Source organism: Leptodactylus fuscus, chromosome 1 (genome assembly GCF_031893055.1).
Source record: "Leptodactylus fuscus isolate aLepFus1 chromosome 1, aLepFus1.hap2, whole genome shotgun sequence".
Taxonomy (NCBI): Eukaryota; Metazoa; Chordata; class Amphibia; order Anura; family Leptodactylidae; genus Leptodactylus; species Leptodactylus fuscus.
In genome coordinates this window covers 326,109,580-326,181,668 of record NC_134265.1, presented here as the reverse complement: position 1 = coordinate 326,181,668, position 72,089 = coordinate 326,109,580, and the positions used below count along the sequence as shown (strand labels likewise).

The following is a 72,089-nucleotide window of genomic DNA, read 5'->3' as shown; positions in this document are numbered from 1 at the left end:
TGGACCCTTCACTAGTCCTCCCCATACAGTGGCCCCTTCACTAGTACTCCCCATACAGTGACCCCTTCATTGGTACCCCATACAGTGGCCCCTTCACTAGTCCCTTCATATAGTAGCCTCTACTCTATGGGGATCAGTGATCGGATCACTTTATGAGGGCTAGTGATTATATATCTATATTGTATGGGGCCCAAAAATTGTGAGGGGGCATTAGGAAGAAATATTAAAGGGGTTGTCTATGAATTAGAGGTGGTAAGATGTTAAAATAATTTAAAAAAAAAAAAAAAAAAAAGCATACTCACCTGTCACCGGCACCCCATTGTCTGTTCAGTCTCATGCTGGTGCCTTATTGTTGTCCTGCACCATATGTGACTGTTGAGAGCAATCAGTGGCCTCAAAGTTCGCTGGAGAGGGACTGGTAACATCACTCACATACATCCCTGATTCCTCACCAGTGACTGCTGAGGCCACTAATTGGTGTCTACGGACACCTTAAGGCAGAGGACGTGAAGAAGAAGGCACGGACACAAGGATGGATAGAAACTGCCAGCAGACAGTGGAGCTCTGGGGACAGGTATGTTGTTTTTGTTTATTTTTCTATTTTACATTTTCCCCACCAGCCACATGGGTTGCTCCAATTTCTGGACAACACTTTTAATGCCTTCCCACCAGTGACATTTTTCAATTTTCATTTTTGACTTTCTGCATTCGAAACACCATAACTTTCTTATTTTTCCACTCACAGAGCCATAGGCTCCTGGCTGTCATGGCAATGGAACGGCAGCCCAGGATCACATTAAAGGTGCTGGCGATCCCTGGCAGGGCGGGCACTGACAGCGTGCATCAGGGCTGGGTCTCTGCTGTATAATACAGTAGAGACCCGGAGGCAATGGCAGCCACTCAGCTCATAACATGATTGATATCGGGAAGGGGTTAAAAGATTTACCCCCCCAATCCTGAAATTGTTTGGAAAATTCATAATGAACTTGGCTGGCTATGAACAGATTTGCTCACTGCTAGTTATGTTCTGTCTAGTATTGGGCGATCCTTGATCCAGTTTCGAACATTTTTGGTATGATCAGTAACCAGTGGCGTAACTACCGCCATAGCAGCAGAGACAGCTGCCACAGGGCCCGGGACATTAGGGGCCCGGTGACAGCCACTACCGCTGATATCATTATACTCGGGGGTCTTTTCGGACCCCCGAGTATAATGATTGGCGAACCAGGAGAGGTAAGAAACAGAAAAAACACTGTTACTTACCTCTCCACGATCCTGCCAGGCCTCTTTCCTGACGTCCTTTCTGACGTCACATGAACCCGGCCGGGTCATGTGACGTCCGACGTCATAGAAGAAGGAATGGCAGCAGAGAAGACAGCGTAGGAGCCGGGGGACAGGTAAGTAACAGTATTTTTTTCATGTTTTTATTCCCCCGGATTTCTGACTATTATACTCTGGGGTCTGAAAAGACCCCAGAGTATAATAATTGTTTATGGGTGTCCACAGTGGGACATAGTACTGTGTGCAGGGGCCACTATTGGGGATAATACTGTGTGCAGGGGCCACTATTGGGTATAATACTGTGTCCAGGGGCCACTATGGGGGATAATACTGTGTGCAGGGGCCACTATTGGGGATAATACTGTGTGCAGGGGCCACTATTGGGGATAATACTGTGTGCAGGGGCCACTATGGGGTACAATACTGTGTGCAGGGGCCACTGTGAGGCATAATACTGTGTGCAGGGGCCACTATTGTGGATAATACTGTGTGCAAGGGGCACTATTGTGGATAATACTGTATGCAGGGACCACAATGGGGTACGATACTGTGTGCAGGGGCCACTATGGGGCATAATACTGTGTGCAGGGGCCACTATTGGGGATAATACTGTGTGCAGGGGCCACTATGGGGCATAATACTGTGTGCAGGGGCCACTATTGGGGATAATACTGTGTGCAGGAGCCACTATGGGGGATAATACTATGTACAGGGGTCACTGTGGGGGATAATACTGTGTGCAGGGGTCACTATGGGGCATAATAGAACGTGTAGGAATGCATAGGAGGGGGTCGGTCGGGGGGGGGGGGGCATGTCAAAAGTTCGCCACGGGTCCCCGCTATTCCTAGTTACGCCACTGTCAGTAACTGCTGTTAATATACGAAGGCCCAGGGGAGGTGCGTAAATATAAAAAAAAAACAGTCATACTCACCTCTTGAAAACACGAAAACAATGATGGGCCGCACGTGACTACTGAGGCCAAATCACAGGTTTCACTCAGGAGGCTGGAAGTGTCCCAAAGAGGTTTGGAACCGTCACTGAGTCATGGGGAGGTGAGTATGACTGTTACATTTACTCACCTCTCCTGGACCACCACTTATTATACTCTAAGGTTTGAAGAGACCCCTCCCCCCAGTATAATAGTGGACCCAAAAAATTCAGGTTCAGATTTTTGGAGGAACGATTTTACCAAGCAGTTCATTCACCTCTAGTTCTGACATTAGAATGTGATTCTTCTACCAATATTATTTACAGACCCGTCAATGGAAAGTTTGATTATAAAGTAACAACTTCCTTCCAAGCAGACAAGCCTTGAAGAGTAATGTCCGATTAAATGACTGACGCAGTGGACCATGGCGGTACTGTAGTGTTATATATCCCGGAGATAAGGACAGGCCACGGTATTACTTACTGGAGATTTTAATCATCAGCTGAGAATGGTCAGCGCTAAACAACCCTTTAATTCTCTCTTTCACTAGTCACTTTAAAGCTCAGGGAAGTTTTGGCTTGGACGTGACACAGATCGGTCGTGACAAGGATTGCTCTGTTTCATTCCAGTGTGAGAACCAAGAAGCAAGAATCTCTCCGTAATTTCAGTTTTGTTCCAGAAATCACTTAAAAAACTTAATGAAAAGTATTAAAGGTGTCAGCACTAAGACCATGACATGCCAGCTCGAATAAAAGCCTTCTTTTCACAGGAAGGACCTGTTGTCTAGTCACCGTTTTCCTCTGTGCCAACTATTCAGCTAGTCAATGGGCTTCCTTTAAGAGTGGCTGCATCTCATTGACTTGTATAAAATTACTTCCCTTCTGTTGGAAATAAAAACACTGAATAATGTCGCTTCTTCTACCGCTTTTTAATTGCTGGGTTAATAAAACTATATAGACGCCTACATTTCCATTGAGATGTCCGTATTAACTCTCTATGGGAAGTCAATGCCTAGCAGAAAGGAACTGAATCCTTATGTGAAAGCTGAATGAACCTAATTCGAGTCCTGGGAGAAGTAGTAACATGAGACCGGCTTTATTCAAGGCTATAGAATAACTTGTGTGAGATACGTAGTAAATAGATGCCAAAGTATAAGAAACTGTAGGGAAGGAGAGGAATATGAGGTCACCAAGGTAGTGCAAGTCTTACATTTTGGTACAATTTTAAAAGGATCCTATCATTAGAAACTCTTTTTTTCTAACTAACACGTAGGAATAGCCTTAAGAAAGGCTATTCTTCTCCTACCTTTAGATGTCTTCTCCGCGCCGCCATGCGGTAGATATTCCGTTTTCTGTCTTTGTGCAAATGAGTTCTCTCGCAGTGTTTGGGGCAGGCCCTAGCGCTCAAACAGCACCAAGGCTTATCTTTCAGCGTTCAGCCTCACATCTTGTCCTGGCGTTGTTGAAGGCTGAAGGGGAATCAGAGGAGGCCATGGGCAGAAACAGGGATCGGTAAGTGAATAGTATTGGAGTGATCCAACACGGTGTGGACCTAAAGTCACTTATTGTATGGTGGCCACTAAAGGGGACACTTGTTGAATCGGGGCCATATAAGGGCAGTATACTTGAGTTAACAATTACTGTGTGTAGGAGAAGAAAAGGGGCAGCAAACTATTAGAGAGCCAATAAATAGGCAATATACTGTATGGGAGCCAATAAAGGGGGCAATATACCGTGTGGTGGTCTGTAAAGGGGGCATTATACAGTATGAGGAACAGGAAAGAGAGTGTTATACCAAGTACGGTCCAGTAAAGGGGCCTTTATGCCCTGTGAGAGCCAGTAAAGAGGGTGTTGGGCCAAGAGAGTGAGCATTATATTATGGGGGCTTCCAGGAAAGAGGGCATTATACCATGTGGGGGGCCCAGAAAAGGGGATTGTTGGAGATTTATACTGTGTGAGGTCATATGATAGACATTTTACTATGCAAGGGCCAATGGAGAGATTTTTTTACAGTGTGGGACCTTAAGGGGGCATGATACTGTATGGGGCCAAAGATTTTGTCCCTCTTTCGGTCCTCTGAAAGTTGAGAGGTTGTCATTTTGACTCATCGACTCATTTGAGTTATCGGGAGTGGAGTGACGAGTACTCAGAGCTGTCTGGCCTTTAGGCAGCTCCCTCTAATCCTTTGGCAATGGCTTCTGCTCTAAGGTTCTGACGCCATGTGCACAGCTGTAGTCACAGTAATACCTATGTCAACTGTCCTATATATCATTAACAAAAAAATAACAACCCCAGAAATCTGCCACAAACTCAGAATGCAGTTATGTCAGACAGATATATACAGGATTATAGTTATGGGGTGCAAAAGTGCTTCTTTCACTGACCTATAAAAAGGTTCTCAGAGACTACTTTTGGGTAGTGTAGCTCTCGATTAGAGATCATTGATTGCTAGACATGCCTCAAAGACATTTTGCCTAGCTGACAAATTCTGAGAGGGGGAAAATCATTGGACTGAGAAAAGTAGAATGGTCATTTTGACAAATTGTCCACAATCTATGCCATTCTGATGTAGCTATTATGAAATATCGAGAACAGTGGTTATGTGAGGGCATGAAGACATGGAAAACAGACTCCAGAGTGTCCAGGCCACCAGTAAAGAGGATTGTTTAATTCACCAACAAGCATGAGCAGCTCCCATAATTTCCTTGTCCACCAATTTCCTTGTCCACCATCCACCATTATACACCCCTGTCTTTGCCTAGACCATTTCCATTTGTTTAGCAGAATCCGGACACCATCACCTTGGTTTGCAATGATGTCGTGAATGAAAAACATGAACTGCAACAACCGGGATTGTGTTATCTTTAGCAATGAATACAGATTCTATTTGGGATCCAAAGATGGTCAGGTTTGAGTCTGGAGACCTCTGGTGAGCGCTTCATTCCTACTTTTGCTGTAGTGCACCACACTGACCTAACTACTGGTGTGATTATCTGGAGAGCCATCACATACAAAAGTTGTTCACCCCTAGTAGTGATAAGAGGGACACTAACAGCTCAGCAATATGTGTGCAGCAACCCAATGGGATAAGGACCAAGAGGTTAGGAGAGGTAGTAGCTTTGGTCACAGTGGCAAAGATCTCCACCATATACTCCGGTGCCTCTCAGAAGCTTGAATAGTGCTGACGAAGCCTGCAGGGTATATGATGGTATAGTAGTGTTCCCCTGGGGCAGGTACTAGTGGTTACTGCAGAAATAAAGCTCAGGAAATTGTGTTGCAAACAGTAGAACTCATGGTTTACTGGTAGAAGAACATGCGACAACTTCCTCCATGTGATGGAAGCACGGTGCTTAGGGACATTTACTGAAGTTAGAGCTGAGATATCAAGATGTTACTTCCTGGTCAGTCTGTGTCCCCCTTGATGGGACAGTCTTCCTCTGCACTGTGTGCTTTCAGTCTCTTAAGTGGACAGTAAGCTATCAGACAACTTTGTTTCACTTTATTTAAAGATGTTACTGTTTTCTGCCTGAAAAAACTCAAGTTGCTGCTATTAGTTGTCTCCCTTCTAGCCAATTTGCTGCTCATTACCTGTTACTAAGTAAGTTCTGTCCTGAGTTATCTTCAAAATCAACACCGGTTCACTGCGAATAAAGTGGGGAAGAACTGGATCTTCCTACAGATTTGCACAAAGCCTTCCTTGTCTATACACTGCAGGCACTCACAGGATTCTGCAGCTTCTACAATGTAAAGGAGAGTTTACTATGTTCTATATACTTCTGACTAGCTGCTTGTGTTATTGCTGATGATGTCATGTTGGTCATAGACAGTGAACAGATATCCTGATTGTGCTCAGATTTCTATTTTTCTGTGTCAAAGATCTGTATAACTGCATCATAACCTATGCAGAGCAGTGTGTGTTCCTCGATCTCCTATGTGATTTTCACTTAGGTTTTCTTAAATATTTGTTTACTATTACACAGTTAGTTCTGGCGGAATTATATATAAAGATGTAAACGAACCTGCTTTATCAAACAGGGTCGTAATGTGAAGGTTGTAATTTCATAATGTATGAAAAACATTGTTATCCTTAAAAAGTTGAATGCTAGATATAGTTGTTTATGTTTGAAACTGAAATACAAGATGGTGGCTGCACCCAGGATAAGACCCCAATGTGTAAAGAAGAGCACACGCTTGGCTGGCTTCCAGGAGATCCTCACCAGAAGACACCACCAGGGGTGGAAATAGCTGACTATATATGGAACTGTTTAAACTTTCTTTTTGTGTGATTAAGATGTATTACACCAATCAGGAGCAAACACAAAACTTTACTCTGTTCTTATCTCTTTTTGTTTATCTGCTGCTATTTAACTTTATGTTGTGTTATATAAACTATGTCCATCAGTTCACCATGGCTGAGAGAGGAATGAATACCAGCAATAAGCCTCTGGTGTCATTATCCTTACTGCCTGGCCCTCAGCCTTATCAATTAGAACAAGGACAGTTACCCAGGTTTACTGGTCATTTGGTAATAAACTTGGCCTCTGACCTTATCAGTAATTATGAGACACATATAGTGTTATCCTCACAGGAATGTCTCTGCCAGATTGCAAAATTTCCTTGGCCTGCCCGATCACACATGTGCCTTGGCTCCTTCCTGTTTCGGTCACACGTGCTGCAACCCAGTGGAGGAGACCGGAGGATGGGAGTAGTAGTGACACTGGCTGTGTCACCTGCTAGGCCGGGGACACTCCCTACACACTCCAATCCCACTCCAGGGTCGGACACAGTAAAGGGAGGGTCCTGCAGCACTAACTGATGGTGATGGTAGTGGTATTATCTTCCCCAGGGCACTCCTAGTTGGAGGGGATCTCTCTACTCTGAGCCAGTGTGGGGTGTTCAGGAGGGCCCTTTTGGCGATATAGGAAATGACTCAGGAGTCCAGAGTTGCAGTGAAACCAAGTAACCATTTATTAACTGGAACCATCTGGTGCAACCAACAGCTTTGCAGATGGGATATCAGTTGCAGTTCAGTCCCACTGCCTTGTTCAAAGGAGGATGCCCAGGAATGTTATGGGCTCTTACATGAAAGTCTTCCACTACTCCTCCTCTCGTGCCACTCCCAACTTTATAGGATGGGGATTGTAGTAGGGCAAGGAGTCGCTGACAGGGTACTGGTTACCTGGAAACTAGGCCCGTAAGCATACCTCCTGGCACGGCTGGCAAACGTCTCTCAGAGATACGTAAGGATATTCCCTGTCTCAGGGCTGTCTCTGGATGAGCCTGGGGCGATGGATATTCCTCCTAGAGGCTGTGCTGCTGACAGTTAGGACTCAGTCTTGGTTCTCCCTCCACACAGGTCAGTCTGCTACCACCTGAGCTGTGCAGGATGGCTGCTAACACTAGACTGACAATCCCAACTGCCACCAGGAGACTACAGTCTCCTCACAACCCCGCCCAGTGGCCTGTGATTGGCCAGGGCTGAACCAAGACAGTGGTTTGAACTCCAAAGGGGGGAATAACAGAGAAAACAATATTCACATTACATGTAACATAGAACACATAGGATGGGACATACCAACATAACCTGGAGGCACAATAGACAAACACAAGAAATAGAAGCTACTCCAGGATGCTGCACATGACATCACAGCAGTCGCTCGGAGCAGAGAGATAATTAGGATAGGCCATCAATATTACATCTACATGGGTTCAACACCCAGGCAGGGTCGGACTGGGGTGTCTAGGGCCCACCAGTGGAATTGTTTCTAGGGGCCCACCACCAGGACCCTGCAGACCAGCGATACCAAGACAGGGCAGCTAAAGGTAATACCATCTTGTGAGCCATGCTGCTCACCTGCCATACAATGTGTAACAACATACTACCTAAACCTACTGCTACACACTGTATGGAAAGTGAACAGCGCAGCTCCTAGAAATGTTACCATTACCTGTAGCCACACTGTCCTGGAAGAGCTAATCTGCAGAGGTCCTGGCTGTTGTATCTTCACAGATGTAATATTGACGGCTTATCCTAAGGACAGGCCATCAATATTAGAAACATGGATAAATCCTTTAAAGAGGACCTTTCACCATTTTGCCCACAGGCAGTTCTATATACTGCCGGAAAGCTGACAGTGCGCTGAGTTCAGCGCACTGTCGGCTTTCCCGATCTGGGCCCGGTGTGAAGAGCTTACGGTCCGGTACCGTAGCACTTCTATGGTCAGAAGGGCGTTTCTGACACTCAGTCAGAGACGTCCTTCTTCACAGCACAGCCAATCGCGCTGTGCTGTGAGAGCCGGGAGGAACGCCCCCTCCCTCTGCTCGCAGTACTCGTCCATAGACGAGCATTATCAGGGAGGGAGGGGGGAAGTTCCTCCCAGCTCTCACAGCACAGCGCGATTGGCTCTTCCCGGCAATGGCGCTGAGCTATGAGACCCACTCTTCTGACAGTGGAGAGATCTTGCTGAACGAAATTAATGGCACCAATACCTCCAGCACAGGGGCACGTACCGTGAAAGCTGGCAGCGCAGTGAATTCAGTGCACGGTCGTCTTTCTAGTAGTATATAATACCACCCATCTCTGAGGACATGAAAGGTCTAGGTATAGGACAGATATAGGACCTGCTCCATAATTTACAGCTCTTCAATTTGGCCAGGACACACGGCCGCAAAAACAATGGCCGTATGTACGGGACCATTGAAATATAATAGTCCATACTTTTTTTTTTATAAATTCTTTATAAGAAAATAAGAGCTCGTTCACACGTGCGCCCGTACTCCGTTCTGAAAGGTTTCCGTTTCCTGCACAAAACAGGGGCAGGAGACGGAAACCTGCCGACACCTTTTCAAGCTCATTCATTTGAATGAGCTTGAAAAGTCTCCGGCCGTGAGCGGTGGTGAGCGATTTAAGCTCTCCGCCGCGAAACTGGCTTTTTTACTCTGTGTACAGTTTTAAAAAACTGGTTTCGCGGCGGAGAGCATAAATTGCTCACCGTCGCTCACGGCCGGAGTCGGCATTACAGGTTTCCGTCTTCTGCATGCAGAAGACGGAAACCTGAGTACGGAGACCCGAACGCTGGTGTGAACCCAGCGTAAACATAATAACAAAACAAGCCACAATTGAGGATAAAAGGTCTGGTCATGTACATTACAGTTTAGTAACTCCATGTGCCCTATAGTAATAGCAGTTAACCCCATCATGTCCCTCACATTAACCCCCTGTGTGCTTCACATAAGTTTTACTGATATGTGAGACATGGAGGTAACCCTTATGTGAAGCACACAGGGGTTAATGTGATGGACATGATGGGGTTAACTGTTATTAATATGAGGCAAATGGAGTTACTAAAATAATAACCCCAAATGCCTGACATTAATAGGCAGACTAACCTCATGTACCTGGTGGTTTCTTTCTTACTTTCACTTTGCTGGAGCTCTCCTCGGCTCCTTCTCTTCTGTGCAGGAGGTAATGGCAGCAGTTCGGCAGGGTCCATCTTCTGTGTAGGGATAAGCTCCGCCTCCTGGGCTCTCCTCACCCTCTCATTGGTGGGCAGAGAGCAGCCAGAGAAGGAGGGGGGAGGGGGAAAGCTTCCTGAGCACGGAGCGTCCTCTATCACAGCTGCAGCCCTGCGCTGGCTGCTATTAGTCCATGCTGCAAACACACACACAAAATCATAGGCAGGGGCCCGATTGGAATGTCAGGGCCCCGATCGGGCCCCTAACCATCCCTTGATCATGCAGATCGGGCCCCTGCCTATGATTTTAGACTGTTAAAATGAGCTGCAGTATAGTCGGGGGAGGGGCCCACCGGGGGATTCACCGGTGTCGCGGTGGGCCAGTCCGACCCTGCACCCAGGACCCCTGCAGATCAGCTTTTCCGGCCCCTCCACTCGTAAAGTCCCACATAGGAGGCAGCAACCCTGGCACACGCCACAGACATTATTTCTTCAGCGGTGCTCTAGGTCTGCAGAACGTCTCTGGAGAAAATCACGTTCACCTGCAGATTTCCTCCACTTCAAATTTATGCTTAAAACATATAGTTCCGCCCTTTACCTCGCCAAACAAGACAATTTCACTGCTCTGATCTCTTCTCTCTCCAGCAACCCTAAAAGGCTTTTTGAAACTTTTCACTCCTTACTCACACCAAAGGTGCAGACGCCATTCACAGACCTCAGTGCCGATGACCTTGCCACTTATTTCCATGATAAAATTGATAAGATCCGTCAGGAAATTACTGCCCAAGCCCCAGGTGACATTGATCCCCTCACCAACCGCACTTCAGTCTGTCCATTCTCATCTTTTGAACCTGTTACAGAAGAGGAAGTCTCCCAACTACTTTCTTCATCTCGCCCTACAACCTGCAGTAGTGATCCCTTCCCCTCACATCTTCTCCAATCTCTGTCACCTGCTGTCACGACTTACTAAAATATTTAACCTCCCTCTCTCTTCTGGAATCTTCCCATCCTCCTTCAAGCATGCTGTTATAACTCCGCTATTGAAAAAACCCTCCCTGGACCCATCCTGTGCTGCTAACTATCGACCTGTCTCTAACCTCCCCTTCATCTCTAAACTCTTGGAACGTCTGGTCTATTCTCGTTTAATCCGCTATCTCTCTGCTAACTCTCTGCTTGACCCCTTACAATCTGGTTTCCGCGCCCTGCACTCTACTGAAACCGCTCTCACAAAAGTCTCCAATGATCTCCTAATGGCTAAATCCAATGGCGACTTCTCTCTTCTTATTCTTCTGGACCTCTCTGCAGCTTTTGACACTGTTGACCATCATCTCCTCCTCACTATGCTCCGCTCAGTTGGCCTCAATGACACTGCGCTCTCCTGGTTCTCCTCTTATCTCTCAGACCGCACTTTCAGTGTATCATTTGCGGGCTCTGTTTCCTCCCCTCTTTCCCTTGCTGTTGGGGTTCCTCAGGGCTCAGTCCTAGGCCCCCTGCTCTTTTCTCTCTACACAGCCCCCATTGGACAAACCATTGCCAGATTTGGCTTCAGGTACCATCTTTATGCTGATGACACCCAATTATACGCATCTTCCCGTGACATCACCCCTGCACTCATACAGAACACCAGCGACTGTCTCTCTGCTGTCTCAAATATCATGTCCTCACTCTATCTGAAACTAAATCTCTCCAAGACTGAACTACTACTGTTTCCACCATCTAATAGATCTGTCCCTGATATATGCATTGCAGTCTCAGGCCTTACTATAACTCCTAGGCAACAGGCCCGCTGCCTCGGGGTCATGTTTGACGCAGACCTTTCCTTCACCCCTCATATTGAATCACTCACACGTTCATGTCACCTCCACCTCAAAAACATCTCCAGAATACGCCCTTTCCTTACCAGAGATACACTAAAGACACTTATTGTCTCTCTGATTCATTCTCGCCTTGACTACTGTAACTCCTTACTAATCGGTCTTCCCCTCACTAATCTCTCCCCTATACAATCTATTCTGAATGCAGCGGCCAGGCTCATCTATCAGTCTAGACGCTACAGCGATGCCTCTGGTCTGTGCCAGTCCTTACATTGGCTGCCTATTCATTATAGAATAAAATATAAAGTTATCACCCTCATCCACAAGGCTCTCCATAATGCCGCACCTCCATACATTTCCTCCCTCATCTCTGACTACCGCCCAACCCGTGCTCTCCGTTCACTCAATGACCTAACACTTACATCCTCTATTATCAGAACCTCCCACGCTGGTATACAAGACTTCTCCCGAGCTGCACCACTTCTCTGGAATGCTCTACCCCGGACAATCAGATTAACTCCTAATTTCTACAGTTTCAAACACAAACTAAAGACACATCTCTTCAGACAGGGCTATCACAATCTCTAACGTAAACCCTTAACCCTCCTCTGTCCCCGCTCCCACATTACCCCACATGATATGATGTCATCTCATGCTAACTTCATAGGTCCATGCTCCATCCACATGTTAAAGGACACGACTGGTGATGGCTCATAAAGTTTTATGTTTGTGTAATGACAGTAACCTCTATTACAAAAGGGTCTGACCTCTGCATAAGCAATGCCGCCCCTGCTACCTCTTGTGTCACCCCCTCTACCTCATAGATTGTAAGCTCTTGCGAGCAGGGCCCTCAGTCCCATTGTGTGAAATGACTTTCTTTGTAATGTATCTTTCTGTCTGTATTTGAACCCTACAAATTGTACAGCGCTGCGGAATATGTTGGCGCTATAGAAATAAAATTTATTATTATTATTATTTTCCGGAATAGCACGGCTACCAATAATGTTAACAATTCCGGGAACTGCGCTGCTAACTTGCCATAGAATGTGTAGCACATTATGATGCACATAGTATGGCGGGTTGACAGTAGCTGTGGATATAGTATAGATGGAAAATCCAATATATGGGTGGCAGTATTTACATTAGGGGGACAGAGATCACTGTGGGTAAAAGGATGCAGAGGGCGCAGCTTGAATATTTTCAAGGCATGCTGCGCTCACCACCCCATCTACCTTCAAAAAAAAAAAAGTTCCTAAGTTTCATTCCATTCCAAATCCATCTTGGCCAGTTGCATAAAAGTAGGGTGTGCAGCAGTAGCAGTTACTACCGAGCCCTGGACCCTGTCATATAATACAGTGTTGGCCAAAAGTATTGGCACCCCTGCAATTCTGTCAGATAATACTCATGTTCTTCCAGAAAATGATTGCAATCACAAATTCTTTGGTATTATTATCTTCATTTAATTTGTCTTCAATGGAAAACCACAAAAATAATTGTCAAAAAGCCAAATTGGATATAATTCCACACCAAACATAAAAAATGGAGTGGACAAAAGTATTGGCACTGTTTGAAAAATCATGTGCTGCTTCTCTAATTTGTGTAATTAACAGCACCTGTTACTTACCTGAGGCACCTAACAGGTGGTAGCAATAACTAAATCACACTTGCAGCCAGTTGAAATGGATTAAAGTTGACTCAACCTCTGTCCTGTGTCCTTGTGTGTACCACATTGAGCATGGAGAAATGAAAGAAGACCAAAGAACTGTCTGAGGACTTGAGAAGCAAAATTGTGAGGAAGCATGAGCGATCTCAAGGCTACAAGTCCATCTCCAAAGACCTGAATGTTCCTGTGTCTACCGTGCGCAGTGTCATCAAGAAGTTTAAAGCCCATGGCACTGTGACTAACCTCTCTAAATGTGGACGGAAAAGAAAAATTGACGAGAGATTTCAACGCAAGATTGTGCGGATGGTGGATAAAGAACCTCGACTAACATCCAAACAAGTTGAAGCTGCCCTGCAGTCCGAGGGTACAACAGTGTCACCCCGTACTATCCGTCGGCGTCTGAATGAAAAGGGACTGTATGGTAGGAGACCCAGGAAGACCCCACTTCTTACCCAGAGACATAAAAAAGCCAGGCTGGAGTTTGCCAAAACTTACCTGAGAAAGCCAAAAACGTTTTGGAAGAATGTTCTCTGGTCAGATGAGACAAAAGTAGGAAAAGGCATCAACATAGAGTTTAGGCTGAGGGTGCCAATACTTTTGTCCGGCCCATTTTTGGAGTTTTTTTCATTCTCTTTTGTGTTTTTTCATTGCAAGCAAAATAAATGAAGATAATAATACCAAAGAATTTGTGATTGCAGTCATTTTCTGGAAGAAACTGAGTATTATCTGACAGAATTGCAGGGGTGCCAATACTTTTGGCCAACACTGTATATAATACTATTCCAAATGGCACAAGATGAGCGAACAGTGAAATGTTCGAAGTTTGATTGGAGTAGCTGCTCAATACTCGACTGTTCGATCGAATATCGAACCCCATTATAGTCTATGGGGAATAAATACTCGTTTAGGGGAAACCACTATTCGACTCAGGAGGATCACCAAGTCCACTATGACACCCCAGGAAATGATGCCAACAGCCTGGAATGCAACTGGGACAGCAGGGGAAGCATGTCTGGGGGTATCTAACATGCCCAAGTCACTGTATTACATCGGGATCCCTGTCAGCTTGCGATATGCGGGAGCTGACTTTTTCCCATAGGAATGCATTGACCAGCGTTGATTGGCCAAATGCCATACAGAGCTGAGTGTGCAGCAGGGTTCAGTGCACACTCAGCTCTGCTACATCTCTGATGCAGCAAAGCTGAGTGTGCAGCAGGGTTCACATCTCCAGTGTAGTCAAGCTGAGCGCACGGCCAACACTTCTACATCTTGGCATAGGAATGCATTGACCAGCGTTGATTGGCCGAATGCCATACAGTACAGTATTTGGCCAATCAACGCTGGTTCTGCGGGAGGAGGTGGAGTCTAAGATCGGTCCACAGCAGTCTCCATTTTGGTCCGAGCTTAGACTCCACCTCCTCACAGACGAGCCTCCAGCAGAACCAGCGTTGATTGGCCGAATGCTGTACTCTGTATGGCATTCGGCCAATCAACGCTGGTCAATACATTCCTATGGGAAAAAGTCAGCTCCCACATATTGCAAGCTGACAGGGATCCCAACAAGATAGAGCCCCAAAGACCTAGGTGAGTGACATTCCCACCTAAATAAAGGTTATCCCTAGCTAACACTGCCTGTACAGCTATCCCTGTCTCACAGTCACATAGTTCACATTCTCATATGACCCGGATATTAAATCCACTATTCGTATAAATTGGAGGTCACCTGATTTACTCAGCCAATTACTTTTTCCGATTTTTGTTGATGCCTCCATTGTCGTAGTTCCTGTCCCATCTCCCCTGCGCAGTTATTGGTGCAAAAAAAAAGCGCCAGGGAAGGTGGGAGGGGAATCGAATTTTTAGTGAGTTTGCCACCTGATGTTCGACTGGAATCGAACATCTCGAACAGCCTGATATCCGATCGAACATGTACTCAATCGAACGCTGTTCGCTCATCTCTACACAAGATATTTCGCTTTTTTCTGCCTTGAAATTCCTGCAGACATCTCTCCTTACATATTTGTTAGGTATGCTATACCTCAGAGATACCCTTAGAGGTCGCTGCAGTCCTATAATCGCTCTCAGGTTACTGCGCAAGCGTACACTATAACCTTATTCTACCACTAGAGGTCGCATGTTTCTCATATTCCCGGCTCCACCACTAGCCGTCGCTCGTCTCCTGTACTCCCAGTTAGTCCGCTGATTGGTCTCTCTTTCTTTCAGGGACAATTCCCCCTCATTCCCTGGTGCTTCCGGGTCAGGGGTCAGGAGCAGCGGTTGCGTTTGTTTTGGGTGATGTGTGGAGAGGTGATCGCTGCAGCCGGGGCACAACACTGGACATCATGGCCAACCTGCCGCCCGGGGATCCCAAGCTGGTGTCGCTGATCGTCAACCACCTGAAGAGCCAAGGACTGTTCGATCAGTTCCGTAGAGACTGTCTGGCTGATGTGGACACGAAGGTGAGGAGGATGGAGGGGGGCGGCTGCTCACCTGTGCGACCGGGGGGATGGGGGGTTATTGGGAAAGGCGGATATTAGGGTGGGGGGCTGGGCTGCAGGTAAGATTAACTGTTTCCTTCCCAGAGGCCACAGTCTAGAGCCTGAGGGGGCTGCCTGCTTAGTCTGCACCACTACCTGAGCTGCTTAGTGCACATTGTCAGAAGGGGGCGCTACAGCAGTCCAGTGTTGTGTATAGCTATGCAGGGTCAGGTGTAGTTGCATTGCTAGGTGGTTTCTTGAGGACCTCCAGGTCCGTCTTTTGTCCAGACCCAGCACAGTTATACACTTCTAGTATATATATGCTGTAAATGCTTATACCTCACCATGACACCACTACCCTGTATATCTACACTCCGCACCAGACTGCTGTAGCGCCCCCTTCTGAGCACTATTTAGCACAGATTACTATGAAGGTTTGCTCCACATTCACACCTGTGTCCATTTTTTGTTCTTCTGTCCCATTGGAGAACCAAATGAAAGGTCCATCTAAAGAGGGGCAGCAGCAGCAGATCCTGAGGGACCACATTGACTAGAAGGGGGTCTGTTGGGTCTTCGTTCTCTTTTTGTTTTTTCATGCACCATGCCAGTCAGTCAGGTTTGCAGGTATAACACACAGGGATCTGTTCCGTTCTTCACATTAGACGGTGGCTAGCTGCCAGTCAGTGATAGGACCGCCCACTGGACTCCTAAGCATAGCAGTGCTATAATATATGCTACTAGTTATGCAGAATTTTTTTTTCCATACACAAGCTCTTCCTGCTCTATAACATGTTGCTGGTGGATTCTTCAAAATTGGGTTTAAGGCCAGAGCAGAAACTCAGCCGTTTTGCTATGGCTGCTTTAATAAGTCACATGATTGCATTGTGATCCCTCTTTTTTTCCCTAGCGTTGCTGTGTCGTTCCTTCATTACCAGTGTAATGGATATTAGTTGGTGCAGTTTCTGGGACCTGGTTTTATATCCCCCTCACAGTGTAAGGTCCTGGCTGGTATATAGTATTATGAGTGCTGTAGACATGTGTGACGGCGTCAGATTCTCAATCTATTTTCTAGCTAACAATATAATGCTGCAGTGTTGCTTTTTCTGATCGACCTGCCGGAGAAGCTGAACACGTTGATGTACTGAATCTTTCCCATAAAACTGTATAACTTGTATTTTATTCATGTATCCCCCGCTCATTCTTCACTTAGTGATTGTCCCTGTATGTGTATATAGAGAGTCAGTCACTGAGTAGGTCCGCCCACTGGACTCTTGATCTCAAGATGAGTAGAAATTTAAATCAATAAATCACATGTTAAAGGGAGTCTGTCACCAGAACCAGCATATCACCCCAGCCCTGCAGATAGATAGGTTAGGGTCACCAGAACCAGCATATCACTCCAGCCCTGCAGATAGATAGGTTAGTGTCACCAGAACCAGCATATCACCCCAGCCCTGCAGATAGATAGGTTAGTGTCACCAGAACCAGCATATCACCCCAGCCCTGCAGATAGATAGGTTAGGGTCACCAGAACCAGCAAACTAACCCAGCCCTGCAGATAGATAAGTTAGTGTCACCAGAACCAGCATATCACCCCAGTCCTGCAGATAGATGGGTTAGGGTCACCAGAACCAGCATATCAACCCAGCCCGGCAGATAGATAGGTTAGTGTCACCAGACCCCAGTATATCACCCCAGCCCTGCAGATAGATAGGTTAGGGTCATGTGAATCCAATGGTTTTTTCCGCGGCCTCTGTTTTAGTCAAAATTCAAATGAGCTTATTGGAGCACCACAACCCCCTCGTTGATCCAAAGAGCTAATTTGCATTTTGAAAAAACCCCCAAAAAAACCCAATATCTCAGCAACGGAGGCCGCGATTCACAAGGGGAAACATCATTGGATTCACATGACCCTAACCTATCTATCTGCGTGGCTGGTTCATGTGACACATACTTTACAGGAGGTTTCCAGGCACCCAGTGCAGGAATGTGCTAGTAGACAGGGAGCGCATGCAGTGCCGCTTGTTTTAAGCTTCTGGGCAAGTGCAGTGCCGCTCCTATTACTTCTATAGGAGTGACACGTTATGCGCTCCCCATCCACTAACAGCTTCCAGCACTCTGAGGCCGCTGCATCAAGTGGTCTATGTGGGGTCTGGGTGTTGGACCCCATAAATCACATACTAATAACCTTTTCACGGGATAGGTCATAAGTGTAATCATTCAATTTGGGGCCGGAAAACACCTTTGTGGTGGTTATTGTTTGTTGTGGGTTTTTTTTTTTTTTTAATGCTACCTGTACACAAACATTTTCCATTATAGTTTTAGTGCAGAATACAACATGCATCACTATTTATATCCCAAGATTGTATCATAACCACAATAATGAAGGATCTGTATAGTTTTGGACAGACGCCATTGTTTGTGTAATGAAAAGTTGTACAGTTTTCCCATATACTTTCTGTATCAATTCCTCACAGTTTTCCAGATCTCTGCTTGCTGTCAATTGTTCTGCTTACTTCCAGTGGCTAAAAATCGTGCTCCTGCGATGCGCGCTCCCTGCTCTCGCGATGCGCGCTCCCTGGCCCCGCAGTGCGATCTAGAAAACTGTGAGGAACAAATCCAGAATGCATATTGGGATATTGTACAACTTTTCAATATACAAACAATAATATTGGTCTGAAACTGGACAACCCCTTTAAATGTGCCCTGAAGTGTATTGTATTCTATGTGTCAGATATTTAGACATTTGGGGCAAATTTATCAAACCACATGGCAGAATTCTGCTTGTAAGATAGTTGCAGAATAGTATTCCTCTGGCTTTATGTCCTAATGTTTTAATATACAGGGCTGTGAAGTTGAAGTCGGGCAAAAAAAAAATCATCATTTTTAATATTCTACAATTATTAATATTTTATAATCAATTAGATGTTTTGTTGTGGATTTATTTTCATAGGAAGTCACTTACTAGTAGGGGTAGAGTCATGACATAAACCAGATTTATGAAATCAGTTTTTAAAAAGTTTGAAAGATCTGCACATTTTTTTTAAAATTTTTTTTCTCCCTCAACGACGATCATTTAAAAAAAATAAATTAAAATTCGCAAGTGACCTGGGGCAGACTAAGGTCCAGTATGGGCTTGTGCAGTTCTGCGCCCGCTGTATTGTACATCCATACCTGCCTGCGTACATGAAGCCTTACAAGTCTTATTTCTCTTCTCTTTCAGCCCGCATACCAAAATCTGAGGCAAAGGGTTGATAATTTTGTGTCCAACCACCTTGCAAACCACACATGGAGTCCTCATCTGAACAAGAACCAACTGAGGAACAACATCAGGCAGCAGGTGCTCAAGTGAGTAATGGCCGCTTGTTGACTCTTGTGACATCTTTATTTTGAGTGTACTCTACATGGGTGGTTAACATGGCCGACACCTGCCTATCTCAGCCCCATCATATTTAGGGAGTGGTGGATCACCATAGTCCACTTCCTACGAGTTTACTACCATCTTGCTCGGGTTGGTTCACCACTATTTTGATGATACAGATTCGAGCTAAGTTGTTCCTCTTCTACTTTCTTTTAGGTCGGGAATGCTCGAGTCTGGCATTGACCGCATTATATCGCAGGTCGTGGACCCAAAGATAAATCACACTTTCAGACCTCAAGTGGAAAAAGTTGTACAGGAATTTTTGGCCACGCTAAACAACAAAGAAGAAGCAAATGCAAACCATGAACAAGCTGAAGAAAAATTGGAGTCGTCTCTGTCCGTTATTGGTACTTGCCTATTACTTATGGCTGAATGTGATGTGGTCAGGGCCAGTCTCCAGATAGGCCTTCTTATTTCTGACCGCTGCTCCGTTACTGAGAAAATTGTTCTGTTATAAATCTGCAAATTGGTTGAAAAGTTTTTAAGGGATGTAACCTGCGGCTTGGGCTTCTTGTCAGTGCTGCAGATTACCTCTCCTGACTGCCGCTGAGGGCCACCCCCCTAAAGGTGAAAGTCAGCTTCTTCATTTGGCCATGTCTATCTTCAAGTTCCACAAGTGCACTGTGCATGCTCTCTATGTCAATGCACCCGGAAGTGCTATAGTCCTGAAGCTGGAGTGTGGCAGTATGACGTAGCGGGCCTGTGCAGTGCGCTTGCTGAACCTGAAAATGGATGTGAACAAGCAAGGACGGGCATTGTGCTGCTTTAGGGGCTCTATCACTGGGAAAAGTCATTTTTAACTAATCACATCCTTGCATAGCCTTTAGAAATGCTATCCCACATCTACCTTTAGTATGTAGATTGCCTCAGTGGTTTCTGAGTAAGTCCATTTTTATTCATATGCTAATGAGCTTCCAGCCAGCACAGGAAGTTCCCAGCAGCACTCAGCCCTGCTATTATCTCCTATGTGTCTGTGCAAGCATGAAGCTGAGTCATCAGCAGCAGTAGCCTGTGCTGTATGCTCCCATAGGAAACAGTAGCAAAGTGGGTGCATGATGTATCGTGCACCAGTCTAATTAGCATTGCATTAGTGATCAGACCCCTCTTGAACCACAGGGGGTCTGATCACTAATGCAATGCATTACAATGCTAATAATACATTGCAAAAAATTGTCATTTCTTTTGCAGGCTGCATAGAGTAGCCTGCAAAAGAAAATCACTGCAATCAGGCCGGGGAGCCTTTACAAGGCTCCCGGCTGTCATGCCAACGTGACGTCAATCCCGGAGCTTGCTCCAGGTGCCAGCAAAATGGCAGCGCCCACGCACCGTCGGGAAAATGGGTAAATAGGGTTAATGTCCGCAATTTTGGTGCAGGTACCAACCGCTGACATTATAAAACAGCAGACACCAGACGGTTATAATGGCGGCCATAGTTAGACACCTGGTATCCGGCGTACTAGTACGGCGGATGTCGAGGAGGGGTTAAATTACTTAAAACTGTCCAGTTATGCATTTAATATTCTGCTTCATTTATCACTTATGTTTTTGGTTGTTTTTTTTTCATCTCTAAGCAGACTTTTTCATTTCTCATACCTCATTTTGAGTTGGATTTGTAGGAACTGGCATGTTTTTTTTTTATAAAGTTTTTTTGCTGAATATGTTTGCAGTAGTTTGTGATTGGCGTAGTAGTCCTTTAATTCAGCATTGACAGAACCTGACGGGCTGAATTATTAGATGTTTAGGATATCATTGGAGGATTGATGTAAGACTGGCATTTACTTATACCAGTCTTAATAAAGTCCCCACCTGACGCAATAGGCTCCAGCACCAGAAAGGAGCTGGTGTAGATTTCCTACATAAGTTGTGCTCGAAAATTGGTGCAAGTTGCAATAAATATGTCTGGCTGAGACTTCTATGCCTACTAAAAGTGGTGAGAATGTGGCACTTGTTTGGTGGAAGAAAGGCCTTTGTGCCACATTGTCACCCAACTACCCCAGAAAATTGATAAATTCCCCCATTGTATCCAGAGTTGACTTGAAAGGGTGAAGAACCTTGCGGACTTGCGTGACTGCTCTTCTGTGCTCATTTGCTTCGTACTGATCTTTTAAGATGACCAGAGCTAAGTGCCAGATTATCGCAATTTCTGGATTAAAGACCTCTTCTGTACTGTTATGTATTCACTATTTCTTGCCTTTTTTCCCTAAGGCTCAACATCTATGGTGGGACCCAGCACCAGTGTAGCTAATGATGCCATGTCCATTTTGGAAACCATAAGTTCCTTGAATCAAGAAGCGACAGCCGCCTGGGCCTTGTCTGAGAACTCCAATCATAAAACTACGGACAAGGTGTCCAGAAAACCTCCTGCACAGCTGAGCACAGATTTCCCCATAGAAGAGGCCCTGGAGAATGACCGACCCACTCCAGAAGTCTCCTATGAAAGTATGGAGTCACTTGTGAGGGCCGAGGATATAAATGACTTCTCACTTCCAGCTGAGGACATTAAAAATTCAGTCAATGAAGCAATTAGCTCCATGCTAAGCAAAGACGCCCTAAATGACATTGACGAACAGAGAGCGAAATCTGTCGAGAGAGTTGAGAAGAAAATCGAGGTCAATGAGAAATCGGAACGGAAGGAGGAGAAGAAAGAAATTAGGACAGAAAAAAGGAATGAACATGTGAAGAGGAGCGATGACACCGCGAGGCAGAAGGAAGAGAAGTCTGGGAAGGAGAAGGAAGCGGACGCCGAACCTGCGAAACACAGTAATGCTGAGAAGAGTAGCAGCAAGCAGAAAGCTGCTGACTCTATGAAGGAAGGTAGGGGCGTCCAAGATGCTCGCACTATGTTACTTTACAGTCAGAGTTATCAGACACTTCTTCATCTGTCATGTTTTGGTTAACTATAAGGTTACCTCCATATAACCTTATTGTGTGCCTTGCTTCCTTCAGCTTTCGGAGCATTCTCATTATGGGGTGCACAGTTCAGGGAGAGTCAAACACCTAGTCTTATCTCTGCTTAAAGGAGTACACCCGTCTTGTAAAGTGATGGCATATTCCTAGGACATGTTAATCCTGAGAATGAGGGGGGCCTCGTGGTTGGTGTAGCATCTCCTTCCCTACACAATCGTCATTTAAGTGACTAGGGACATTTGAGGTTCCCTGCACAGTGGTACCATAACCTGTGTATTAAAGGGATAATACAGTCAAACCAGAACTACATTAATGTTGCAGCCCCTTCATTCTCAGGATCGGAGGAGGTCCCAGAGGTTGGACCTCCATGATTGTAAATTGATGGCATATCCTATATAAAAAAGTGAGAGTCTTCAGTAGTTGATACCTTTTTTAATAGCTAACTAAAAATAATGACATATTGCAAGCTTTCGGGATATCAGGTATAGTTTGCCTGAGAAAGGGATCTGAGATATCCCGAAAGCTTGCAATATCTCATCATTTTTAGTGATCCATTAAAAAAAGGTATCAACTACTGAAGACTCTCAATTTTTTTTATATTTCATATCCACTGGCTAACACAGTACAAAGATTTTTTTTTTCCTTTGGCATATCCTAGTGATATGCCGTAGCTTAAAAGGATTGTATCATCCTTTTAATCCATTAATAGACTGTTTATTTGACTATGAAGATTATACATGGATAAAAAATAGTTAAAGCAGCCTTAGTCACAGGGAAATGACAGTCTTACCTGCCCCATCTTAAAGGAAGTCTTACTTGCAAAGCAATATTGAAGCATTTTATTTCCTTTGTCTAAAAACTGCGGGACAGAACGGGACAACCTACCAATCAATTTGTCTAAAAACCCCACAAAAAAAAACTCAGAGCTCAAACCTTTACTTAGTGTACCTCTAAAACATCTTTTCAGAGATGAATAGTACATGTGAATAGGAGAAACTTTGTTATATATCTTCTTAAAGAAATCTGTTTCCTTCACCGTTTGTTAGGCTGGGTTGCTTTTTACATAGAAGTCTATGGAAAGGGAAGAAGGAGGCTGCTGGAAAAGACATAGAAATAACAGCAGCTGCAGGGTGGGTCATCAGTATGTGATCTGTGGGGGTCCCACATCTGGATCCTGTACATACCCAGTCATCTCTGAATGCTGGAAGCTGCTAGTGGACGGTTGGCGCATTCAGCAGAACCACAGCTATGCAGCGGATGGGACTGTCGCTCCGCTCCTATTACTTGACTAGGAGTGGTGCTGCATGCACTGCCACTTGGAGGCTTCTGCAACTTCTGATCTGTGCAGGGTCCAGGTGTCTGACTCAACAGATCCCATCCTATAGCAATATGAAAACGCAGAGCGTAAAAACCCCCTTAAGAAGCAAAGAAATGTCAAATTGTTTCTCTCCGTATAATGCTCTAATGTCTTAAGTTTCTGGCTTATTAGTCAAGCTGTCCATATCTTTGTGCAAATCTTTATGTAATGTAATTATAATGTCACCATGTTACAGAATGTGCCTTACCCGACTCTGATGTGGATGCTTTTTCGGATGTGACGGTCAGCTCTGTGCACACCAGTGATTTGTCCTCATTTGAAGAAGACAGCGATGATGAAGATGCCGTGTCAGAAAGTACAGAGGAGGGGGAAATTACTTCTGACGGTAAGTTGTTTGCCAGGTGTAACTGTCTTGAGTTTTATATTGAGGATGAGCGCCCAAACCTATCGGCAGGCATGCATAGAAGACTTTCCGTTTTGGCTACCAATCATTCATACGTAAACCTGGGAACGACTGCTCCACATAGCAGACAGCTAGAGCTTGTCAAACATAAAATTGGTCATGTTGGATTTTTTCAGCTGTGGATAAGACATTGCACAAAGAGCAATTTTTGTTTTTTCTCTAAACGGATCCCTGATCAACTAGTTGGAAAAACTCTTTGCTGCTGTTTGTAGGATTGCGCATTATTTCACTTTCACGACTTGACAAAACAACAAATCCAATCCGGCATTATTTACTAAATTCAGGTTTTCCTATATTCTGCCTGTATCATCTGTTGATTTCAGTATTCGCTCCAATGCAGAAAGGGTCCCAGATTTGAGTGTTGTTCATTTTTAATCCCCTATCCATGTCAGGTGCTCTCCAATCCGTAATGTGTGTATCATACTGATGACTTATCTACTGGATAGGTCATGAGTATCTGTTCTTTGCGGTTCCGACACCCAAACCCCGCACAGATCATCTGTTCTGGCAGACTCCATGTTCTAGTAGTTGTAGTGAATGGGGAGTGGATATAAGTCTGCAGTGAGAAGTCTGCACTCCTATTACTTCAATAGAAACAGAGCTACTTCCGCTCCTCATCCTCTGCAGCAGGTTCCAACACTAAGAGCCTGCCAGGACAGCTGATCTGTGCGGGGTCCAGGTGCCGCACTCCCACAGATCAGATACTAATAACCTTACCTATAGATAGATCCTCAGTACGACCTGTCTACAGGTTAGGTCATCCGTAGGAAACATGCTTTAGGGGCCCCAAAATCCATTTTAAGCAAAGCAATTCTGTAACTCACCAACCTATAACTTGTTTCAGAACGAACAGAAAATATTAAAGGGGTTGTCCAGGCTGCACTTTTAAAGTTTAAATCTGCATGGAGCCAAGCCTCTTGCAGCACTGTGCACAAGCCACTGATTGGCCTCAGCGGTCATGTGACTGATCACTCCAATCAGTGGCCTCAGGAAGAGGACCCATGATGTCATAGGTAGTGACATTCATGCTCTTTGCTGATTGGCCTCAGCAGTCACGTGACCGCTGAGGCCAATCAGTGTTTTCAGCACAACACCAGAAGGCACCTCGGGAGCAGATGATGCGGGATACCTGAGGAATGGGGTCAAATGAGTATTTTGTTTGTTTTGTTTTGTTTTTACTGCCCCTCCCCCAACTTATTTAAACTTTGAAGCAGTTGACCATGTATGCCTGCACAAAAGGGTGAACTTATTTCTGCTTGGTGATAGATTCACTTCTGGCTTTGATCAAAAACCTGTGTTATTTTTCACAAAAACGCTGTATGTGAATCCACCCTTAGCAATAATAATACATCTGTATTTTGCATGCTGAAGGCACTGAGTATTATGTTTGATTGCTTCTTTATATAGAAGAAGAGGACAAAGTAGACCCAGAGGGTAAAGCCAAATTGTCCGGTGAACACAATGAAACAAAGACTAAAGGCACACGCCACGCCTATGTCCATAAGCCATTCCTGTACTCTAAATACTACAGCGATTCAGATGATGAACTAACCGTAGAACAGCGCCGCCAGTCTGTGGTGAGTGTGTGCACGATTCTGTAGGACATGTAATAAGTACTGTGTTATATGTTGCATCATCACTGTGTTTTCCGTGAATTCGCCCTCATTTTACACATAGTAGATCTGTAAATAACGTGAGCAGGTAGGCCGACCTCTTAACCTTGAGGATTTGTACAGTGGTCTTGTAACCATGATCCAAGTGACTCCTCACATGATTAGCCGTGTGCAGGCTGGCACCTGGCTAAAATGTGTACACGTGCATATAGGCCTGCAGCAGCATAGGCACATCAGATAAACTGCAAAATTAGAAGACCTTTCATGTCCTCAGGGGTTTGTGGCATATCGGCAGAAAGCAAACGGTATATGCTCCGGTGCTGGTGATATCGGTGTTGTCAGTTTCAGCACAGATATCTCTCCACATTTAGAAAGGCGGGCCTTACAGCTCAGCGTCATTTGGTTCCTCTTTAAGGGTATACCTACACTGCGACTTTGCCAGCAACCAAACATCACTGTGTCACCCTGCAACTCCAAGTGAATGGATTTGCATTCTCACTGAAGTATGTCTCTATGGAGTGGAGGAAAAAAAATCTGCTTGTTCATATTCACTTTGTATGACCCTAAATAAGAGTAAAAGAAAGGGTGTAAGATGAGGCACCGAAAAATATAAAGTGCCAACTGACAAGTAATATGTTTGCTTTATAATAGGTCTCTTGCCTATTCTTGTGCACTGATATTCTGCAGTATGGTGACTGGTTTTATCTATCACGAGTGTAGTTTATCGGTCTGTGCTGTCTATATGTGCTGATATTGGAATGAATCTTCTTATAGGCCAAGGAGAAGGAAGAACGCTTACTAAGGAGACGAATGAAGAGGGAGAGACTGGAAGAAAAACGTAAACAGAAGGCTTTAGAGAGGAGCAAGATTTCCAAAATGAAGGCTCAGGGTAAGCCACAACATCTATGGAGTTTGTATGTTGTTCTCTTCTCTTCCAGCCACGCGCTATAAACCTACTGGATTAAGGCTGAGGCCCCACATTGCAGAAATGCAGCTTTTTTTTTTTTGTTGTTGTTGCAAATTTTGCTGCAGTTTTTGAGCCAAAATCAGGAATGGCTTGAGCAGAAGGTAGCAGTATAAGAGCTTCTTATATATTATCTTTTCCTATTGTAGCCTTTCTTGGCTTTGGCTCAAAAACCACAGCAAAATCTGCAACAAAAAAAGCTGCATTTCCGCATCGTGTGTCCTCAGCTTAAGGGGTTTTTTGACCACCAAAACACCACAGAATAGGTCATCTGACTGGAGACCTGAAGCTGCTGCAGTGACCAGGGAGCGGATGCAGTCTGCTGCTATTGAAGTAACAGGAACAGAACTACAGCGCCATTCACTGTATAGTGGTGGCGAAGGGGAACTGCAGCTTCGCTCTGTGTCCACTTCAGGGTCCAGGAGTCCGACTCCTACAGATCAGATATAGCTGCAGTGATATCTCTCCCAGAACTGGAGCCGCTCTTCAGCTCATACATCAAACTCCATTCTTGCTCTTCAGGTGACCCCCTCTTTGGCATCCTTGTGGCCCACTTTTCAAATGATCTAAGTTTGAAATATGTTTTTGTTTTTTTGCAGCAGGAACAAGTACTGATAAACCTTCCAAAAGTCTTAAACCAAAATCCAGCAGCATAAAGGAAGTGCTGAAAGAACAGATGTTTTTAGAAAAGAAGGTTGCACTGAGTAGAAAAAAGAAGAGTGAACTTAGGTATGAATTGTCATGGTTTACCCTGTGGGTATTCATTCTCATTGAACAGTTAGTGGAGCTCTGTATTGATTTAGAGACTCACATCATTAGCATTTTAGTAAGGAGATATTCACATGCAGCAGGTTATGTCAAGGACTCTGCTCCATACAACTGAATGGGGTTGTTTTGGTTGTAAGTTCCCGCTTGTTTGAAAGGCCCAAACAGATGAGTAGAGCAGTCACAGTTACAGCTCTGCAGCATTTATATGAGGTGTGTGTGCAAAATTAATATATATAACTCCAGAAAAGCAGGCGGCACACCAAAAATTGCAAAAAAAGTGAAGGAGGTTTATTGCCTCATACTGCGACGTTTCAGCTCCAAGAGCCTGTTTCAAGCATTACAACAGTGATAGTATGCACATATATATATAGGGTGAACAAAATTTATCAACAATCAATTAATTAGCATAGCCATGTGTCATGTCAGTAATATCAAAGTGAAAAAACACAATATATGAAAATAATGTGACATCAGATATATAAATATAAGTGACATATCTCCAAAGTGTACAAAGATACATTACAATATAATACAATACAGCTTAATGAGCCAATATCAGACAGATGTAAGAGTGTCATTAGTTTAGATACCTGATAGAATCCAGACATGGGTATAGCGTGTAGTGATCACCACCGCACATGTGTGGGAATGGAGTGAAAATAAAGTGTATTCAGTGTCAGTTGTCTTGCCCATGTGCAGTAGTCACTATGAGGCTGGAGGCGCCATCTTTAAAGGGGTATTCCCACGTTGCATACTCACCAGTCTTCGTTGCTGTAAAATCTTCTGTCTTCCTGCTTTGTTGCGTCATTGGTGGGCGGGGTTACATATGCAAAGCCAGCGTCGAGATGCCGCTGGCCCTGCGTGCACGCTCATAGATGGTGAGACCAGTCTAGCCTTCACAATGCCAATACAGACCCGGCATCCGCTGTAATAGAGGGGCGGATGCCAGGGAGTGTAGACGCTGGCACAGATGCCTGCAACATCACTATGCTCCTGCCCTGCATGAAGCCAGAATAGCAGCATCGCTCCTGCCGCTGCTGGCTTCATGCAGGGTAGGAGCATAGCAATGTTGCAGGCATCTTTGCTGGCGTCTACACTCCCCGGCATCCGCCCCTCTATTACAGCAGATGCCGGGTCTGTATTGGTGGTCCCTTCCCCCCAAAGGGTAAACTACCCCCGCCCCCTCCAGGCTCGCTCCCTGCACTTAGCCCCTCCTCCCTCCCCCCTCAGAGCGGCAGATACATCACTTGACTTATGACCAGATAAGTCAAGGGATGTGTAAAAAAAAAAAATGAAGTAATATAGTGGACAAACAAAGCAGTTTTGCTGAAGCAGTGTATTTAGGAAAAGCCTTACATTCACATTAACAAGCAGTATAGATAGGATCCTTGTGATGGGACAACCCCTTTAAATGTCCTCAGAGATCATAAGCAATATAGAGCAGTGTCAGATCTCATGGAAAGTTTTTAAAACACAAGATAAATGAACAGAAATAAATGAGAAAATCAAAAATAAAATATAAAAAGGTTACTGATGTACAGGGGACTAAGTGACAAATCAATAGTATAATTTATAATGAAGTATAGCTGCCTGAAAAAATGCAAGCTGGCCACTCATAGGTGTGAACACGCACCTAGAGCTTTCTGCCATAGTGAATCCAAATAGTAGGAATGTGAGGACAAAATCTCATCATATGACCCTAGGGCTCAATAGAGGGAAATGTAATCAAAGAACCAAATAAAATTAGTAGTGGATCCTCAACCCTGATTTAGGGCCAAAGCCACCACCAGAAGGGGGGGGGGGGGTATTAGCACACCGGATGTATAATGTAAACCCCAGGTCTCTATCTATGCTTACCCTCCTTTTTAGGCTGAGACAATTACCCCAGAGAGACCAGATTTGGGTCAAAGATCAAAGTTATAAGCGATATCCAGAGAAACATACAAAAGCATATTAAATGTAAATATATAGGGGAAGGGAAAAAAATGCATATATAAGCGAGACAACATGACAACATGCACTGTAACATCACATACACGTAAAAAAAGAACTTATATAAATACATTTTCAATGCAATATCATTGATCTGGATGCATTCAGGTAAAGAAGATGTTCCTCCATATGTGTAATAATCACACAAAAGTGTAAACAGTTGATCTGTCGTAAATGTGTAGGACGTCTCTACAAAGACAAAAAATATATATGAAAGAATAATAGCGTACTATCAAAACATTAGAATACGGAGGACAAGGAGAAGAAGACACCAAGCAGCAGCGCGGGCAAGCGAACCACTCCTGGTACAGTTACGTAAGACTCGAAGTAGAGAAATCCATATTAGGACCCTTAGGTCGCAAAGTATCTAACCGGTGGATCCATTCGAGTTCTCTCAATTTTAGTTTCCTAGTACCTGTTTTTTATTGGCTTATTAAGCTGTATTGTATTCTATTGTAATGTATCTTTGTACACTCTGGAGATATGTCACTGATCTTTATATATTTATATATCTTATGTCACATTATTTTCATATATTGTGTTTTTTCACTTTGATATTACTGACATGACACATGGCTATGCTAATTAATTGACTGTTGATAAATTTTATTCACCCTATATATATGTGCATACTATCACCATTGTAATGCTTGAAACAGGCTCTTGGAGCCGAAACGTCGCAGTATGAGGCAATGAAACCTCCTTCACTTTTTTCACAATTTTTGGTGTGCCGCCTGCTTTTCTGGAGTTATATTGAACGGGATAAATCCTTTTCCCATTGGTGAGCACCCTATGCCTAGAATGGTGCGGTCATATATATGTTTTGTGTGTGTGTGTGTATTTATAATATTAATATATATATATATATATAAACATTACGGTCTGTCAGCAACTTGTATGGATGAAAAATGTCCTTTTATTGGAAAAAGCAGTACACCACGTATCGGTCCACACTGGGACCTTTCTCAAGTGCAAATGAACACCTCTACCCCAGTGTAATTTATATAAGAAACTACCAATCCCCGCCCTTGTAACAGAGGGCCAATCATTAGTTTCTTATAATCACCAAATCCTATATACAACATACATTTTCATTAAAATCACATGAAACAGGGTATAAATATGAACATACATAACATATTCAATATAGTGCATCAGACCATGGTTATAACCACCATATGATCTAGCAAAGGATGTAACATGTCCTGCTCAGCTCCTGCTTGTTGCTCCAGCATATAAATAAACTTTGTGTCTGCCGGAATCACCTGGACTGGTGCACACGTAACTAATGCCCCACCAATGTCTATACCATAGATCCATAGATATATTTGTGTGTGTGTAGAGAGAGAAATATAGATGGATATTCCTCAACATTGAAATTGCAGCACCAAGAAGGGACACGCCATAAGCTTATACAAGTCGAGTAAGTAGCTGGTTTCTATTGCATGTGGGAGGGACATAAAAACCAGAAAGCAAAGTGAAACCTGAAAAAATGGGATGCAGTGGTGTCTCCTGGTCATCGATGTGCCTGTTATCACCAATTTCTGCAAACTGAGAGAGACAGAACACTTGACTTTGGAGACCTTGGTTTATTACTCCAGCACATCACTGTGCACCTAAACCAAGATGTCAGCGCAAACAGCGATGAAGTGGAATGACAGAAAGAGGTGTATGGAGACACTTCTTCTCCGCATGGACGGATCTCCTGATTGAATGTAGTGATCTATTCTCTACTGCAAGTGAAATTGGATGGCATGTGACAAGCCTAGTGTGGCAAATAGTAGGTTATAACACTGGGTAATGAGACCAGTTACATTGACCTCGTGCTACAGTTCTCAAAGGCTATCATGGTGCACAAGACTACAATGGAGGCCATAGTGGAGCTTTTTGTCTTGGTCACAGTGATAATTGGAGATTGGTCTGAAGTCCGTGTGGATACCGCTATAAGGACAACTTTACAAGGTAATCTCAAGAAGGTCCTAATCCTGGGATAATGGTGAAGGGTAGCATAACGTATGGTAGCCCGACCCCTCTAGTCTTCATTTAAGATACGCTAACAACTCGGTGTTATGTTGATTTGGTTGTAGAAGCCATTTCTCCATAGTGTCCTATGAGCCATTTTTCAGCAGGACAAAGCCAGGCTGCATGTTGTTCATCATTCTGTGAGTAGCCTGCCATGGCCTGCAGCATCTCCAGACTTGTCTCCCATCGAGGACATTTGGGACATTATATACATATATAATTTTTTATTTTTTTTTTATCTTTTGCATATCCTTATCACTCATGCGATTTCCAGAATTAGGACTTTTCCTCCTTGGTGTTGCAGTTTCATGTTGAGAAGTGCATGTTCCTGGATAGATGAATAAATAGACATATTCAGAGACAGATAGATATAGAGAGATATAAATGTATGTATATGTTTGTTGTGCTTAGTTTCCTTTACTCACTAGTATGATATATAACCATTTCAATTTCTTTTTATAGAGCTGACTCTCTTAGCAGTCTGAAGTTAAAAAGTGACCTTCATGATGAAGATTCAAGGGATACCCAAAAGTCTAGTGAGGTATATAGTGTGAAGGATATCTCTATGTTTCCACTTGTCCATTGCAGCTACCAATACAAATATTATTCGTGCCTGGTGATTTTTTTGGAGCAAGCTATTACCCCTGTGTCATCTGTGTGATTTTATATTTTTCAGTTTTCTTCAGACTCCGTTTCTAATGATCAGTTTTATGAGTTTCGGTTCAAAATGAATGAGCACTGTGTAGTTTTATCAGGAGCCATATATAGTACAAGTATATACTGTACATGAAACATTCCAATATATTTTGGACAGGTAAACAAAAATGACTTTCATCAGGCTGCTTTCCATTAATATTTTTTTTATTGTTATTTGTGTAGCACCATTAATTCCCTGGTGTTTTACATTTGGGGGTTTACATACAATACACAAAATATACAGGCAGCTATAATACTAACAGTGACCGACTGGCACAGTGGGGTAGAGGGCCCTACCCACAAGGGCTTACAATCTATGAGGGAAGGGGGGTAGAGACAGAAGTAGAGGGGGAGACTGTACAGATGGCGGTGCGGTGATAGTGTTATTGGAGGTTGTAGGCCTTCCTGAATAGGGGAGTCTTCAGGGCCTTCTTGAAGCCTGTGATTGTGGGGGTCAGTCTTATGTGTCTTGGTAAGGAGTTCCAGAGTATGGAGGTGCACGGGAGAAATCTTGGAGGCGGTTGTGTGAGGAGCGGATGAGAGCAGAGCGGAGTAGGAGGTCATTGGAGGATCTGACGTTACGTGTGGGCAGGTAGCGGGAGATTAGATCGGAGATATATGGAGGGGACAGGTTGTGGATGGCTTTGTATGTTTATGTTAGTAGCTTGAACTCAATATGCTGGGCTATGGGTAACCAGTGGAGGGACTGGCAGAGGGGAGCAGCCGATGAAGATCGGGGGGGGGGGGGGGGGGGGGGTGAGGTGAATTAAGCGAGCAGCGCAGTTTAAGGTGGACTGAAAGGGGGCGAGGGTGTTAGCTGGGAGTCCATGGAGAAGGGTGTTGCAGAAAACTAGGCGGGATATTATGAGGGCCTGGACGAGCGTCTTAGTAGTTTCAAGGGTGAGGAAGGAGCGGATTTGATGGATGTTCTTGAGTTGGAGGCGGCAGGAAGTGTTGAGGGTTTGAATGTGAAACTTGATAAAAAAGGTCAGGGTCCAGGGTTACCCCAAGGCATCGGGCCTCTGGGACAGGGGTAAGTGTGGTTCCGTTAACTTTGATAGATGGGTCAGGTGGAGGGGCCATACGTGAAGATCATGAACTCTGTTTTATCCATATTGAGTTTGAGAAATTGGGAGGAGAGGAAGGCAGTTACAGACACTAAACAGTATGGAACTCTGGCCAGCAGAGAGGTAATGTCTGGTCCAGAGATGTATATTTGGGTGTCATCAGCATAGGAATGGTATTGGAAACCATGAGATTCTATGAGTTGGCCTAGGCCATGGGTGTAGATGGAGAACAGGAGGGGTCCTAGGACAGAGCCTTGGGGGACACCTACAGAGAGAGGGCGAGGTGAGGAGGTGGTGTGTGAGTGGGAGACGCTGAATGTGAGGTATGAGGAGATCCAGGAAAAGGCCAGGTCTGAGACACCAAGGGATGAGAGAATTTCTAACAGGAGGGAGTGGTCGACTGAGTCAAAGGCAAAGGAGAGGTCAAGGAGGAGGAGGACAGAGTAATGGCGCTTGGCTTTGGCGGTAAGAATGTCATTAGTGACTTTTATTAGGGCAGTTTCAGTGGAGTGCCGGAGTCTGAAGCCTGACTGAAGTCTGTCAAAGAGCAGGTTGGACGAGAGATAGGAGGATAGTTCGGAGTGGACATGCTGCTCAAGCAGTTTTAAGGCGTACGGGAGCAGTGAGATGGGACGATAGTTGGCTGGAGAGGACGGGTCGAGGGACGGTTTCTTAAGTATAGGTGTGACTTTGGCCTGTTTGAATGCGGAGGCGAAGGATCCATTGGCTAGGGATAGGTTGAAAAGATGGGTTGGGGCTGGGGTAATGACTTCAGTGAGCTTGGGGATGAGATGTGACTGGATCGGGTCAAGTGCGCAGGAGGTGAGGTGGGATTTAGAGATTAGGGAGGAGAGTTTTTCGTCAGTGATGGTGGAGAAACAGGTCAAGGATGATGAGCAGTTGGGTAGAGGGGTTGCTGGGGGTTTAGGGTGAGACTGTCTCTGGTGTCAATTTTAGTTTTGAGGTAACAGGCAAAGTCATCAGCTGACATAAGTGACGTCGGAGGGGGCACAGGAGGAAGGAGTTGAAGGTGGTGAATAGCTGTTTGGGATTGCGATATAGTGCAGAGTCTGGTGAAGTAGACCTGCTTTGCAGAGGTGTGTTCTTGAATACGAGAACTGCCTATTTGTAACTGAGGAAGTCTTCCTGGGAGTGGCTTTTCTTCCAGATGCGTTCTGCAACCCGTGAGGCACGTCTCAGTTTTTTAGTCAGGTCAGGGTGCCAGGGTTGCCTATTGATCGGTCAGGCTCTGGTGTTTGTGAAGGGGGCCACAGAGTCAAGGGCTGAGGTAACAGTGGTGTTTATAGAAGGCAGCAGCGGCATCTGCGTCCTGGAGTAAGGATATGTCAGCGAGTGGTAGGAGAGAGTCTGAGAGCGTGCGGATGTCAAGGCGGTTGAGGTTCCTGCAGGGGCGTGTTGGTTTAGAGGTTGGGGGGTCTATTGGAGAGGAGAGGGCAGAGAATGTCAGCAGGTTGTGGTCAGAGAGCGTGGATGGAAAGTTAAAGTGGCAGCATATGGAGCAGAGGCGGGTGAATATGAGGTCTACGGTGTGTCCTCTTATGTGGGTGGCAGAGGAGGACCATTGAGAGAGACCAAAGGAGGCAGTGAGGGACAGGAGACTGGAGGCAGGGTTCCATCCCTCCCGATACTAATAACATAACCCATATCTAGAGAATGAATATGGACTGTGAACCTCATACACAGAATTCTATGGAAGGGGGAGAAAAAGGCTGCTGCTAGCTCTAGTATGCTTAGTAAATAGGATAACTCTGTAGAGAATAAGATGGTAAATCATACCAGCGGGCAGCAACTTTCCTTCTCCCCTTCCTCTTGTATAATACTTAACTAAATCCTCTACTAGAGATATTAAAATAAATAAAAATAATAAAATAGTCATATATACACTACAATGTACTGACACAGGCTATTCTAGGTGGTAGAATTTTCAGGATGTGTAAACCTATATATTTGCTACATTACTGGCTATTTGGGTTTTGTTTTGTTTTTAAACTGAGATTTTTCTTCTCTTTACTAGTCACTGGACAGATCTTCCTCATCCACAAGAGAACCCAAATCTAGTACAGCAAAGAATGAGACTAACAAAGCACCAAGAAAATTACTAGAATCCACGGAGCATAATAAAAACGATTCCAGAGGGGAAAAAGAGTCTAAGAAAAAGTCATCTTCAGAAAAAACCCAAGACAATGAAACCTCAGATCCTCGGAAACATGTTGAGAGATTGGACTCTACTTCTGAAGATTATCCAAAGTCTAAAAATGTAAGCCGATCTGAAAAGCATTCAAAAAGGGACGATGGAGATTTACAGAATGCCAAGATCACATCGAGGAAGGAACCAAAGTCTCATAAAAGTGAGCGTGAAAGAACTTATTCAGAGGAGCGTTCGTCTTCCAAACAAGAAGAGCGTTCGTCTTCCAAACAAGAAGAGCGTTCATCCTCCAAGCACAAGCATAAGTTGGAAGCCATACATAGACAAGCAACTGATGACATGGAGTCTCAAAAAACTAAAAAATCTTCAAAAGACGAAGAACAGGGTAAACTCAGTCAAAGTAAATCCAGCTCGGAAGAGCGAACTGATCGGAGAAATAAGCTGAGAACTGATGGAAAGTCTTTATCATCGAGCAAAGACGATAGATCATCTGATAATTCGGGCAAAATAGATGGCAGTAAAAGAGACAGACATCAGTCCATGGAGAAGTCCAGACCTGAGAATCGGACTAAGCGATCAGCCAGTGATTCCAGACATCGAGAGCTTAAAAGGTCTCACAGTTCATCTGAGAAAAAACCCAAGTCTTCAGCCGATGATAAAAATGAAGTTGACTCTGCCAACTCTGATAACTCACGGCAGGAAGAAAGTGTTAAAGACAGAAGGAGAACACAGAGCACTTCAGAAGAGAAGATGCATGCCAAAGCAAAGTTTAAGAGTAGTAGTAAATCTCCTAAACCGAGTGAACAAGAGGAGTCAAACCAAAAGAGTGAAAAAGAGAGGACTGTGGTGGAAGGGTCAACAGAAAAGTACCGGAAATCTAAATCTGACGATAAAGATGATGACCGAAGGGAAAATGTTGTTTCTCAGAGCTCAAGCAGTGCCGCTAAAGATGCCAGTCACAAGTCCAAGCATAGCGATAAAACGAAGGATAGAGCTCGACAGGACAGCAAGGATCGTGACTCGCTTAAGTTGGAAAAGAAATATTCTAGTGAAATGTTGAAATCAAAGCATAGTCATAAGGACGAGAGGCGAAAGGGGGAGAGTGGTAAATCGGAGGAAAGATCCTCTAAATATCCAGAAGAAAAGAAAACTCAAGATCGCTCAGGTAGCTCAGATCGAAAGTCAAGTAAGAAATCCATTTCTGAGCACAAAAGTGAAAGCTCGAAAGGCAGCAGTACTAAAAAAGGGATAAAGTCAGAGAGTGAAAGCGATTCTCAAAGTATTAGCATTGCCATCGAGTCAAAAGATATTGATTATCCTAGAGAGAACAAAAAGCCTGCAAAAATACTCATGGAAGGCACAGAAAAGGCAAATACTGAAGCTACTGTAACAAATCTAGGGAACTCAAGCCCTCACTCTGTTGCTGAAACTACTACCTCAAAGAAACCGGTTTCGGTCAAATCCAAGGTAAAACATGGAAATGTTGATTCAAGAGAGAGCAGTGGTGCCTTCAAAAATGTGGCAGCTTCTTTACAAAGTTCAGCTACCCTTATCGGTAGTGATCCAAGTGCATCTGCAGCGCCATTTGTAGACATTGTTGACTATAGTAAATTGGCCGTACCATTTGCCCGATTCTCCGAGGCTTTCCGTCATGAGAGAGATAGAGGTATCCCTCCCAAAAGGTCAAAGAATTCAGGTTGTGAAATGGGTGAAAGAGCTTCCCTGCAATCTGGAGAGCTAGAAAATACTGCACAGGCGCAGAGTGAATCTAGTTTAGAGCCCAATATTATTGACCATTCTAGTATGTCTCCTGATGAAGTATTCTCTGAAATAACAGATTCCAATGATGGTGAGATTTCCACTAGTGACCTTGCCGAAGAGGATGGAAAATGTACAAAAGAAGCTGCCCTAAAGGAAAGTGTAAATCTTCCAGTTGAGATTGATTCCTTGGAACATGATAATTTAGTCACGGGAAATAATGTAGGGGAACCTTCTGTTATGGATATTGATACCTCCGAAATGGAAACTTTTGAGAGATCGGATGCAACTGAAGATTTGTCTGCAGTTGTCGAAAGAGATGCTTCTTCTGTGAAGGTGACTTATACAGAAAGAAATGTGGAAAGTAGCTGTAGGGAGGCCAGTCAGGGGCAGGTGGATAGCAATATCTCTGTGCAGTCCGGGAGTGATAATCCACATGGAAAGGAAATTGAATGTGAAGACGCAGCTACTTCTTCCAGCTCTGTTATAGAAACTCCCAATGAATTAAGACTTCTTGGTGAAGACACTGCCACGTCGTCCAATACCACATTAGATATTAGCACCGATAAAAGTTGTATTGAAATGGACACTGTAAACCTTGATAATAGCAGGGACTATACTTCTTCAGCCTCTGCAGATGGTAACTTTTTGGAAGATGATGGCGACTTTACAATGTTATCTGAAAACAGCTTTGAAGATGCCACTACTTCTTCAAGCACTGATAGAAACTTGTTCCACGACAATAACGAAAGTTCAGAAACGTGTTCTCAAAGTACCAGCGATAATCTCCCAGGTCAAGTGAGTATCATTACTTTTAAGCCTGCAACTTCCAGTGCCAATCGGGAATCTACAGAAAGTACTCAAGAGAATGCAGCGTCTTCGTCTTACAGTGCTGAAGGTTCTCTTGCATTGAATGATACCCACACAGCAACATCTTCTGATACCGTCTCTGAAAGGGAAGATAGCGAAAGTGCTGTTGCCCATATAGCAACATCGTCAGAAAGTTTCTGTGTGCTTGTGTCTGAAAACATAACCACACAAGCAGCGACCTCTTCAGTCGCAGCAGCTGAAATCGATGGTGGTCTTGGGATATCAGAAAGGCACACGGCTACCTCTTCTAGTAGCGTCATCAATAGTAGTAGAGGGTTAAACTTTGAAGTCTCTTTGGTCTCCTCTGAAATAGACAGTGAACATGTTGCGGCATCATCAAGTAACTTTATGGACAACAGTATCATCGATGACTCTTTAGAAAGAGAGAGCGACAATGCAGCAAGTTCTTCCAGTAGTACCACCTGCAGAAATAACCATACGTTTGGTAATGCCGAGGAGAGCAAAAAGACACGAGCCACATCAAGCACCGAGCAAGATGGCTTGAGTGACACATGTACAAATGTAATCTCCTCTGGAACTCCTAAAGAATATCCAGGAAACTCCTCAGACCTGGCCATGGACAGTAGTACTGAAGTATCCATTGGCAGCGACCTGTACACCGGAAGTACTGCAAGCTGTTCTAGTAGCGAAGGAGGTCAAAGCAAGTATAACAAGCCAAATAAAGAAAAGGATAATACAGCATCATCAAGCAGTGGTGTTCCTTTGGTTCTAAGACATACATCTACTGAGGAGGCAGCGTCCTCTTCAAGTTCCTTTAGACAAAGCAGTGCAAATCACCCAGTCACGATAACCTCTGAAAACATAGAAGCTACGGCTTCGTCAAGCGTTGCAATGAACGTTAATACTGCTCGGTTTGACAGATCATCTCCTGGTAATAGTACCGACACGACAGCAACGTCATCGAGCAACTCATCTAGAAATGGTGTCAGCTTACATCTGTATCCCAACACTCAACCCACAGCATCTTCAAGTGTTGCAATGGACAGTAGTACAGAAGAGGATTTAGGCTTGAGGTGTGCTATGGCTGTAGATAGAAGTACAGGCACTGCAACGTCTTCTGATGTTTTGGACACATGCGCAGAAGACACAGTAAGAAATGATGAAGTACCTGCATCGTCCAGCACAGTCGCTGCTGATAGGACTCAAGAGAACTTGGAAAGTGGCTTTGCTGATAAGGCCAATGAACAGGCTGCTACATCCAGTGATATGATGGATAGCAGCATAGAAGATGACAAAGCTTGTGCTGTGATTTCCAATGATGCTTATTCCTCAGCATCCACAACCAATGACAATGAATCTAGCGCGATTAAAGATGGTGATATTAATAGTGAAGCTACAGCAGCCAGTTCAAGCAACGCTATGGAGTCGTCTTTTGATAATGATAATAATGCTACATCATCAGATTACATTATGGCCAGTAGTTTAGAAGAAGAGATACAGGCCTTGGGTCCTTGCAAAAATGATGAAGCTGCCAGCTCCTCAAGCGCTAGTGATAGGCTAGTCCAAGAAATCCCAGCAGAAGCGTCCATTGACAGGCCTGTTGTCGACGACGCAACCACTTCTTCAAGCACAGAAAGAGCAAATGATCTTGGGGAGAGAGTTGGAAATGTAGGGAATGAAACCTCTCACGACACTTTAGAAATGTCAGTGGAATCAAGCTTGGCAGACAACCACACCAACATTTCCATTTCTGGTACTTCAGAAGATGTTGCAGTTCATCTGTCTGGAGTGGAGGCCAATAATGATTCTGGTTGTATGGAGGCAAACTCAGATGATGGAGAGAATGATGGAAGCTGTGAGAAGGAGGATGCCGTGAGCAGCGCAAGCTCGGAAGAGCAAAGACATGTCTGTAGTGTATCAAGACAGCTTGGAGATAGGGAAACTGATGGTGTGGTCACTAGTGCCGGTACCAGAGCAAGAGTGTCACCTGGGAATGGAGACCATTCTGAAGCTTACGGTGATGTTACTTGTGCAGACAAAGTCGTCAGTTTAGATACAGGTGTTATTACAGCTTACTGTCCTGTCGAAGAAGTGGCGGTTTCTCATACAAATGATCTTGGTACAAATGAACATCAAGAGTCTGAGGCATTTGCTGATAACATGGATGTTGAACATACCGAAAGAGATGCTTCGGCTGAAAATGCCCAGTTTGAGGACATTGCTGATCTCGTAACAGAGCCTGAAGCTTCTAGACCAGCTAACCAGCCAGTATTGGAAGAAGGTGAAGGAGCTGTGACTAGTACAGGCATATCTGAAGAAAATGATGGTGTAAAGCAAGATAACACATGCTGTACCACAGAGAGCACTGAAAGTAGCAATGTCTTGAGCAGACCTACAAGCGCAGATTCTAGAGTTACCACAGAAGATGATGAAAGTGCCATCACAAGTACTGGAGCTAAAGAAGATGAGGAAGAGGGCGAAGGGTTTGTCACAAGTACTGGAACTACGACTGAAGATTCTTCTTTTTCAATCACTGTAGATCATAATTCTAGTAATATAATACATAGAGCAGAGGTCCAAAGTAGGGTTGAGGAAGAGATGATGGAAGAAGAACGGATAGAGGAAGAGGTGAATGCAGAGAAACTGGTTGAAGGAGAGGTAGTGGCGGAGGAACATGTAGTGGAAGTGGCAGTAGCTGAAGTTGAAGAAGAGGCCTTGGCACAAGTTAAAGAAACAGTGGAAAGGAGTGAAGAAGAGGAAGTGGCGCAGGTCGTGGAGGTGGCTCCGGTTCAAGAGATGGTTGTGGAAGCATGGTTCGAAGAAGAGACTGAGGCACGAGCTGAACAAGATGCTGTGGCACAAGTTGAAGAGGCAGTGGTCATGTCAAGAGTTGATAAAGATGAGTCACAGGTTGAAGAAGAAATGTCAAGATCACAAATTGAAGAGGAGGTAGTGTCACGAGTTGAAGAGGCGGTGTCTCAGGTTGAAAATACAGGGGTAATTTCACAGGTTGAACAAGAGGCTGAAGTACAGCTTGAAGAAGAGGCTGTGGCCATGTCACAAGTTGAAGAAGAGAATGTGTCACAGGTTGAAGATACAGTAGTAATGTCACCGCTTGAAGAGGGAGAGGCATGGCTCGAAGACAAGGCTGTGGCAATGTTACAAGTTGAAGAGAATGTGTCACAGGTTGAAGATGCAGTGGTAAGGCCACAGCTTGAAGAGGCTGAGGAACAGGTTGGAGATGGAGTAGTAGTGTCACAGCTTGAAGAGACCGAGGCACAGTTTGGAGATGGAGTAGTAGTGTCACGGCTTGAAGAGGCTGAGGCCCAGGCTGGAGATGTGGTGGTTGTATCACAGCTTGAAGAGTCTGAGTCACAGATTGGAAATGCAGTGGTAATGTCACGGCTTGAAGAAGAGGTTGAAGCACAACTTGAAGAGGAGACTGTGGCACAGCTTGAAGATACAGTGGTAATGTCACATCTTGAAGGAGAGGCACAGACACAAGCTGAAGTAGAAAAAGTTGGTGAGGAAGTTCTTGAAAGTGTTATCAGTGTCAGTATTGCACCGGAGATATTGAATAGAACATCAGAGCATATTCCTTGTCAACTAGGAAAGAGTCTTATCGCTTCAGAAGTTTGTGCACCTGAGTCCTTAACACTTGGTGCTTCAGAGATTTCTGAGCAGGACTACCAATGCACCACTCAGTTGGACAACAGTGCTTCAATTGATTCTCAAGTTTCACTTACAGAAAGCCATGGTGAAGCACACAACTTGTCTTTAGATAGTCGGACATTGCATTCTGATGTAGCACATCATGTCTTTGATGAAGAAAATAGGGTTCATCCAGCGTTGTCAGAAGGGATTTCGGAAGGCAACAAAGTTCACCACCTTTCTACAGGCACAAGTGAAGATGCCCCCATAACCTCATCTGCACAAATATCTAATACAGCAAATGCCTCAGCCAATGAAGATGTTCCATCAAAACTCGACCAGGGAAATATATCTGATCTCACAACGGCAGTTTCTGACGAATCCATCAACAAGCTTGAAGAGTCTGAGGACACTCCCAAGACACAGGAAGACAATAGAAAGCAATCAGAAGACCAGAACACTACCTCAGCCGATGCCTCTGAAAGCCAAATACCAATATCTAGTTCAGGTAGGTTTTATTGTCTTACTGCATGCTGTTTACTAGCATTGAGTGTATCACGTCATTGTGTGCTTTCTGTAAATGGCGCTATTGTTATTGGTACTATGAAAACCCTGAGAAGAAGCTGAGTTTCCATTGCCATTATATACATCAAACCACTCTCCAACCCAGCTCCTCCTGCACCTGGTTATTTACTCTGAATTCACTAATAAAATTGGTACATTTGGGTAGAAAAATCAAGTTCTAGTTGCTGCCCTATGAAGAGGGGACCAGGGAGATGGAGACCACTTCTATGATGTCTCACTTGTGTAGTAAAACTGGTTTTCTAAAACAAGAAACCACCACTACTAGAAAGCAGACTTTCCTGGTATGTGCCCTGGTGGAGGAGATATCGATGCTGTTCTTTTCGGGACCAATATCTCCCCACTGTCAGAAAAGCGTTCCCCATAGCTTAGCATCATCGCTGGGTTGTAAGGAACGCTCCCCAGACTTCTGTATAAGGAAAATGTTTGTTCTCGTACCGTGTTAGCCAGTGGGTTGGAAATATAAAAAAACTTGATAGTCTTCAGTAGTTGATACCTTTTTAATGGCTAACTCATAATGATGACAGATTACAACGTTTTGGAACATCTAGGTTCTTTTCTCAAGTAAATTGAGTAAATTTCTCAATTTACTTGAGAAAGGAACCTAGACGTTCCGAAACGTTGTAATCTGTCATTATTATGAGTTAGCCATTAAAAAGGTATCAACTACTGAAGACTATCAAGTTTTTTTTTTTTTTTTTATATTTCCAGACTTCTGTAGACGACCAGGATAACCTGATCTCTCAATAAAGAGCGGCCATTTTGAATACCACTTTTAGCAGTGAATTGTGATTGAATGATCAGTGCAAGAGGCAGAGGAGTAGAAGTGGCCAATAGGTAAAGAAGTACTGTTCTGTAATAAAATATTACCCAGGTTCTTTAAAGGGGCTCTATCTCTGGATTTTCACTATTTTAGATAAACATAAGCCTGAATAGCCTTTAAAAAGGCTATTCTGGTCCTGGTAATCGTTTGTTAAAACACCCCTGCCCCAGGGAGTTACCTTTTAAACGTATATATAAATGAGCCCTTCCGTGCACCGTGGGCATTCCTGTGCACCCCTCACATCATACTCTGTTCACTCCCTCCTCTGTGGTTCTTCTATGTAAGTCCCTCCTCCTGCTTTTGATTCACCAGCTCTGTCTCTTCCCTGATTCTGGAAAAGGACCTGTGATTGGCTTGTCCCTGTGATGACAACACTACAAGGTCCTTCGTCATCTTCTAAATAGTGATCTATACAGAGCAGGGGCTGCAGCTCCCTGTGTCTATCATAGCACAGATCTACTGTACACATGGTACACATATATCACTACTTAGAAGACAACAAAGGACCTTGTAGTGATGTCATCACTGGGACAAGCCAATCACAGAGCAGTAGTGACATCATCACAGGTCCTGTGCCACTAGCAGGGAAGAGGCAGTGAATTGAAAGCAGGAGGAGGAGCTTACATAGAAGAACCAAGAGAGGAGGGCGTGAACAGAGTATGACGTGAGGGGTGCACGGGAACACCCACGGTGCACGGGAGGGCTCATTTACATATACGTTTAAAAGGTAATTCATTAAAACAGTGGGGGGGTCTTTTAACAAACGATTAGCAGGACCTGCATAGCCTTTGTAAAGGCTACTCAGGCATATGTTTATCTAAAATAGCGAAAGTCCAGTGATAGAGCCCCTGTAATGTCACTTGTACTATTATGGACAGTTTATAATCGCATGTATACTTTAACTGTATTAAGGAGCTTTCAGTCCTTTCAGGTAATATTTAATTTTCTCCCATTTTTAAGTATTACTTGATTATGTGTCTTTGTTTCTGTTTTTTTGTTTTTCTCGTTTTTATGCAATGTGATATCTAGGTTGTGATAAGAAACTTTTTAACCTTAAAGGTGTTCTTTAGGGAGCCTTTGAATAATGCCCTGTATGTTTCAGCCCTAAGTCTGCTATGCTTGTCCATCACAAAGCCCTTTGGCAGACCGGCACTATCGTCTACCTCTAAAAACCGCTTTAAAGAAATCGTTGGCTTTAGAGGAAATAGTAAATTTGTTATTTTGGTTTTTTGTTTTCATTTCAATTTGCAGATACTGTTGTGGAGAATGTGCAGTCTGAGCAGGATCCTGAATCTTGTGTGAGTACCTTGTCCATTTAAGTCTGTATTTGGTTCATACTTATCAGCTAACATAAGTGTTGCTCATAGAGGAGTAGCGGCTAAAATGATCATAAGGGTATCGTCAGACATGGTCCCTTACCCTTCTAATTGGGTAAACGATTGGTTGTTCCTGATGGCTGCCCTGTGTAAGGGTGGTGACACATGGTGTTCCGATGGCGACTATAGTTGTATTCCATGCTTGGGCGTTTCATAAATTTATGCTTGGCTATTGTTCTCCATAACTTCGCTCAGACTATTTGTTTACATAGATTCCATATCAAAGTCACAAACAGAAGTCTTTAGGAGAGGGGAGGGGATGTAGGAGGCTGCAATTTGACTTACTGCTTTTGTCTTGTATCTCTGTCATTAATGTCAGAGGTGGAATAATCCATTAGGGTAACTGATCATTGTACTGCTTAATCTCAAAGTCCCATGTTACTTGCATGCAGGGTCTTGTTCTTAAACCCCTTTTAATTTGACGGTTTTTACTTTTTTGATCCAGAAATCTGGTGACAAAGATGAATCTAGTTCAGTAACTGAGGATAAATCAAAAGATCCTGAAAGTATTACAAAGCAAGGTTAGTGTGAATATCTACTATAGGGACAACCCTGAGATATCCCAATGAGTTGTGACAGGCTCTGCCCTGTCTGGTTAGGATCATGGCGGGGGTAAATCTCTTACTTCATTACACAGATAATGACCTGATCCAAAAAAGTGAGGATAAAGATTTAAAGGAAGAGAAGAGAGCGGAAGAAAGTCAACCGGATCCGAAAAGTGACAAGGTGGTAAGCGATGTCTTCTACTTTTCTAAACCCGCTGTTTCCTGTATTTTCCGTCACATTTATCTTTCTTTTGCGCTTTAGGAGCCTGTGCCTGCACCTCAACCTGAAAAAAGGAAGCGAGGCCGACCCCCAAAGAGGCGTACCCTGCTTTTAGCCTTGGCCATGCAAGCTGGTAAGTATGCTGGACATTGTGCATTTATTGTAACATGTTCTGTGCGTCAGGTGATCCTTATATGTTTGTGTTGTTCTGTCATAGAAGCGGCAAAGAAGCAGTCCTCAGAAGGCCAGGCTCCTCTGGATGTATGTATTACCACCATCATCTGATCAAATAATTCATTCTGCTTGTGTTTCTTGTTATAGTCCATTAAATGTGTGTTCTTCTGTTCTCTCACAGAGTGCTACAAAAATTTGAAGAAAAAAAAAAAGTTTTCTCTGCAGAATTTTTTTCATCACTGGTCCTAGAACCTGTGATATGGGCGGGGTAGTTTGGTTGGTTTTGTTTTGTTATTGGTTTGCTTTGTTTCGGGGGGAGTGGGGGGTTAAAAACATTGTTCCTGATCCCCCAGACCTTTCTCCACCTCCAGCAATTCATGTTCTTGGCATCTGTTAATAGGCACCACTCCACCAATTCCAGCACAGTTGGAATTTTCTCTCTAGTCCTCACCATTCCCAAGCAGTAAGTGTAGTTAGTTTTGGTGCTTGATGAACGCTTTAAGCTCTGCAGAGTCAGGCAGGGGGTGTGATTCAGAGCTCCAATCACATCCCTGGTTCACCCTCCTGACAGTCCAGAGTCTAAATAGCATATCCGGTACCAAAACTAACAGCATGGGTTGCTCAGGAATGGTGGGGGTAAGAGAAAAAATTCCAACTGTGCTGGATTCAATGGAGTCGCACCTATTAAATGATACAAAGAACTGGACTTTGGTAGAGGTGGTGAAAGGTCCTCTTTAAGTTTAGTTTCTCTGGTTTCTTTGGGGGGGGTTGTTGTTTTTTTGACTATTGACTCCACATTTCATTGCATTTTTACACTATATTTTTTGTTATTGAAGCAACTGGGAGAGCTTTAGGATCTGCTTTAGTTTAACGTGCCTTTATAATATGATAAAGCTATTCTCCATTGATCAGACTGTGTCACTTCCCCTTTGATATACTCAGTCTCTAATCCAGACAGTAGATCTTATAGGTTAGGTACTTCGACCACTAGCGTACAGGTCTCCATCGTTCAGGTGTACGTGGAGACCCTATCTGCTTTAAAAATGGTTACCCATGTACCCATACACTATAAAGGAGTCCACCCGGGAGAGACTCCGACGCAGATATGAATTCAGCCTGACGTGTAAGTACAGAAATGGGAAAGGAGACTGCTATAGAGAGAACAAGTAATATAGATATATAGTGAGATTGAGTGATGGGTGGGGGGAGAGAAAAGCAACCTGATACCTGGAGAAAGAAGCATTTTAATAATTGAATAAGGGAATTAAACTTGATTTAGAAATCTTCTTGACTATGACCTATAATACCAACATGAAATGGCAAATAAACTTACCGATAACTTGCACTTCACATTCTGTTCCAATAACTATTTTTCTATAATTTTTTCCTCATTTATTTCCTTTCTTGTTTCTCCAGGAAAAATCTGGAAATGATGGCAAAGGAAATACAGGTATATAAGTTGGAAACAAGTATAAACTGGGAAAGTTTCCAAGCCTTGTATAAAGAAGCGCTCCCATTGTAGACGAAGTGAATATTACTGCACGTGCTCTTACCTAGATATTTTGTAAAATGTCAGTAGACCTGAGCAAAGCGTGGTAAGGCGACCTGTACTGGTATTACCTAAGCTACAATGGACAATAGATAACTTTTTTTTTTTTTAAATTTAGGACAGTTTCATGACATTATGGGCAATGCACATCAAAACGTAGGTTAACACCCCTTTAAAAAGTAGACTTGACAGATCTGCAACCTCCATAGACACCACATTAGACAAAATACCCGACCTTATTGCCCAAATTCAAGGCTTCGTGGGCTGCTCAAAATCCCCCAAGCTTTGTTTCAAAATCTAAGAAAGGATAAGGTCATCAGTATCCAACACCCAGACCTGTCACAGATCAGCTGTTTTGGCAGCCTCTACTGCTGCTGCAGTGAACAGTGGATGCAATCTGCTCCTATTCAGGTGCAGCCTCATCCATTATGTAGTGGAGGCGCTGGGGAAGTGCAGCCCCATCCATGTATAGTTATGGCGCCGGGGCTTCACTCCTGTTACTTGAAAGGGAGAAGCGTACTGCTGTTACCAGAGTAGATTATCTATGCAGGGTGTCAGACCCCCAAAGACTGGAGGCTGCCTCAGGTTCCAGTCCAAAATACGGGTAGCCGTGACTGGATGCCGGTGCAGTGCACCAGCATCCAGTTGCGCACTCTGTTCCGGTTTAGGCCCAAATGAATGTGCCTAGTCCGGAGGAGGGAGTGTCTTGAGGCCAAATGGCGAGGCGACTCCGCCTAAAGTATGAGCATTTCCATTCTTTTTTCTGGGAACTGGAACAAACCGCTTGATTTCAATGGGAGCTGTCTTTTTGGTCAGGATTTTGAGGCGGATACGGCCTCAAAATCCTGACCAAAATACCCTGTGTGAACTCAGTCTAAAACGTCTTCTGATGCTGCTATCCTTTAAGATAAGGCTCTGCCCACTGCACAGAGTGAGGCAATAAATCGGCCCCTCCCCTCTCCATACACTTCAATGTGTGAGGAAAGAATAGTCGAGACAAGCACAGGAGAAGGAACTAGATTTCTTTCAAATGCATTACAAAGTTTCTTATATTCACCTGTACATTCATTGATATCATTGCAGGTACACTTTGAATGCAAAAAAATTAACTTTTATTTATTTCGTTTTTAAGATGTTCCTGGTACTAAGAAGAATGAGACTGAACTGAAAAAATCCGAGGTAAGACACATTAAGGTGCCGTTGGAAATGATGGTAAATTCTAAAGCATTAAAGCGAAATAAGACTATCACAGGGTGACAGACTGCAGACACTAATGCTAATCTAGTTTATCCTATAGAATTTAGCATATTAGTGTAGCAGGTATCACAAGAGTACACAGTTTAGTGACGTGTGTGGTTTTATTCATACCCTCGCGGTGCAGTAAAAGTTTTTTAGTAGGTGTAGTTTGGGTTTTCTTGATCCTTCATTATTGTCTGTATTCTAATGTGCCGCCATTTTCCAGGAGAGCAGCTCAGACAAAAGTCCAGCAGCGGTGTCCAAGAGGGGAAGGAAAAGCAAACGTTCAATAAGTTCTTCTGAGACAGGTAAGACACCTTTTTATGTGTAGGGCTGTTTTACAGTAGTGTGCGGGAACTTGTGGTCCACTAACATCGCCACTACCCACAAAGAATAGGCAACCTGATGGGCAGCTCATGACGCTCTTCATTGTGAGGACCTTTTAGAATAACACGGCTGATGAGCTTTCCTTAAATGGTTAAATACTGTTAACTTATTCTACATAGCATATTTATCCTCTATCTATGGCAGACCTGGGCAATGTACAGCCTGCGGGCCACATCTGGCCCTCTGACTGCTTCTATCCGGCCCGCATAGCTTTTGGAGGTTTGTTCATGGACCTATGATGACATCATCACAGGTCCATCACCAGGATAGGCTATGACTCGTTACTGGGCGGAGCCACACAGGACTGTGTGCTTGCTGCCGGCAGTGGAGGCTGCTGGATGCTAAGAAAAGAGAAGAGACAGCATGTGTGAGCAAGGGGGGGAACTAGGAGCAGATGTAAGGGGGCAGTTAAACTGAATGCACATGGAGGGGGGGACATTAAACTAGGGGGCAGATGGAGGGTGACATTAAACTGGGACAGCTGGAGGAGGATATTAAACCATGGGGGGTAGCTGGAGGGGGACATGTCTGCCTCTAGTTGCAACCAGTTTAATGTCCCCCTCCAGCTGCCCCAGTTTAATGTCCCCTCTAGTTTCTGCTAGTTTATACTGGGGCACCAGGAGAGGGACTTAATACTGTGGTACATTTGGAGGGGAACGTTATAATGTGGGAGCATATAATGTACGGGTGACTGTTGGAGAATTATACTTTGTGGGGGCACATGGAAAGATGATTGAGAATGGGCGGAGTCAGCGTAGAAGTGGGTGGAGCTAAATTTTCCACGGCGCGCATGGCCCTCTAGAACCGTTACAATTTCTCATGTGGCGCCCTGATCTACAGTCCTATGAAAAAGTTTGGGCACCCCTATTAATCTTAATCATTTTTAGTTCTAAATATTTTGGTGTTTGCAACAGCCATTCCAGTTTGATATATCTAATAACTGATGGACACAGTAATATTTCAGGATTGAAATGAGGTTTATTGTACTAACAGAAAATGCGCAATATGCATTAAACCAAAATTTGACCGGTGCAAAAATATGGGCACCTCAACAGGAAAGTGACATTAATATTTAGTAGATCCTCCTTTTGCAAAGATAACAGCCTCTAGTCGCTTCCTGTAGCTTTTAATCAGTTCCTGGATCCTGGATGAAGGTATTTTGGACCATTTCTTTCTACAAAACAATTCAAGTTCAGTTAAGTTTGATGGTCGCCGAACATGGACAGCCCGCTCTCAAATGATCTGAAAACAAAGATTGTTCAACATAGTTGTTCAGGGGAAGGATACAAAACCTTGTCTCAGAGATTTAACCTGTCAGTTTCCACTGTGAGGAACATAGTAAGGAAATGGAAGACCACAGGGACAGTTCTTGTTAAGCCCAGAAGTGGCAGGCCAAGAAAAATATCAGAAAGGCAGAGAAGAAGAATGGTGAGAACAGTCAAGGACAATCCACAGACCACCTCCAAAGAGCTGCAGCATCATCTTGCTGCAGATGGTGTCACTGTGCATCGGTCAACTATACAGCGCACTTTGCACAAGAAGAAGCTGTATGGGAGAGTGATGAGAAAGAAGCCGTTTCTGCACGTACGCCACAAATAGAGTTGCCTGAGGTATGAAAAAGCACATTTGGACAAGGCAGCTTCATTTTGGAAACAAAGATTGAGTTGTTTGGTTATAAAAAAAAGGCGTTATGCATGGCGTCCAAAAAGAAACAGCATTCCAAGAAAAACACTTGCTACCCACTGTAAAATTTGGTGGAGGTTCCATCATGCTTTGGGGCTGTGTGGCCAATGCCGGCATCGGGAATCTTGTTAAAGTTGAGGGTCGCATGGATTCCACTCAGTATCAGCAGATTCTTGAAAATAATGTTCAAGAATCAGTGACGAAGTTGAAGTTACGCCGGGGATGGATATTTCAGCAAGACAATGATCCAAAACACCGCTCCAAATCCTCAGGCATTCATGCAGAGGAACAATTACAATGTTCTGGAATGGCCATCCCAGTCCCCAGACCTGAATATCATTGAACATCTGTGGGATGATTTGAAGCGGGCTGTCCATGCTCGGCGACCATCTAACTTAACTGAACTTGAATTGTTTGTCCAAAATACCTTTATCCAGGATCCAGGAACTGATTAAAAGCTACAGGAAGCGACTAGAGGCTGTTATCTTTGCAAATGGAGGATCTACTAAATATTAATGTCACTTTTCTGTTGAGGTGCCCATACTTTTGCACCGGTCAAATTTTGGTTTAATGCATATTGCACATTTTCTGTTAGTAAAATAAACCTCATTTCAATCCTGAAATATTACTGTGTCCATCAGTTATTAGATATATCAAACTGAAATGGCTGTTATAAACACCAAAATATTTAGAACTAAAAATGATTAAGATTAATAGGGGTGCCCAAACTTTTTCATAGGACTGTATAGGATAAGATGGTAAATGGTCCTACAGCTAATACCCCACCAATCTTGGGAACAGGGAATGTTTTACCCCCATTGTGAATGCAGGCGTGCTCCTGCTGGACTGGACAAATGCATGTTCCCATTCACTTCAATAAGAGCGCCGGAGATGGAGGAGTGCTGTGATTCAACTGTAAGTCCCCCTGCATCCTCCCTGTGAATGAGACGCCATTGGGCTTACGTGACTGCTGCTCCATTCACTGATATGGGACTACAATCCCCAGCAGCCTTGCTAGCCCTATAGAAGAGAATGTACTACCATTTAATGGCAGGATGCAGTTGGGCTTTTAGTCTCCCATTGTCCTGATCACTGGGGGGCCCATTGAAGGAACCACTAGTGATATGTCACTTATCTCCTATCCTATGTCATAGGATATGGGACAACCCCTTTAAGTCATGGAAAACTATATAGTATAACCTGCTGTTGTAAAATGAATGTGGTTTACGGAGTCCCTTGCACGTCAATGTAAAGTAACCTATATTTACATTATCATTGCAGAGTCTTCGGAACCGGAAAAAAAGCGCAAGAAATCAGAATGTCTTGAGGAAGATCAAGGTGAGGGTGACGAAGAAGAGGAGGATAGTGAAGATGAAGAAGGTCATCGTGGTGCCACAACCCGAGCAGCTTCTCGTCTAGAAGCACAGAGGTATCAAAGCAAGATCTCCTCATTTGTTCACACCAGTCTAGAGATGACATTGAGATAATACAGAGATGGTAGATATTGTTGTCATGGTTTATAAATTGCATGATTCCTATCTGTGCATTGTAGGAAACTGCCGCACAAGCCCACCACTCGAGCAGCATCCAAACTGAGTCCTGAGAAATCTCCAGCTGGGCGACAACGTAAGGTGGCATCACCAGAAGCAAAAGCTGGCAAAACCTCAAAGAATCGGTAAGTGTTTGAAGTTTGGTACTTTATTTACTCCAAAATCTGCTCCTAAACCACATTACACATAACTAGGGGCTCAGAATGGCACCACCGTGTCTTAAATTGTCTTTTTTGCTACGTCAGAACTTACCTGGGATTTTTGTTTTGTACGTTGCCTCTTTTTTTTCTTTTTTTTTCTGTGTCGTGTGTTCTGACCCAACTAAAAGGGCTCCATAGGCGTCACGTTATATTCACAGGCCACTGTGCTGCGATACCATGCACACCCGCTATACCATGCACAGCTGCTGCAGAAATGTGAGTAGTGAAGAGGCTGCAGCCATCATGTGAACACTGCAGCCTCTTCAAACGTCTTATTGCTAGGGGGCCCAGGTAATGGACCCCTACTGATCTTTCACTGATGATCTATCCTAGGGATAAGTCATTAAAGGGGCTGTCCAAGAATTAGACAGCATGCTGTGAGGGGAAGACCATTAAGAGGAGGTCGGAGAAGATGAAAAAGAAAAACCCATACTCTCCTGTCCCAAGCTGCTGTCTGTTCCATCGCGCCCAGGGGCTTGTTTTGTCAGAAGTTCTCGCTGCATGTGGTCAGTCACTGGCCTAAGAAAAGAAATTAGGAACTTACAGATGACATATGTGAGTGATGTCCAGGGGCCCTCAGCAGTCATATGCTGCAGGGCCTTCCTCTAGAACAAGACCCAGGGCACATTGACCAGACAGCAGACTGGAACACTGGACCATCAGGGACAGGTGAGAATGAGTTGTTTTGCTTTTTTTCACCTGCTGCTCCTCCTACTTTTCACAGCAATAGGCACTGAGAGAGAAATACTGCAGCAGCATCCCCCTTCCATTTTCCCTACATATGTATGTAGGTATGTTTGTTCAACTGGTTAAAGGGGTTTTCCAATCTCACTTCCTGTATTCTCCCCCTCTCCCCCCCCCCAGCTTGCTGAATGACACTGTCAGGCATCACAATACTTATGCAGATCAGATAATATGCAGATGCTTGTACAGAATGGACTGTTATCTGTGTGTTTTCATAGAGAGATAACAGATGTGGCGTTATCAGCAAACTGCAATTAGCTGAGCTGATTTCCTTCCAGCACTGTGTAAACAATGGGAGGAATAAGTTCACATAGCAGGCAAACAAAGCAGCATTTCTAAAGCAATATATTTAGGAAAAGTCTTCAATTTACATAAGCTACCAGTATAGATAAGTTCCTTGAGATGGGACAACCCCTTTAAGTTCTTGACATTTCACGGCAGAATCTGAGGCAGATTTTGTCCTTATTCTACCTCCCATTGTTTGGGAATGTAAATAAGTGTCCGCCTTCTGAACATACTCATACAGAGAGTTTACAGATATGGAAAGGTTGCTAAAGGTGAAGAAGTTGTCACGATCATAGACCCCAGTAGTGGTCTTAAAGGGATTTTACCACTAAATAGCTATTTTTTTCTGCTTTAGACGTCGGAATAGCCTTTAGAAAGGCTATTCGTCTCTTACCTTTAGACGTGGTCTCCGCGGTGCCGTTCCTTAGAAATCCCGTTTTTTTCCCGGTACGCTAATGAGTTCTCTCACAGCAATCGCCGTTTGAGTGCTGGGGCCCGCCCTCATTGCTGCGAGAAAACTCATTAGCATACCAGGAAAAAACGGGATTTCTAAGGAACGGCGCCGCAGAGACCACGGCTAAAGGTAAGAGACGAATAGTCTTTCTAAAGGCTATTCCGACATCTAAAGCAGAAAAAATAGCTATTTAGTGGTAGAATCCCTTTAACATAGCACAAAACCTACCTTTTTTTTAATGGAGCCTCCTCTGTTGTCAAAGTGAGAACAAGTGATCCAGGTAATGCAAGAAGTAAGACTTTATTTTTTTTTTCCCGCTCACTATCTGTGCAGGTCCAGCACACCGCAAGCAAGTGCAACAAAAAGGCGGAGAGAGCCCAGCCCGTCAACGCCGAGATCTCGAGGCCCACACACATCAGATGAAGCCACGGCAAAGAGATTAAAGCGCCAATAACTGTATAAAGTTCACGTTTTTGTATTATTGTATTCTAATTTAATACTGTGTAAAAAGTCGATTGTTGAAAAGGTGCTTAGAAATGTAAATGAATATACGATCTCGCTATCCGCTTATGGGGCACACGTTTTTTCCTGTTTTATTTTTAGTTGTATGTAGAAGCCTCATAGATATTTGGATTCCTGGACTGTACACCTAAGTCCTCTCTCAGTGTTCCTGCAATATATTGTATAAAGATGTAACATAAGGGTTAAAAGATTATAAATAGATCATTTCTCTTTGTTAATTCACCTCTCCTGCCTGTCTATTCCAAGGACCATCACCATACCTACTGGTGTAAAATAAGATGTATATTGCAAACGCTAGCTGATACTTGTGTTCAGGCGACCCTCTGGTTTTACCAAGTTATAGAAGTGTTCAGAATTTTTTTTTTTATTACATAGGTGGGATCCTTATGGGGGGAATAAAAATTGCAGAGTTGCAATACCAGACACGACCTATGAAGTTAAGTGGTGCTGTTTCTGGTGAAGGTAAAAAAAAAACTGGCCCTTTTTTCTAATCTAGGACAACTGAACCTTTGAAGTGGAGTCCCATTGTATCTAGTTATCCTCTATCCATAGGACAGGGAATAACCTGCATATTGGTGGGGGTCTGCCTTATCATGCCGACACTGGTACAGGATGGAGCACTGGTCAGGATGGTGTACACATTGCTCCATTCATTTTACTGGAAGTGCTGGAGATAGCCGAGCGCTATACTTCATCTCCATTGTTCCCATTCAAATTAAGTGAGGGATGCATGTGCCATCCCGACCACATCCCCTTTAAGAACAGAACAAAACTCTTCCTTTTCCTGATCGATGGGGTTCTGAAGGGTCAGACCCCCACTGATCTTCAAGTTATCCTCTATATTTTAAGATGGGAATGCCCCTTTTAAGCTGACACCCCCAGGTATTATATAAACTAAGGGTTCCCAGCAAAGCATTCATTGCCCCCCTTAATTCTAGTGTTCAGTGGGGACCCAAACTTTCTTATGTTTTGTGAGAACCAGAGGGTCAGTTTATGCTTTGGTAATGACTAAATTGTACTTGTAGACTGAAGAAACTACAATGACCTTTTTGGTGTTGATCAGACCAACAAAAATGGCTGCTTCCTGCTAGAAACAGCTCTACTCTTGTCCATGGCCTGCGTCTGGTATTGCAGTGCTGCTGCTAACACATGAATGGAGCAGAGCCGCAGTACCTGACATTACCCCTGGACTCTGTGGGCAAGAAAGCAGCAATGTTTCTCTGATCACATACAACCCCTTTAAGTGAGTTATTAAGGACATTAAAGGGATCCTATCACCCAGACATGATTTTTTTCTAATTCCCACGTCGGAATAGCCTTAAGAAAAGCTTTTCGTCTCCTACCTTTCGTCGTCTTCTCCGCGCCGCCGTTTGCCTACAATCCCGGTTCTTGTCGGTATGTTAATGAGCTCTCTTGCAGCACTGGGGGCGTCCCCAATGCTGCGAGAGAACTCTCTCCAGCGCCACCTCCTCTTCTTCAGTAGCGTCATCTTCAGCCTCTTCTTCCATCGGCGTCTTCTTACTTCTAGACTTCGGGCCTTGGGCAAAGCAGACTGCGCATGCCCACAGGCCACGAGAAAATGGCTGCTTCCAATACTATGCAAGCGGCCATTTTCTTGTGGCCTGTGGGCATGCGCAGTCTGCTCTGCCCAAGGCCCGAGCCTTAGAAGTTACAAGCCACCGCCGGAAGAAGAGGCTGAAGATGACGCTGCTGAAGAAGAGGAGGCGGCGCTGGAGAGAGTTCTTTGGCAGAATTGGGACCGCCACCAGTGCTGCGAGAGAGCTCATTAGCATACCGACAAGAACCGGGATTGTAGGCGAATGGCGGCATGGAGAAGATGACGAAAGGTAGGAAACGAATAGCCTTTCTTAAGGCTATTCCAATGTGGTACTTAGAAAAAATCATGTCTGAGTGATAGGATCCCTTTAATCTTGATGATCGGTCCTTAGTTTCGGTCTCCAATATCAGATTGTGGGATCCAACTCATGGCACCCGTAACACCAGCTTTTGAACAGGCGGCAAAGTGCTGTACACTAGTGCGGTGCCGCAGTTTTATTCTCTAACCTATTACAAAGACACGTAATATAAACTGTAGTGAAGGTAATCTTCTTATGGATGGCTGTTTTGTGAGTTATTCACTCCTCTCTGGTCCTCAGCTATGTCATGTGAGTAATACGAAGTCCGTTTCGTGCGCTCTTCATCCACTCATAAGATTCTGTGTTACCTGTGGAGTCTATTGTCACATGACACAGCTGAGGACCACAAGGGATAACGCTCATATACATCCACCATTGTCTTTACCTTCGCTACACTTTACATCATGAACCGTCCTAACTGGTCAGAGAATAAACGTTTTTCTGGGAGCGCTACTTTAAGTGAATGAGACCATTGCTGCGGTACTATTCTGGGCCGCCACCAGGGTATGGTACAGTACGACTAATCCTTGGGAGCGTCACCCCCTATGAATCTGATATGGATGACCTGTCCTAGCGATAAGTAATCAGTATTATCCCGGAAAACCCCTTTAAAGGGATTTGCCCATAAAATCAGCGTATGCCCTATTCATACCCCAGTCTGTGCAGAGTAGTGGCACATTGTACCACCACTCCAATTCAGTAGGACCGCCGAATATAGCCCATATAGCCGTACTTTGGCTATGAATGGACCTAATCGGGAGGAAGTCTGGAACCGCGGGCGGAATCCGCAGCATGATCGAGCAGGACGCTTCTTTTTTCCACGTCTTGCTACGTTCTCTGCCTCCCATTGCAAATAATGAGAGGCAGATTCAGGTGGCGAAATCCACGGCAAATTCCTCCATGTGAACTCACCCTTAAGCTTCTCAAATATTGTGATAGGTGCAGGTTCTACTTATTTGACCCCCACCTGCATCTTCTCCGCTCTCCTGTGAATAGGGGATACAGTAATTTCATGGGCATAAACCCCCTCAAGGTTGGAAAGTCACATGTAGCTGTTGCTGTTTTTTGAGCCAAAGTTGATCCAGTATGAGGAAGTATAAATCCGTCCTTTTGTACTTTTTTTTTTTTTTACTCAAAAAATTGCTTTAGAAGCTGCTTATGTGACTTTTGCTTCACACCCTATGGACACGGGGTAATCGGGACTGGAAAATCCAGTCCGAGACGTGACCTCTAGTGTTCTGTGATGCTATGCGTCCTTGCCTACCCGCACCTTCACGTTCCATACTGCAGAGGACAGTACAGCCGCGAAGAGGCATTGACCCATCTCCTGACTCAGTTCAGGCCAGATTTTCCGGTCCGGATTCCCCCGCATGCCTATGGACCTCAAGGGGCTTCCAAATTCTTATTTCTTGAAATGTTTTTTTCCCAAGACTAGTTCTACTGATGGATTCCTTATTATTTTGCGATCTTTAAGCAGACCGGCTGCATTTTCTTAGCAACTGCTTTGTAAATATTCAGCGTTTGTTGAAATCTTCAGAGTTTTTTTTTTTCTAGTGGTTAGTTTATTTTTCAACTTCGAAAGGAACCAAAACAACCAAATCTTCTGCCGAAAGCCCAAACTTCGATACTTTGTATTCCTTTCTTGACCTTCAAGTTGTAAATATGTAGTTCCTTGCTTTTATTAATCTCTGTACAGTCTGTATGTTCTTTATTGCGTTTCCTGTAAATTTGGAGAATAGTTTTTGCAGCATCTACTCACTTTCAGTATTTTAATCTTAGGTTGGGGCCCCACGGGACGTAAACGCCGCAATTTGCAGCGGAGACGCTGCCGGAAAAAATCACGGCGTTGTACAGTTCAAGCAAAGGGGATTGGATTCATGTGAAACCCATCCCCACTTTGCGGAAAAAAACGCAGTGCGGAGCCGTTGCAGCTTTGCAAATCGCAGCATGTCAATTATATCTACGGAAACGCCGGCGGCTTTCCCGTAGATATAATGTTAAGAGAAAGTCTGCAGAGGAAAACTCTGTGAACTTTCTCTTCAAAGCGCTGTGGAAAGAATCGCAATGCGTTCATGCCGCAGTCTTAGCGCTGCGATTACGGCCCGTGGGGCCTTAGCCTTAAAGGGTATTTCTGAGATCTAACATGGATGGCAGGCGTACACGATCAATGTCTGAATGATGGACGGCCGTGTTTGTCCCTTCCGTCAGCTCAGTCCTATTCAAGTCAATGAGCTGCAGTACCAGACTCGCATCTGGACCCCACAATGACATGAAATACCTCGGCTATCAAGTTTTCTTCCGTCATGTTTTTACTTTTCGGATGGAAGGACTGCATGCATTTTTCTGCACGCTGGATTTTTTTCTTCCATTACAAACGTAAACAAACCTGATGGAAGAAAGAATCCGCCATAGTTTCCCATTGACTGTAATGTAAAAAACAATGCAGGCGGAGGCGGCTCACTCTGTCCATTGCTCTACTACCATTAATGTCATCCTATGACAAATGAGCGCAACAGACTGTAATAATGATAGTGTGAACATACCCTTAGTGAGTGTTTCCATTTTCTAAACATGTTACATCTTTGAAATCTCTTACCAGGCATCTTGCCAAACTTAAAAGGGTTGTCCGTTTTTCTCAACAAATTGCGTAAATGCCATACACTATCGTGTAATAGTATAGGGGGATGTGCCATGTTTATAGCTCACCAACCCTGCACTGTACGGCCCGCTTTCCGCGGGGTTCAGTTCATCCATAGGCCCAAACATTAGCGGCTTTTGTCTTCACTTCTTCACTTATAGAACGTCCATGGGACCTTTACCCACTGTGTTGGCACAGAAGTAGAGATGGTTGCCATCACCACGCGGCACTTTGCTTTCCCTGGCACTCCTGGACCTGAGATAGTGGGGGGGATTCAATGGGTTACTATTAACCCTTCACACTGTGCACACCTCCCTGTTCCATGACATTGTATGGCTTTTTATGAAATTTGGTGGGGACAGAAGACAACCTCTTTATTGATCAGCATTTTTTCAGCATTTCTGTTGCCTTCTGTGTGTATTATTTATAACTTATATACTGTTGGGCTTTTTTTTTTTTGTACAGTTGATATTTTCTGTGAAAAATAATTTCTTAAGGATTTATTTTATGTATTTTTTGTTTTGCTTGTTTTTTTACATAAATTATAGACTGGTTCCAAACTGAGTTGCTCTGGAATATTTATTTAGAACTATTAGAAATGTATGCAGATTTTGTCTTCGGTTGGATTTGAAACCAGGGGCCCAGCAATGTAAGGCAGCGGTACTAGCCACTGGGCCACACTGTTGCTCATAGTTCCTTTCATGGACTTCTTTCTCTGTGATCGAAAGGGTCATCCCAAGCTAACCTGGGGACGACATACCCTTGCCCCAAAGTTTCTCAAATGGAGAAGACACGAAGTCTGACTAAAGGTCGCCCTACTTTCCAGATCCGTCCTGTAGCCCTCAACTTCTGGAACATTGTAACCTGTCCATGGGGTAGGCATTTTTTACATTACGCTATGTGTACGGTTGCATAATAGTATATTCTTTCTCATTTATAACATTGGGGGACACAGTACCATGGGCTATAGACCCAGCCACTAGGAGGCTGACTTTAGGAAATACAGTCCTATGTAAAAGTTTGGGCCCTCCTATTAATCTTAATCATTTTTAGTTCTAAATATTTTGGTGTTTGCAACAGCCATGTCAGTTTGATATATCTAATAACTGATGGACACAGTAATATTTCAGAATTGAAATGAGGTTTATTGTACTAACAGAAAATGTGCAATATGCATTAAACCAAAATTTGACCGTTGCAAAAGTATGGGCACCTCAACAGAAAAGTGCCATTAATATTTAGTAGATCCTCCTTTTGCCTCTAGTCGCTTCCTGTAGCTTTTAATCAGTTCCTGGATCCTGGATAAAGGGATTTTGGACCATTCCTCTTTACAAAACAATTCAAGTTCAGATAAGTTAGATGGTCGCCGAGCATGGACAGCCCGCTTCAAATCATCCCACAGATGTTCAATGATATTCAGGTCTGGGGACTGGGATGGCCATTCCAGAACATTGTAATTGTTCCTCTGCATGAATGTCTGAGTCGATTTGGAGCGGTGTTTTGGATCATTGTCTTGCTGAAATATCCATCCCCGGCGTAACTTCATCTTCGTCACTGATTCTTGAACGTTATTCTCACAAATCTGCTGATACTGAGTGGAATCCATGCGACCCTCAACTTTAACAAGATTCCCGGTGCCGGCATTGGCCACACAGCCCCAAAGCATGATGGAACCTCCACCAAATTTTACAGTGGGTAACAAGTGTTTTTCTTGGAATGCTGTTTTTTTTTGGACGCCATGCATAACACCTTTTTGTATGACCGAACAACTCAATCTTTGTTTCATCAGTCCACAGAACCTTCTTCCAAAATGAAGCTGGCTTGTCCAAATGTGCTTTTGCATACCTCAGGCGACTCTGTTTGTGGCGTGCTTGCAGAAACGGCTTCTTTCTCATCACTCTCCCATACAGCTTCTCCTTGTGCAAAGTGCGCTGTATTGTTGACCGATGCACAGTGACACCATCTGCAGCAAGATGATGCTGCAGCTCTTTGGAGGTGGTCTGTGGATTGTCCTTGACTGTTCTCACCATTCTTCTTCTCTGCCTTTCTGATATTTTTCTTGGCCTGCCACTTCTGGGCTTAACAATGGCTTCCATTTCCTTACTATGTTCTTCACAGTGGAAACTGACAGGTTAAATCTCTGAGACAACTTTTTGTATCCTTCCCCTGAACAACTATGTTGAACAATCTTTGTTTTCAGATCATTTGAGAGCGGGCTGTCCATGCTCGGCGACCATCAAACTTAACTGAACTTGAATTGTTTTGTAAAGAGGAATGGTCCAAAATACCTTCATCCAGGATCCAGGAACTGATTAAAAGCTACAGGAAGCGACTAGAGGCAAAAGGAGGATCTACTAAATAGTAATGTCACTTTTCTGTTGGGGTTCCTATACTTTTACAGCGGTCAAATTTTGGTTTAATGCATATTGCACATTTTCTGTTAGTACAATAAACCTCATTTCAATCCTGAAATATTACTGTGTCCATCAGTTATTAGATATATCAAACTGAAATGGCTGCTGCAAACACCAAAATATTTAGAACTAAAATTAAGATTAATTGGGGTGCCCAAACTTTTTCATAGGACTGTAAGAAAGTGTTGGCTCCGCACAGGTGGGCTGGACCCTCTCCACAGACCGGAAATTAATCAGTTTTAACCTAGTGATCATAGGAGGCAGACGTGTCCAGCTTTTAACTATTTTGCATTTCTTACCCCCTATGGATGCTACAAGTCAGGTAGTTAGGGTTCCTCTGCACAGGCCTGTGTCTCTCCTTGCCGCTGGTCACTCAGTCCTCCTTCTTGTCTGCAGCCACAGCTTGAGTGACGGTAAACTCACTTTGAGTGCAAATTTATGAACGGGGTGATCCTGCGAGCACCCAAAGACATCAGACGGGCGAGAAAGCCTTTTTCCCTGGACCCCCCTCCTTGCTAGGCAGTATATCCAGTGGCCCCATCTTCCCACTGGTTGCCAACTAATGTCCTTCCAAGAACTAAGCCTTCTATAGTACAAGCACCCACATGCTGCAGCACAACACCCATTCATGATAGTCCCAGCCATGTTCCCCTGGTAGGTGCATTTACTGTGTCACTTCAGGGGTTTCCAGGGGCTCCTCTCCAAAGAGGATGAAGCTCCTAGACCCTTCCCACCCCTTCCTCTTTCTCATGTAAACTCTGCACCAGCTGCAGCATGGCTGAACTAATTTAGTCCCAGGCTTCCACCAGGCCTAGGCGGCATCCCTCTGGTGAAGCGCTACTTCTCCCCTGCAGTTCAGGCTTATTTGCCTGCCTCTAGGGGGAGTTTCTGTCTCCCCTCTGCCAAAGCGGGGGCCATAGTTTTGTGAGGGTGGACTATGGGTGGCCTCCTGCCCTTTTGAGGGGATTGAGCTAACTCAGTACAGTAACCAGTACAGCCCTTTCCTTGCTACAGTAGCCCTTCCTTCCTTGTTATCTCGGCCACAGGCCCGTTACATCAGGCATTTCTCCATATTCAGCCAGGCACATTTAGCTACTGGCCCCTTTTTCTTGGGCTCAGCAATAGAGTAACTGTCTACTCATTGGTTCCCCAAACTGTGGAGTGGCCCCCTGGATAAGCACCTCACTAATCCAGGGTTTTGGGGCCCTTCACTATCCTTGCAGTAGCCTAAGTGCTGCTAGACAGTCTAGACTAAGATTCTTCCCCCACTACAGGTGTGACTCTTAGCACTTTGACCTACTAGCCCTTCTCTATAATGTTGCACAGTGACATGTAGCGATGGGGTCCTAGCAATTCAGCTCCATGTCATCCTTTACATGAAATTGGGGAGCTGCTTCTATGGGGTGCCCTCTCTCAGAATAGCTTCTTGTATGCTGCATCCCTTTGGCTCCTTTTTAGGTTGAAGCTCTGAATAACACTCCTTCTGTTCCTTCCCCCCTTTGTCTAGGGCGAGGTGCGGTTCCCTGGAGGGTCAGGATATCGTGCTCTATTAGAGTCCCATTTGCCTCCCCCTTGACCACTTCCTCACAAGACTTTTTCTGTGAAAGAAAAGCTAGCCTGCCTCCTTAGGGGACCCAACTCGGGCTCTGGTTCAGGGCGAACTACCTTCCTTCTACGCAGGATTCCATGCAGGCTGTACGAGACTCCCTTTGTAGCTGTTGGATAGAGCTCTTTCTCTGAACCTGCTGCCCCTTCCACACCCACCATGCACAAACCGCATTCCTGCACACACGTATGCCCCATAGTGGTCCCTGCATACCCTATTATGCCCTACAATGGCCCTTTACATACTATTATGCCCCATTGTGGACACCCATGAACAATAATTATACTCTGGGGTCTTTACAAACCCCAGAGTATAATCGGAGACCTAGGGGAGGATACAAACAGAAAAAACAATGTTACTTACCTCTCCCTGACTCCGGCACACTCCCTGTTTTTTTTTTTCAGCACTTCTGTTGCCTTCTTTTGGCCATCTTCAATGTTGGACCAGACGTCGCGTGAGCCGGACCTGCGTCGCAACGCATAAGCACACTGGCCTGGCCTGCATGACATCTGTGATGTCATCAAACAGGCCCAAAGCCTGCTGGAGTACAAGAGGGGGGTAAGTAACAGCGTTTTTTATGTACCCTCACCTCCCCTGGCCCTCTGATCATTATACTCAGGGGTCTGAAAAGAGTATAATGCTAGTGTGTGTTGGGGTTTGCACTTACCGATCCCCACTCCGCCTCTGCTTCTGCAAAAGGGTAAGTGGAGGCAGCCATAAGCCAGAGCGAGGATCGGTAAGTAAATAGGGACCGTTACCTGCTATGGTTACTCCAACAGGTAACGGCCTATTCAAAAAATATATATATCTCTACCGCAGTGTTTATGCCACTGACAAAGACCATGTCAATTAAGGGGGTTATACCTCATAGCATATTTATCCTCCTCTCCATGGGATAGTGGATAAAGCGCTGATGGAAGACATCGCTACCGATCAGCTAATTGTGGCATAGTGCAAAAAAGTTCAAAAGCAGCGGCACCGTTCTGTGGGTGTGAACATACACCAAATCACTGGATCTCAAACTAGATGATCTGGCATTCAGGTGGTGCTCACTGTTAAACAAATAGTCCAATATAGTGCAAAAAAATAGAAAAAATCAGGGCACTCACCAGCCAGTAGTAAAATTCACAAAACTTTAATAATCTTCCATAAAAATAGGTATTTGAACAGCATTTACAGACGGGGGTAGGGTAGATGGAATGTAGAAGAAATGAAGCAACGACCGTTTCGTGCTAAATGCACTTCATCAGGCTACCAAGCCTAATTGTGGCATATCCCCTTTAAATACAGCTCAGTTTATCAGTTTCTAAAAGTCCCCCACACCCAAGATGGCAAACTAATACTCACCTTACGAATTGCCCACCTCTTCCTAAGGGACCTACTAGTCTCTGCATCATGGCCTCTAGAGGAAATGTTTAGACACAAACTTCTGTGTTAAAAATTCATCGCTGGGCAGTCAGCGAATTATTTGATTTGATTCTAAGTTTTTGTTAAAAATTTCAAGTGGCTGGAAAACCCCTTTAATGTAACAAAAATAGAAAATAAAACAACTTCATAAGTAGTTATCCTATAGCTCAGTCGGACCTATATGATTCCATGTCACAGACTACAAACAGACCTCGTGTAGTCTAATCGTGCAGTCATTCTCTTTCATCTTGGTAACCCTATGTCCCATCAAGACGACCCCCTTTTAATCATTTCTGCCCCTTTCTCCTGATCAACTCTATACAGAGTTTCTTGCTACATGTTAAATAAATAAATGCACAAATGCGATTGTCATTTATTACAAATATACATACTGTATATTAGACAGTAAATACATTTATACAATGTACAGGAAACATTTGGGTAGTGATCTTAATAGAGGCATTAAAGCTCACGCATCGTTCAGGACCTACGATATAGCAAATGTAGGTCCTTAGCTATGATGTGGATATTTTCCCTTGAAAACTGGGACTTTGCAGGTTTTTTCACATTTTAGGGAAAGTATATACATTTAGCTGTGATATACACTCACCGGCCACTTTATTAGGTACACCTGTCCAACTGCTCGTTAACACTTAATTTCTAATCAGCCAATCACATGGCGGCAACTCAATGCATTTAGGCATGTAGACATGGTCAAGACAATCTCCTGCAGTTCAAACCGAGCATCAGTATGGGGAAGAAAGGTGATTTGAGTGCCTTTGAACGTGGCATGGTTGTTGGTGCCAGAAGGGCTGGTCTGAGTATTTCAGAAACTGCTGATCTACTGGGATTTTCACGCACAACCATCTCTAGGGTTTACAGAGAATGGTCCGAAAAAGAAAAAACATCCAGTGAGCGGCAGTTCTGTGGGCGGAAATGCGTTGTTGATGCCAGAGGTCAGAGGAGAATGGCCAGACTGGTTCGAGCTGATAGAAAGGCAACAGTGACTCAAATAGCCACCCGTTACAACCAAGGTAGCCAGAAGAGCATCTCTGAACGCACAGTACGTCGAACTTTGAGGCAGATGGGCTACAGCAGCAGAAGACCACACCGGGTGCCACTCCTTTCAGCTAAGAACAGGAAACTGAGGCTACAATTTGCACAAGCTCATCAAAATTGGACAATTGAAGATTGGAAAAACGTTGCCTGGTCTGATGAGTCTCGATTTCTGCTGCCACATTCGGATGGTAGGGTCAGAATTTGGCGTCAACAACATGAAAGCATGGATCCATCCTGCCTTGTATCAACGGTTCAGGCTGGTGGTGGTGGTGTCATGGTGTGGGGAATATTTTCTTGGCACTCTTTGGGCCCCTTGGTACCAATTGAGCATCGTTGCAACGCCAAAACCTACCTGAGTATTGTTGCTGACCATGTCCATCCCTTTATGACCACAATGTACCCAACATCTGATGGCTACTTTCAGCAGGATAATGCAATGCCATGTCATAAAGCTGGAATCATCTCAGACTGGTTTCTTGAACATGACAATGAGTTCACTGTACTCCAATGGCCTCCACAGTCACCAGATCTCAATCCAATAGAGCATCTTTGGGATGTGGTGGAACGGGAGATTCGCATCATGGATGTGCAGCCGACAAATCTGCGGCAACTGTGTGATGCCATCATGTCAATATGGACCAAAATCTCTGAGGAATGCTTCCAGCAGCTTGTTGAATCTATGCCACGAAGAATTGAGGCAGTTCTGAAGGCAAAAGGGGGTCCAACCCGTTACTAGCATGGTGTACCTAATAAAGTGGCCGGTGAGTGTATTATACACATATATTAAAAAAAGGAATAAATCAGGTTACATGCAAACAAGTGTTTTAACAACATATGACAGTCTACGCTTAAAGTAACAATCATGCCCTTCTGGTTCTGAACTGGGATTGCAACACCTATACATTCAGAAGAAGGCTGTAATATTGCACCACATAATAATCAGAAAATACTATGTAGAAATCATATATGCAGCCTCTTTATTAGGGCTACCTTCACATTTGCAGCAGAGTCCCCCTAGCAATTTCCACCTGAAATCAGTGGATGAAAAAGACCTGCGTGGATCCCTTTATAGCCAATAGGTTCCATATGCAACCACTACTATAGCGATCCGACGAACCAGGACAATGGACAGGCAATGTTAATGTGAACCTAGCATTATCCTTGAGCTGATGCAGGTAATTTCTTCTCAAATAATTCAAGCACTCAAAATATAGTACAATATATCAATATGAAATATTTAAAAAAATATTTAAAAATTGTGAGATTCGCAAGACATTACTGCCCAAGAGTGTTAAGGCCAACTTGATCAAATGACATGGACTCATGAATATCGAGGAAGGTTTCGAAGATTTGACTGTACGTGCCATGTTGGGCTGAAGACTTGATATCCGATCTTGTGCGTAGACGTAACCGAACGGCTGGTGTCACCTGTAAGCATAGAAAGGGTTAATGCAGAAGCAAATTAAAGTGAACGTCAGCTAGAAAAACAGTCTCTTTTCTGCCAGGAACCTCCACTTTTGTAAATGGGTTTTGTCTAATTGCAGCCATTCTCTATTTATGTGAATAAAGTCCAGTAGAAAGTCCACAACATTCGGATGGGGCAAAAAAGTTCATACTACATTTAAAGGGAATTTGCCATGATAAACGTAACTATTTTTGAAATCATCTTTTTATTTTAAACATAATTTTTTAAAGAATTTTTACATTTAAATTTAAAAATTTCCCTTTTTTTTTTTTTGTAAAATTTCAATTTTTTTTTTGTCTTCTCTAAAGTTGCCTGCTACTAGGTGTCTCCCTTCTTTCTAACTTGCTGTTCACTCCCTGTTACTAAGGTAGTTAAGGTAGGTCTTTTCTTCCTTCCTTCCTTTCCTCTCTTCCTTCCTTCCTTCCCTCCCTCCTTCCCGCCTTCCCTCCTTCCTTCCTTCCTTCCTTCCCTCCTTCCCGCCTTCCCTCCTTCCTTCCTTCCTTCCCTCCTTCCCGCCTTCCCTCCTTCCTTCCTTCCCTCCCTCCTTCCCTCCTTCCCGCCTTCCCTCCTTCCTTCCTTCCTTCCTTCCTTCCTTCCCTCCTTCCCGCCTTCCCTCCTTCCTTCCTTCCTTCCCTCCTTCCCGCCTTCCCTCCTTCCTTCCTTCCTTCCTTCCTTCCTTCCTTCCCTCCTTCCCTTCTTCCTTCCTTTCCTCTCTTCCTTCCTCCCTCCTGGATCACCTATATTATGGTCACTTGGGCTTTTCTCAACTATTTGTTATGCTACTTTGCAGTTATTCTTGGCAGATTTACATGTAGAGAAAGCAATAGTTGTAGAGGATGGGTGAGGGGGAGAGCAGTGCGCTCTGCATTGTACACACTCCCTGCCTCAGAGAGAAATGCAAAATGTGCTGCAGTCATAATAAGGGCTATTAGCAAGAGAAAAGCTTATAGGGCACCATGTATGACCTTGAAGACATGTCTGTTCCCTTTAGCTTGAGGTATCGTAATGCTCCTTTTAGGGGGCATTCACATGAAGTAAAGTGGCGCTGATTCTGGCACGATAACTTGCGGCAGAATCAGCGCTGATAAAAAGACTCCCATTGATTTCAATGTGTTACGCTCATTAAACGGAACCCATTGAAGTCAATGGGAGTCTTTTTTTTTTTTTTTATCAGCGCTGATGCTGCCGCGAGTAATCGTGCCAGAATCAGCGCCACTTTACTCCGTGTGAATGCCCCCTTAGTGTGATCACCACTTATTTCACTAATGACAAAGAAGGAAGGCGCTGTCACATGGCAGCCGCTCCATTCTCTCTGTGAGGAAGAAGTAATGACATCTGCTCTGCCCTTTCTTTATACCAATGACAGATTGGTGATGTGCCGGCTCAGGAGCAAGCTTGTATCTCATTGCATTGTTATAATCTATAGAGTATGTAATAAGAACTCTGGCAGTGCCATATATTCTACAGGTTATACTTACTATGATCATCCAATCTCAGTGGAGGAGCTGTGGGAGAAAAACAAAAATAAAACACAGTAAGTATGGATAAGTGCACTGGAGTGATGGGGATGTCTTTACAAAGTTTTTCTTTTTATCTGGAAAACTAATGGAAGAATACCTTTTCTAACTTTTAGAATTTTTCTTGTTATTGTATAGGGCAACCAGAAAATAGACGAGGGTTGAGGACACGTTGCAGGTTATTCCTCTGGCAACTTCCATGGAGGTGAATGAGAGCATCTTGGCAACAATTTGCTTATATAATATTTGTGTTTGCCATCACCTGACATTAAAATGGATTATCCCATTAACATAACTAAGTTTAAATTTGTAGGCAAAAGTTAAACATTTTTGCAAATATAAAAAAATTAAAATTTTAGGCTGAGGCCCCACGTTGCAGATTTTGCTACTTTTTTTGAGCCGAAGCCAAGAAAGGCTACTAAAGAAATGGGAAATATATGGGATGTTCTTATACTTCTACCTTCTGCTCAATCCAATCTTGGCTTTGGCTCAAAAAAATACAATAAAATCTGCAACAAAAAAAGCTGCGTTTCTAATAAAGATTTCCTCTAATCATCTTAGTGGTGACAGTCTGTTGTCTTGATTGGTTGCCACTGGATACGATCATCAATACAATTATTATTATTATTTATTTTTAGAACACTACTAATTCCATGGAAGGAGAGAGGGCAGATCTCTTTTCACATCCTCTGCAGGAGATGAATTTGCAGAGTCTCACAGAGTAATAAGGGAGAGTATCTACTACTGACTAGCTGCTTGTGTTATATCTGATGGGATGTTAGTCGCAGACAGTAAGTAGCTTTCCTGATTGTGTTCACATTTCTCTTTTTCTGCGTTATAACCTGGATTTGCAGTCCAGTCTCCCTCGATTTCCCACAGTATGTTCACTTTGGCTTTTCTTAGCTATTTGTTTGCATTTTATAGTTACTTCTGCCAGAATTACATGTAAAGAAACCAGTAGCAGTAATAATGGATGGCATGGGGGCAAACTTCTCTGTATTGTACATGCCCCCTGCCTCAGAGAGAAATGCAAAATGTTCTTCAGCCATAATGGGGCTATTAGCAGAAGAACATCTAATAGGAAATCATGTAGAAAGGTTTATCCAGCCAGAGAACAGGCTTCCCAGTAAGACCCTGCACATATTTCAACATTTTAATGAAAACTTGGGTACTCTCTAAGACACTTCTGCCCCCCTTCTAGTGTGATCAGCAGTGATCTCACTAATGACTAAGAAGGAAGGCGCTGTCACATGGCAGCCGCTCCGTTCTCTCTATGAGGAAGAAGTAATGACATCTGATCTGCCCTCTCCATACAGTAATGATAGATTGGTGATGTGCCGGCTCAGGAGCAAGCTTATATCTCATAGCGCCATAATCCTAAGCATTGTTATCATCTATGTCTATATATACAGTAGTATGTGACAAGTAGGGTTGAGCCGATCTTGAGATTTCAGGATCGTTTTTAAAATCCGATTTTCGATCATTTTCCATCAATCATGAAATTTGCTTGATCGCCGATCGGCATCCAATCATTCCTGATCCCAATCGCTCAACCCTAATGTTAGCTTTTCCCACAGTGATTGGCCAGTAGCCAGTCATTGTGGGAAATAACCTCCAACCTCGATCCTGCCGGAAAAGATTGGGATCAGAATTCCGATCGTGATTGTGAAATTTACTCGATCACCGATCGGAATCTGATCTTTTCCGATCACTCAACCCTAGTGACAAGAACTGTGGCAGCTTCATATATTCTACAGGTTATACTTACAATGATGGTTCTATCTTAGTATAGGAGCTGTAAAAAAAAAAGCAAAAATAAAACACATAGTAAGAATAAGAAGTGCATTGTAGTGAGGGGGCTGGGGATGTTTTACCCACTTTTTCTTTCCTTTGGAAAATTAATGGAAGGATACACTTTTGTAAGTTTTTCCACAAAGTTTGACCTCAACTTTAAATGGTTATATATCTGTTCCTAAGTCCCGACCCCAGGACTGCATAGAGCTGAACTACTCTATGCCGTTTCCATAACTACCTTGGGTATATAGCTATAGGGCCCTGGAACCTGAAGGGTTCTCTTCATTGGACATTAAAGGGGTTTTTAAATTTGTAGACAATTAAAAATGAAGTTTTTGAGAATATAAATGATTAACAATCTTGCAAAGTTTGGGTCCATTCACACGGGTTAACGTGCCGCGTGATCTGGCCGCAAAATAACGTAGCGTATACGATCCAGGCTCCCATTGAAATCAATGGGAGCTTTTACGGCGCGCAAAGTCTCACACGCCGTATACGTGCCAGATCACGCGGCACATTACTCCGTGTGAATGGACCCTTTTAAAGATTTCCTCTAACCATCTTAGTGGTGACTTCTGTTGTCTTGATCAATTGCCAACGAATATGACCATGAAGGCAAGAACTTTCTATGGTCTGGGAGCCAGCCATGAGTCCAAACCAAAAACATACAGGGACAGGACATACACGAGAAGATAACCTGTCCACAATAAGGACATCATGGCTGGTTATCAGGAGGGGACAGGACATACACGAGAAGATAACCTGTCCACAATAAGGACATCATGGCTGGTTATCAGGAGGGGACAGGACATACACGAGAAGATAACCTGTCCACAATAAGGACATCATGGCTGGTTATCAGGAGGGGACAGGACATACACGAGAAGATAACCTGTCCACAATAAGGACATCATGGCTGGGTTTTAGACAAGTTCCAGACCATAGAAGGTTCCTGCATTCATGGTCATATCCATTGGTCACCGATCAGGACAAAAGTGAGATTAGAACACCACGAATTCCATGGAGTGTTACATATGAAGAGGATTTACATATATAATACAGAAACAAGTACAGTAAATTAACCTAGTGCCTAACTGGTACAGCGGAAAAGACCATGTAAGGGCTTACAATCTATGAGGGTAGAAGCTGTCTAGATGGTGGTATGGTGGCAGCGGCATTATTGGAGGTTGTAGGCTTTCCTGGAGAGGTGAGTCTACAGAGTCATGGTGGAGCTTGTGATTGTGGGGAACTGTCTTATATGTTGTGGTATTGCATTCCAGAGCTCAGTGACTTTATACATAACACTGGTGAAAATAGATTTTGCTGCATACACTTTTTTGTGATCAAAGGAATATAGAGATTTATTTTACAATATAGTTAACCCCTTTTGACACAATGCAAAATATTGGTATAGAAAGACAGACTAGATCAATTGGATATGACGTTTCGGTCCTTAGACCTTCATCAGAAGCAATCTAGTGTGGTAGCAGGATCAGTATAAGTGTCAAGGCATCCTGCTACCACACTAGATTGCTTCTGATGAAGGTCTAAGGACCGAAATGTCATATCCAATTGATCTAGCCTGTCTTTCTATACCAATATTTTGCACTGTGTCAAAAGGGGTTAACTATATTGTAAAATAAATCTCTATATTCCTTTGATCACAAAACAGTGTGTGCAGCAAAATCTATTTTCACTAGTATATTTGGGTCGAAGGACCTTTTTTCGCTAGCACCACATATAATCTTAGAGTGTGCGGTACCATTGACTTTTTTGCTACTTTATACATAACACTGTCATAGGATGCCAACTTTGCCAGGAGAAATTTGTGAAATCCATGTTTTTTTTAAGTATGCCTACATCGACTGTTGTTAGGATTGACACATGTTCGGTAGGGCACCCTAAGGGCTCGTTCACGCAGGGCAAGAGGGGGCAGATTTTGGCACCGAATCCACCTCAGAATCCGCCCCCTCACAATAGAGGTCTATGTAGACCACTAGCTTCCTTTTTTCTGTGAGCGGTAAGGTCCCAATCATGGAAAAAGAAGCGAGCTGCCCTTTCTTCAGGTGGATTCCGTGACTGATTCAGCCGCGGCATCCACCTCGTGGCAGCACCCTCCGGACTAGGCCCATTCATTTGGGCCTACTCCAGAGTGGGAAGCCGTGGCAGGCGCATTTTTTTCCTATTCTGACACGGCTTTCTGCGTCAAAATCAGGACCAAAATACGCCATCCCGTGCCCTGTGTGAACAAGGCCTAAAGGGAACATGAAAGTGTAGGGACATCTAGAAGGGGACCTTAAATAGTGGGAGCAACCTGGAGGGGGATATTATACTTTGGGAAAAACTGGAGGGTGATATTATCCTGTGGGGGCAATTTGAAGGGGACATTATACAATGAGGGACATTATAATATAATGTCTGAGGGGCCACTGGGGTGGGCCAGGTTAATGTCTGATGGGTCACTATGGTGGACTGATTAATGTGTGATCCCACTGCAATGGGGCATTTGACTGTGTGATGGGCCACTGAGGGGCATTATATTGTATGTGGCCAGTAAGAAGGCATTATACTATGTAAGAGCCACTAAAGGGGGCTTGTAATTTGTTTTTCTTAGTGTTGGCGATGGGAAGGCCCACTTATGAAGCCATTGCACTGGGCCCACCAATGTGTTAAAACTAACTAACTAATGACA

At 44.0% G+C, this 72,089-nt stretch overlaps 2 protein-coding genes across 2 annotated transcripts in view; one reads left to right on the top strand and one right to left on the bottom strand.

The window, feature by feature from the left end:
• The first annotated feature begins 15,398 nt into the window (after positions 1–15,398).
• Positions 15,399–55,071, top strand: BOD1L1 (biorientation of chromosomes in cell division 1 like 1). Its single transcript, XM_075260273.1, has 22 exons — positions 15,399–15,595; positions 18,837–18,961; positions 19,191–19,381; positions 21,240–21,848; positions 23,495–23,644; positions 25,130–25,299; positions 26,110–26,224; positions 26,899–27,028; positions 31,544–31,622; positions 34,880–40,687; positions 40,835–41,759; positions 43,908–43,954; positions 44,478–44,553; positions 44,670–44,761; positions 44,840–44,930; positions 45,015–45,058; positions 46,388–46,421; positions 47,653–47,699; positions 47,983–48,064; positions 51,108–51,255; positions 51,379–51,501; positions 53,393–55,071. The coding sequence occupies exons 1-22, from the start codon at positions 15,479–15,481 to the stop codon at positions 53,511–53,513; spliced, it is 9,324 nt and encodes a 3,107-aa protein (XP_075116374.1). The 5' UTR covers positions 15,399–15,478; the 3' UTR covers positions 53,514–55,071.
• A 10,871-nt stretch (positions 55,072–65,942) lies between these two features.
• The window catches only part of LOC142182737 (uncharacterized), a 12,502-nt gene continuing 6,355 nt past the window's right edge, over positions 65,943–72,089 (bottom strand). Inside the window, exons 9-10 of the mRNA XM_075261076.1 lie at positions 67,565–67,591; positions 65,943–66,049 (exon numbers count right to left, since the gene is read on the bottom strand). Of these exons, the coding sequence (XP_075117177.1) occupies positions 65,943–66,049; positions 67,565–67,591 (134 nt within the window). The remainder of the gene's footprint in view (positions 66,050–67,564; positions 67,592–72,089) is intronic.

Bases quoted from the DNA above. Each gene is read 5' to 3' on its own strand.
- BOD1L1 (XM_075260273.1), top strand. From the start codon at position 15,479: ATGGCCAACCTGCCGCCCGGGGATCCCAAGCTGGTGTCGCTGATCGTC. The intron at 21,849-23,494 runs GTAGGGGCGTCC...ACCATGTTACAG, and splicing joins TGCTGACTCTATGAAGGAAG to AATGTGCCTTACCCGACTCT. The intron at 41,760-43,907 runs GTAGGTTTTATT...TTCAATTTGCAG, and splicing joins AATACCAATATCTAGTTCAG to ATACTGTTGTGGAGAATGTG.